Source organism: Dipodomys spectabilis, unplaced genomic scaffold, assembly GCF_019054845.1.
Source record: "Dipodomys spectabilis isolate Male_0828 unplaced genomic scaffold, ASM1905484v1 ptg000095l, whole genome shotgun sequence".
Classification (NCBI taxonomy): domain Eukaryota; kingdom Metazoa; phylum Chordata; class Mammalia; order Rodentia; family Heteromyidae; genus Dipodomys; species Dipodomys spectabilis.
The window spans coordinates 21,907,299-21,970,324 of NW_024870772.1; the positions used below are offsets into that span (position 1 = coordinate 21,907,299).

Below are 63,026 nucleotides of genomic sequence, written 5' to 3' on the forward strand. Positions count from 1 at the left end.
AGGAAACAAAATTGAGAGAAATGGGTGGCGGGACTTCTATACGCTAGGAAACAGGTCTTTTCAGAAGGTAGCAGCAGAAAGAATTCCATGTGCTCAAGCACCATATAAGTAGACCATGAGGGGAAAGAGGCTGGGAGGAGGAGAGTGGAGTGAGCCTGCAGGTACTAGGCTAAGTGAATCCCAGGCAGAAGAACAAGTGTGAAGGCCTTGAGGGAAAAAACATGCTGGTCATTTTCAAGGCCAACTCTTCAACTCTTCTAAGAGTGGGCAAAAGGGTTTCAATTTAACATGTCCATTGATGTGTGCAATACCATCTTGATCAGTGTCACCCTGCCCACCATTCTCTCGAGATCTAGATTTTCATGTGGAAAATACCTGGTCTGTGAAATATTGGTGAAGAATTTAAAAAAAATCAAATGTCCTGTTGGCTCATCTGTAATGGCTTCACCCAGAAGTCACTCATTTACAACTTCGGGTTGGATGGCAAGTTTATTATGTCTGTTTAGAAACTTGGAAGTCATTTCAGATTTCCAGTTATTGTTGGCTTTATCATAATACATCTAAATGATGAGAATGCAAGGAGAGAACATTATTTCCTCAACAACAATAGAGATAAAAAGAACTCTTCTGAGTGCTTTGAGGGTGAACAGTAACAGTATTAAAAACACTGAAAAGTGAGTACCAAATCATGCCGAAGGTTCAAATGGGATCAACCCAAGCAGCAAGTATCATCATCACCTAGAAACAAGGGGGGAATCTTTGGTGTGGTAAACATTGGAGGCCTAAGGTTAATTCAGCAGGCTAGGAATTGATATCATTCATAGATCAGGTTGAACTGATGCTGAAAACAGGGCATGGTGGTTCCATTGGTTCACAGTTCATTGCCCAAAACTTTGTGCTGAGGTTCTAGTGTCAAGTTGCATGTCCATACTTGTCAACACGCTGAGTACTTACTATGTCTCAGATACTCTGAGAAACACTGGAGTTATAATAGTGCATGAATCAGACAGAAATCCTTGGCCTTATCGAATTAATGAATGAATGATTTTTTTATTTTTATTTATTTATTTTTTGCTGGCTCTGAGGCTGGAACAGAGAGCCTGGGTGCTATCCTTGAGCTTTTTATTTCTTTTTTTGTTTCTTGTCAAGGTTACTCCTCTCCCACGTGAATCACAGCTTTACTTCTGGCTAATTGGATATAAGTGTCTCAACAGACTTTTCTGCCTGGGCTAGCTTGGAACTCTGATCCTCAGATCTCAACCTCCTGAGTAGCTAGGATTATAGTCATGAGAGGGTCACTGACACTTGGCTTCCTTATGAAGTTTGTATTCTAGTTTTCTAACAAGGGGATGTTGAATAGGCAGTTAGATAAAGGTGGATAGATAGCCACACTGTAGAAATAATTTGAAGCCATCAGCATATAAGTAGTATTTGGTTAAGGTTGCAAAGTAGGATGAGATCATCCACAGAATAAATATAAAGAGAAGTCCAAGCCTAGGCTCCGGAGCATTGCAACAGAAAAGGAAGTTAGGAAAATGAGCAGGAACCTGCAAAGACATGAAGCAAGAGCTTCCTGAGGCGCAGAAGATAAATCAGGTGACTGGGATAAGAAAGAGAGGGTGAGGACAGACCTAGGGGAGAGAGGAAGGACCTCTGAAGAGAGGGCAAACTGACTGCTGAAGGCACAAACACAGAAGCCACTAGCAACCAATGAGTACGGTAGATGAAGAGTGGAGCCAAGTCCCACTGGAATTGTTCTCCCCAAAAGAATGAAAGTGGAGAAATTGGAGACAACAACTGTAAATAAGCTTCAGAAGATTGATTGTAAAGGAAGGGAAATGTTAACACAAAAACTGGCTGAAGAAGGAAGTGGGATCTAGAGGTGTTTCTTTTTTCCCTTTCAAATGGAAGAAATAACAGCTTATCTCTATGGTTACAACAATTTTCTGAGGGAGCAGAAGGAGGGGGAGGGAGAAAAAAAGGGAGGGGGAGAGAGGAGAGGTGAAGCAGATTAAGACAGATATTGAGATATTACCAAGCCAGAGACAAAGGGAAGATCTGAAGATGTGTCAGAACAAATTTCCTGAATAGCTAAGAAAGGATGAAGTGGGCTGGGAAGTTGGCTCAGTGGTAAAGCGCATTGCCTTGCATGCCCGAGGCCCTGGGTTCGATTCCTCAGCACCACATAAGCAAAAAGAAAAAAGCCAGAAGTGGCGCTGTGGCTCAAGTGGTAGACCGCTAGCCTTGAGCTGAAGAGCTGAGGGACAGCGCCCAGGCCCAGAGTTCAGGCCCTGCGACCGGACCCCCAAAAAAAAAAGAAAGGATGAAGTGTAAGGAGGCTATACCAAGTTGGGGAAGAACTCTGTAGTATGTCTAGGAACACTGTCAGCACCAGGATAGAAGTAAACACTGGTGTTGGGAGACTTGGTTGTGGAAATTCCTCTGCTTATCTTCTCAATGAATGAGGTTGCAACAGTAGAGACCCATCTCCTCTTGGGGCAACTGGGTAGGAGTTCAGCATTGTTACAGCTATGGGAGGGTTACAGAAAAAGAAGAGGCTGTGAAATAATTACCTAGAAGAATAAATGCTTTAGGGGAATACCAGATGATGGCTGAGTAATATTCAAGGTGAGTGATTACAGTTGAAAAAATGTTCTTTACTTTTTATTTTAAAATAGTTTCAGAGTTACAGAAAAAGCTGTCAAAGTAATTAACACATTTCCTCTCTGTTCTTCACCTAACTTTCCCAAACATTAACATCTTAAGTGAACCATGGTGCAATTGTCAAGATGAGGAAATTATCATTGTGTCACGATTAACTACAGATTGTTAGTCCTGCTAATGTGCCTTTTCTGGGCTAGGGTCTTATTCATGACTCCGTATTCCACTTGGATGTGGTATCTCCTTGGTCTTCTTTAAGCTGGGACTATCTTTCAGTTGACCTTTCATCACTTTGCACTTTTGAAAAGGTCATAGAATGATTCTCAGTTTGGGCTCATCCTCATAGTTTAATTCCAGAATGAATTTTTGGCAATAATACCATAAAAGTGATCTTGTGTCTTTCTCAGCAAATCATCGCACAAAATATATTATGTCTGTAGGGATCCTCCAATGTAAAGTTATGATTTTTCCCTCTGAAATTAAAAAGTGACCTTGGACTTTAAAAAAGACAAAAAAAAAAGTTTTATATAACCTGAAAAGAACATGACCTAACTGCTTGACTGTGGATTAAAAATAAGAGCATTTCTTGTGTGCTTTCTTCTGCTTCCCTTTCCTAACAGGACAGAACAGGTAAAGAGTTGATTAAATATGATGCGTTATCAGGTGAATAACTTAGGTAATATGAAGTTTCAAACATCTGCAGACACTATCAAACAGGAGGGTTAAATCCTTCCTTAATTTTCAATGGAGCCCAAAAACAATCTATACAAAGGATGTCAGCTGTATTACAAATGATCTCAGAGGGGAAATAGACCTGATTTTAAAGTTCACAAGACTGATTTATACCCTCCCTCTCTTTCACGGAAATGCTTCAGGGCACTTCTGAGAAATAGTTCTTAAGTCCACTTGAGTCACTCAAGCTTATATACTTGAAAAGAGCCAGCTGAAATCTGGTCTTCTCTCATAATCAAAATGGAGATTCATGATGGTCATCCATTTATCCAATAAATACTTATTAATCTAAAACCAGAACACCTGGCAAATACTATAGGAGACAGACATGGATGACAAATACATAATTAAGACACTAGGGACTTTATGAGAAGTCAGTTTTTCCCTAAACAAGAAATGGAAATATGAAGAAATATATATTCTGAACTTTCATGATTGATCCCTGAGTTTAGTCTTAGTGACTTTCCCTCCACCTCTACCTTCTTCTCCTCCTCCATTCCCTTTCCTTACCCTAACTGCTCCTACTCCATTTTTTTTTAAGTACTAGAGATTGAACTCAAGGTCTCACACACTTGGCCCTATACTTTTGCTTTTTTTCCAGATTGTTTTAGCTTGTCTTTCAGATATTTTGTCTTAAATCATCTTAAAATTTTCCCTAGACATGCCTTAGACCATGATCTTTCTAGCTCTGCTTCCAGAGTTGTTTTTATTTATTTTGAGACAAGTTCTTACTATAGAGCCCAAGCTAGCCTGAAATTTACTATGTTGCACAGGCTGGCTGGTTTCAAAGTCTTGATCCCTTCCACCTGAGACTCCCAAGTACTGGAATTTTAAGTGTGTACCTCCATGGAACTGCTTTCTAAGTCTCAGCTTCCTGATCATCAAAAGAGGAAAGGCAAATAGCACTTGCACCACAGCACCGCTGCAAGGCATAGATGAAGAAACAGAACAGATGGCACTCGGCACAGTCCATCATGAGTCACCTTCCTGGGCTTCATTTTCCATAACTGTAGAGCAAGGAGAAACAAGGAGACTACAATTGCTCTTACATGAGTAAACACGTGGAAACAGTTATTCTAAACTCCCAGACTTGTCTTAATTCTAATTACAGAAGCAAATTTAAAACTTTGTATAAGCTACTAGTGCAGTTGGTCCTAACTGTATGCCCCAAATAAGTGCAAGAGCAATACACAAAGCTAAACTATGTACTGAAATGGCAGTAATGATTTTCTAGAATTAAGTCTCACTTTGCCCTATGAGCCTGGGGCTGAGGCAGTGTTCTGCTCCATCACAATGCCATACTGGCTCAGTTCTCCTACTCCTTCACCTGCAGCTTTTGGACATTAGAGTCTTAGGGACTTTACTAGTTGAGCTGGCTTTGAACTGTGATTCTCAGATCTCAGTCTCCTGAGTAGCTAGGATCACAAGTGTGATTTAAGCGGAGCCTGTTCTTTTCTCATTAACTTTTGTGGTGGTTGATCTTCATCACAAATTCACCTTCTCAGGAAACTCCTGGAGTGCCTGTCCCCAAGTTGGTCAGCAGAATCTTCTGCCCGAGTATTTAAGTTCCTCCTAGACTTACCTTTCCAGCCTCCTCTACTCAACCTCTTCTCTAGTCAAATTGGAGTGCGTGCAGAGCAACCTTTGGAATTTTTGAGGTTCCCTCGTGTCAAGTCCATGTGGCCTGAAGATTATTATGGCCACTATTTATTGGATGGAGGTATCAATCAACATGTTTCTCAGACCAGGCTTACTAATTTATTTAAAAACTATGTATTTCTAATACTCTTATTCACTCATTTATTTTTGAGATATGTTTAGTGTTAACCACAGGAAAAAGTCCCATTTAGAAATGTATGCGTGTGTGTGTGCTGCGTACACACCAATCTTAGGGCTTGAACTCAGGGCCTAGGCTCTGTCCCAGAGCTATGTTGCTCAAGGCTAACACTCTACTATTTGAACCATAGCTCTGCTTCCAGCTTTTTGGTGGCAACAAAGGTCTCATGGACTTTCCTATTCAGGACAGCTTTTTTTTTTTTTTTTTTTTTTGGTCCGGTCGTGGGGCCTGAACTCTAGGCCTGGGCGCAGTCCCTCAGCTCTTCAGCTCAAGGCTAGTGCTCTACCACTTGAGCCACAGTGCCATTTCTGGTTTTTTTTTTTTTTTGCTTATGTGGTGCTGAGGAATCGAATCCAGGGCCTCATGCATGCAAGGCAAGCGCTCTACCACTGAGCCACCTTCCCAGCCCCTCAGGACAGCTTTTAATTGCAATCCTCAGATCTCAGTCTCCTGAGTAGCTAGGATTACAGATGTGAGCCACTGGCACCCAACTTTCCTTGTAATTTTGTCAGTTCTTATTTTGTGTATTAAAAGTTATGTTGCTTTTACTGCAGGAATTCTCACATGGGCATATAATCTTGCTGAAACATTTTTTTTTTCTGTCTTTAAAAATGAGTTCCCAAATGACTCAGATGCCCTTCAATAGATGAGTGGAGCAAAAAAAAATATGGTATAAAATAGAATTTTACTCATTCATTAGAAAGAATAAAATTATGCCACTTTCAGAGAAATGAATAGACCTAGAACAAATCATGTTAAACAAGGTAGGCCACGGTCAGAGAGACACATGGTGCATGTTTTCTCTCAGATGTAGAAGTCAGATCTAAAATACAACTGGACATGATAACCTATACAGGACTCCAGTCATTTGCACACAGTCAGACTAAAGGGGTAAAATTGTCTAAAAAGAATTATACTCATTACCTGACTTATCCCCTCTGTACAGCACCTTAATAAAAACAATAAAATTATATTTAAAAGAATTAGTTCCTATTCAGGCACCATGGTTCACACTGGTAATCCTAGCTACTCAGTAGGCTGAGATCTGAGGATTGTGGTTCAAAGTCAGCCCAGGCAGGAAAGTCTTATCTCCAATTAACCACCAAAAAGCTGGGAGCAGAGATGTGAGTCAAGTGGTAGATTGCTAGCCTTGAGCAACAAAAGCTCAGGGCAAGTTCCCAGGCCCTCAGTACAAGCTCCAAGACCAATAAGTAAGTAAGTAAATAAGTAAATAAATAAATGAGAAAATTTAGCTTTCTCTCCTTTTAATCTGTATAATCTGATTTTTCTATAATAAGCATGAACAAGTGTTGGAACTTCTAGTCCACACTTTCCTTAACAATAATCGGACAGACTTAAAAAATCAAAGGATTAAGCTTATAAAATCAAAGGGTGGTATTAAAGTGTATAGATGCCTACTGTCATTGGGAAGTCTTAGATCAAAACTCAGGAGAAAAAAGTTTAGTTTGTTAAAAAAAATAAGTGCTTTACATTGTGTGTGTGTGTGTGTGTGTGTGTGTGTGTGTGTGTGTGTGTAAGTTGATATATATAGACATATTTGTATATATTACACACTAATATATTATAGTTAATACATACATATATTTATGTATGTAGCTATGAGTGTACATGTGCGCATCCTGGAACGTTTTAAACCCAACATTTGGGTTGAGGAAAATATAAAGATGTTTACTTTTATTTTCATCCCAGTACTAGGGCTTATTTTCATCCCAGTACTAGGGCTTGACTTCATGGTCTGGGCATTGTCTTTTAGCTTTCTCACTCAAGGCTGGTACTCTACTACTTGAGCTACAGCTCTACTTCCACCTTTTATCTGGTTAACTGGAGATAAGAATCTTAAGGATATTTTTGCCTGAACTGGCTTTGATCTCAATCTTCAAGTCTTAGCCTCCTAAGTAACTAAGATTTCAGGCATTAGCCACCAGTGCCTGGCAAGACTTGAACCTTCTATATTTCAATTATTACTTTTCCCCCAACAAGCAGAAATTATTTTGTAATTAAAACTCTCAATTAAAAATAGATAACTTAGGGGCTGGGAAGGTGGCTCAGTGGTAGAGTGCTTGCCTTGCATCCATGAGGCCCTAGGTTCGATTCCTTACACCACATAAGCAGAAAAAGCCAGAAGAGGAGCTGTGGCTCAAATGGTAGAGTACTAACCTTGAGCTGAAGAGCTGAGGAACAGCACCCAGGCCCACAGTTCAGGCCCCACAACCAACAATAAATAAATAAATAACTTGAAGAAGGTAATTGATCAAAATCCACAAAGCATGCACATGGCTTTGCTCACTCAATAATGAAAACATCAAATGCAGGTGCTTCACCCACTGAAGTTTGACAGATACTATTTAATGACAAATAAAATCACACAGTCTAGTAGTTGGAAATTGAATAGATTTGTAGACATTCGTATTTCAAGTCATATATGATAAATACCAACATATTCTATCATTATTTAGCTACACTAGGAGGAGCTGAACAATACTAGTTGGAGTAGAAATTAGTAATGGAACCATAGGACATGAATATGGAAAGAGCCTGAAAGGTAAGGAAACAAGTCCACAGAGACTGGCCATCTGCAGCTGTTTATAGCTTTCTAGATTGACACCGTAGGTGATGATTCCCAATAACTGTTTTGAAAACTTAGGAGGGCACTCTGTTGGTACTGGCAGAGTAATGGGACTTCTTATGTAAGTTTCAGGATTGCACATATGAGAAAGGTATCTACTACTTAAAAACAAACAGGTAAAACCACTGTCAAATACATCTTATTAGTTTTGGAGATGAGTCTCTGACTAGGACTGTGTGACCTCCCCAGAGAGTAACAACTTCTGTGTTTCACCCTATCCTTTCTACTTCAGAGAGGTAAGAAGACTTACCTGATGGAAGAGGCCTGTTAGTATTGGTGCATTCGTCCTGCAGCATGGAGGCTACTTGGGGGAGAGCTTAGTGGTCACACCATAGATAAGGGCCTCTCTTCTACTTCCCCTGAAGCCCTTCCTCTTTGGGGTTCCTTATTCCTTTTGCCAGAACCTATCAACAACTTGTTTAAAATCCACACCTTCAGGCTTGTGGGAAGCTCTCAAGCCCTCAGTGCTGCAATACCTTAAAACACTACACAAAACGCTTCTCTTTGAAAATGACCCTTCACTATGAAAAATAGCTATACAGAATGATTGAATACATTTGTTAAGAAACAGCATAGACCAAATCTAATCCTCAAGTATGGGTCTAAAAGAAATCACAGCTATTCCCATTCCTCACAGCTCACCTTACAGTTCACTGTACCAGAGCAACAAAACCGGCCTTTCTGGTTCCTAACTGAATCATTTCTACTGAGCTAGTGGTGCCAAACCGTCTACTGAGCAAGTGGTGCCAAACCGGATTTGTTAAGTGCAGGCCTCTGTTTTCAATCCCTGTGGTCTATGGCTTTAGCTCCAGTCAGAATGTCAGGATCATTCTTGTCCCTCCTGAACAGTACTGCATTCCTCCACTTTCACTGTGGACATCCAGTGTCTCATGAGCGTGTAAACATCCATGATGGGCTGCACATAGGGTGAGATACTTTCCTTCTCCCTAGTAGAACATCTGTGGGAAGTGATACGCCACATTACAAATCCTCTGCAAGGAATCTTTTTAATATTGATAAGGAAATGGGGGCTGGGTAGAAGAGAACAATGTGAGAGTTTTGCTCCTAAGAAAAGCAGAGGAGGCAGGGCTTAGGTATGCCCCTCATGGTCTGATTGTAGATAGGCTGGGAAGTTATGGTGTGTCTGGAGTTCAGAATCCCTTCAGCAATGGTAGGTGAGGTTTGATTCCATACCAAGTACCAGCCAATGAAGAGCAGTTCGCACAGACTGGATCTCAAGGCTAAAATATACCAAAGAAACACCTGGTTGGGTGGTCTGTATGTAAATCTCTTGTAATCACAGCATCCATTTTTTGAAGGTAATCTTCAGCAGGGGCTAAAATGCCAAACATTCAAAAGCAGAGCTGCTCTGCTCCTGAGTGAAGCCACTTACTGCCCTCTTCATGCGCTGAACTTGATGTCACATGGAGTGACTGGCAGAGGAAACACAGGAGTCTTCTCCCTACCAGTAAGACACGTGATTGCCCGGGAGAGGAATAGAGGCAGGGTCCTGGAACTTTCACCAATGACAATCTGACATCAAAACATATTGAGTGGCTGGGCACCATTGGCTCACATCTATAATTCTAACTACTTAAGAGGCTGAGATATGAGGACCACAGTTTGAAGTCAACTTAGACAGGAAAGTCCATGAAGATGCTTATCTTTAATTAACCAGCAAAAAGCTGAAAGTGGAGCTGCAGCTCAAGTGGTAAAGCACTAGTTTTGAACAAAAATAAGCTCAGGGACCATGTCCAGGTTCTGAGTTCAAGTCCCCTAATACTGGGACCCACACACACACACACACACACACACACACACACACACACACAGACTTACAGAGTAGATATATCACGGAACTGTCCAATACACTAAACACTGTGGTACCACAACATAAGCTACAATTCCAGGTGCCTGGCTATGGCAGAAGAAATGTAAGTTCTTTAACAATATGAAGACTTTCTTGTACCCCTCCCTACTTGACCGGGTCATCTCTGCTTGTCCCCTCCATCCCTCTCCTACATAGTCTATAGCTTTACTACACTTGTAAGAAAACATAAGCTATAAGCCCCATCAGGATGGTGAGCAAAACGCGGAATGATGGGCTTGAAAAGCAAATCATCATATTTGTTGTTTGAGATCATGAATTGCTAGTGACATTAGAATGAGGAACAAGGGGGCTGGGAAGGTGGCTCAAGTGGTAGAGCGCTATTCACCTTGAGCTGAAGAGCTGAGGGACAATGCCCAGGCCCAGAGTTCAGGCCCCATGACCGGACCCCAAAAAAAAAAAAAAAGAATGAGGAACAAGTCCTCACAGAGCATTTCTAAATGCAATAAGGTTGAACAGAGGCCACACACTTTATGGGTATGCTACCTTTTCCTTAGAAGTTTAGAACTAAATCCCAGCAGGGCCCAAGGACTCAAAATAGTAAGCTTCTCAAATCTGGAGTGCACCCTGAAAAAATAGAAGAAGGTTATGTGTTTTACAGCACCTTCTCTTCTAGACAGGAAAAAGAGTTTCACACTGCAACCATTTTTCCTGTCAACCTTTGTTACATTCACTACTCGCCTGGGTAGCTCAGAACAAAGCATTTTCACCCTTGGGTTATCAGAGAACACTCATCATGGATTCGGCCCAGCTTAATCAATGCTGACAGCAGCTCATAGCTTCAGCTTATGCAAGCAAAGACTCCAGGCTTCCTAAGACACGTGAATGCATTTGGAGTCTTTCAGTTACAGGTTGTCCCACCACTCTGTGGCTCAGAGTACAAGAACCAGTCACAGGAAGCAAGAACACTTCCTACCACACAGTCTGTGTGTCATGCCTGAGCTGCAAACCAGATTCACCCATAGCCAGAGACATTAGCACACTAATGGGAACAATGCCCAGGATTCACCCACTAGCCATCCAGTTGTGAACATCAATTATTATTATACAAAGCAGGAACCACCAAGATTGGAAAGTTTGACCATTTGTGTTCTTACTTTAGTTTAATACAACTGTCACCAATCAACTGCCTTGTTCTGTGGTTTGCATAGAACTAAATCTGAACATTGGTGGTAGGAGGAGATGTTTAAGTGGCCACAAGGCCCGAGTCGGGTACTGCTTTCCCTCCATTTTACAGATGGGGAAAATACAGTAGTTTAGATAGGTTGGGCAGCTGGCCAGTAACTACAAAGCTAACAGGCAGCAGTAGGATTTAAACCCAGAAAAGTAGAGCTATGCTATGCTGCCTTTGATTAAATCTGATGTAAAGATAGCAGAATTCTCAGTCTACATAATAATTGTGCAGTTAAAGTAAAATATAAAGCTAAAATTTAGCACAAAGCTTTCCATATAGTAAAAAAATGGTTAATATTTAAAGCCAAGACATTTCATAAGACACAGTACTGAGGGCAATGCTGTTCCCTTAATATAATATTATAGGGAAGAAAAAGGTTTAGTGCATGTTCCTCATGCCTGTAATTCTAGCTACTTGAGAGACAAAGATGAGGAGGAGGAAGATTCAAGACCAACCCTGACAAAAGAAGAAGGAGGAGGAGGAGGACGACGACGACGATGAGGGGGAGGAGGAAGAGGAGAAGAGGAGGAGGAGGAGGAGAAGAGGAGAAGAGGAGGCGGCCAACGATGACGATGACAAGGACAAAAAGGTCAAGAGATCCCATATCAAGCAATAGCTGGGAATGATGGCTTATACTTGTCATCCTAGCAGTGGGAAGTGTAATTAGGAGGATCAGAAGGGTTGGAGACATGGCTCGTGTAGCATTCCTGCCTATCAAGCATGAAGCCACAAGTTTGAACCAATTAATGCCAAAACCCATGTGCCCACCAAAAAAGATGAAAAAACAAATTTTATAACTATTTTAGTGAAGGACAGAATCATAAGATATATACAAATATCTAATATCCCCTGATTGCAGACCAATAAGCTAAAATGATCACTGCAGCTAAGAAATTGTAAAATGTTTCCAAGTTTTAAGAGCAGTAAAAATAACTGTACCCAAGCAGTGTAATAAATCATTAAAAACAAAAAAGAAAACCTCAAGTAGTTATAATTATAGGTAAGTGAGGTCTTGGAAATGATTTAAATTTTTGTTTTAATGCTTAAAATTAAAGCCTCAAACTAATAAATTACTTAAATAAAATGATAAGTTTATCACCTTGCAAAGTGCTTTGTTCATTGTAGGCATTTAATGTACACATTCCTGGAGTGAATGAATTAATAAACATTTTTATAGATGCTGTCTGTTCATTATATTTGGGATTCTTAAAAAAAAAATCTGTGATGTAGATTGAATGACATTTCCTTACTGGCAATTTTTTGGATAATGAATTATGGGATTTCTAGTTCATACAAAAGAAAAGAAATAATTATCATCTTGAAAGAAAAAAGAGGAGATGACTGGCCAAAAATAATGAAGACTAGAAGTGAAGAGAATTGAAAAGAACAACAAGTGCTTGCCAGTATCTTTCTAAATGTTTGAGAAAATGCTAGATTGTTCTCTAGGCAACAGCATGAAAGTATCTGACTTAAGTGTATGTGTTTAAGTTATGGTGAGGATTAAAGATATTTCATTTCATAGATATATACAAGTAAATGCCGACCAAGAAAAACACCTCCTTGTCAAAGAATTTAATGCCTGGAGTCACCCTAAGACTGAATAGTCAAACAATATGCTCTGAAAAACAACTATTCAAACTTCATAGGACCTTTAAAAACTAATGTGAGCCAATAAAAATTACTCCCATTACTTCCAAATGATGAAATATTAGATTAACTCTACATTGGCCAGAGTGTTTTTGGCAAAACTTTTGTTCTATTTGAAAACAAAAGAAATATATAGAAGCCAGGAACTGGTGGCTCACACTTGCAATCTTAGCTATTCAGGGGGCTGAAATTTGAGAATTAAAGTTCAAAACATCCTGGGCAGAAAGACCCAAGAAACACTTGTCTCGAATTAAGCAGCATAAAGCTGGAAGTGAAACCAGGGCTCAAATGGTAGAGTCCAGCCTTTAGTGAAAAAGGGACAGTGGGAGGTCCCAGTACTGGTATTAGATCCACAAACAAACGAACAATAAATATGAATTAAAAGCAAAGGGATCTATGGGAAATAATGAAGATTTCTAGCAACACTTCTTTTTTTCTTTTTGCACCAGTCTTGGGCACTGTCTCCGTGCTTTTATTCTTAAGGATAGGCTCTGCTACTTGAGCTACAGTTCTACTTTGAGCTTTGTGGTGATTGGTTGGAGAAAAGGTCTCAGTGACTTTGCTGTCCAGGCTACCTTTGAACCATAATCCTCAGATCTCAGCCTCCTGAGGAGCAAGGATTACAGGCATGAACCACTGACACCTGGCATAATAACACTTCTTTACATCATTCCAACAGGGCTGTTTCCTTTCATCAACAGCAAATCTGAGGTTCCTGAACTTACCCATCATTAGGAAAATCAATAGCATTTTCTTCAGGGTGCCTGGGGATGCTTTCTGCCTAAGACTTTCATCCCATTTTTAGCAACATTACAAAAGCGTGATGTAGGATGTCTATAACCTTAGTGTTCACCCTGACTCTGGCTGCTGTAATAATATCTGCTATCAGAGTGAAAGCATAGTGGCTCCCTCTGACAAGAAGTGGTTTTGCCCAGACAGCAAAGCTTGAGACAAATAAATAGGCAGGACATACTGAACATGTGACATCAAAGACCATTGACATCAAAGACAGAACGCCATTTTTTCAGAGACAAAACAATAATTACTTTTTTTAAAAGAGAAAGAAATCTTTAAAAAAGAATAGTAGCATGATAATCCACATTGATTGTGATGTGTGTTTTTAAAAACTCACCCTATGTTTTTCTATATCATTCCCATCAATAAAGCTGGTAAGATGTCCTAGAAGAACTGGGATGTGCATATGAAACATAGCAGGCATGGACTTTCATTGTCATAATAACTATCTCATTTTCTGAAATAGCTGGTGCTCCCTAGCAGTACCCACAAAAGATTCACACCTGGGAAAGAGCCTATAAAAGAGCCCTAGGTTCTGGTCTGGTACTTGTTAGAAATCTACAAAGAATAAAGTTAGATGCCAGGAGATTCCATGTGTGATCAAGCAGTTGTTTTCCTTTTTATTTATTTTTAATGAAGAATGCATTACCTTGATTATGACTATGCAAAATTATAAAACAAAGCAGCACTCAGTAAAGCTGAACCCCAGTAGTTCTCCCAGAAAAAAAGAAACTATTTTAAGAATGCAGAACTTGACTTCATAGTGGCACACGTGCAGTTTTTTAATGCTTCAGAATAGAAACATTTTTTCACATTTACAAAACATGCAGAATAAGATAATACTGATGATTAGATCTGCCTTTGACGATCTGATTTGTAATTCTCATCAATCTATGATATCCAGACAGGCAGAAGTGAACTAAATCCAGGATCTGGGATGGCCAAAGTGATCAAGAACCAAGAACAGAGTAATCCCTAAGGAAAGCAAACCATATGCTAATACTTGACAGGGAAACACTGTACACAACAGTCCCCAGACTCTCCAAGTTTTCTGGGTTTTGTTTGGTCTTGTTTTGAAGTTCATAAGGAGAAAAAGGAAGATGGGTAGAGGATGAATCTGGAAAATCCCTAGAGCTAAAAAGCTATTTACACAGAAGTCTGGTTTCCCAACAACAGTTACTAAAGTTCCTGCACTTGTGCTAAGGGAAAGGGAAGGCTCAGCGGAAGTTCAGTCTAGTTTACTTGATGAACTGGGATTTCTCCAGTCACCTAGTGAATCCTCTCTACTGTCCTGCCGCCTTCCAATCTCCAGGGACGCATGCACCAACATGCAAACCCCCTCGGTGGCTCTAGCTCTACACACACAGATGCATTAACACCAGGACCAAGTCACAACCAGAACACAGCCAGAACCAACCACTCAGAGAGGGCTAACAAGTTGCCTCCAGGGGAGGAAAAAAAGAGAGCAGACCGTGAGCTTTGGTGAGGGGAGGGGAGGGGATGGCACCGCAGGAGAGGCAAAATGAGCCCTGCCTGGACCCCAGACACCTTCTGGAGCTCAGCATCTGGTCCTAGAGTAAATAAGTAACAGTGGTCATTGTCATTAAGAAGAAGAATAGTAATAACAATTTCACCACAGCCTTCCGGGTACAGCAGCTGCCTGTGGAGCGGCTTCTCCAGCTGCCCCACAGCTCCGCAGCCTCTCCAAGCAGTCCTGGGGCTGGGCCAGTGGGTGCCACTTGTACAGAGCCGCGGGCCGGACCCGGCTCTTCCAGGCTCCGCGGGGCTCAGTGGCGCCTGCTGGCCCCTGCTCCGCGTGCTGGCCCCACCCACGCGCTGGCCCCGCCCCGTCATCCGGCCCCGCCCACGCCCCTAGCCCTTCCACTCTCCGATTACGCCCCCTGCCGTGGCCCCGCCCCCTCACCATGGCCCCGCCCTCGCCCCGCCTTTCTCCCGCCCTCTCTCCCTCTCGCGCCAGTGGTGAGACCCCCCCCCACCGGCCTACCAGTCTAGGGATGTTGGTTGCCAAGGTCGGCCTCCTTCGCCTCAGGCTACTTGTTTGGGAGCTGGATCCTACAGGAACACCACAGCCTAACTAGAGCTGCCTAGATTCCCAGGAAAAGGCGATGAAAGATGAACAGTTGGCTTGAAAAGCCTCTGGGTAGTGTAGGAATCCAGTTCTTCCAGCTATCGCTTTGGATATTACAGATGGAAAATTGCCAACATCAACTGGGACTTGCTGCCAGGAAGTGAGCCTTGAGCGTCTGCGTACAATAGAAGGATCTTTCACATCTTTTGACCAAACCCTTTCTAAATTTGGAGCGATAACACTTTGGAGGTAGTGAAAGAAATGTCATTTTTACGGTTAAGAAAAAAAAATCACCCTTTATTGACTGAAATAACATTGACAGTACATTTCCCATTTCACGTGGGAAATTTTAGAATGACCGGTGTGTGTGTATGTGAGTGTTTGCATGGTGCAACATATGCATGTATATATTTTCTCAATAGATAATGTACATATGTGTATATATACACATATAGAATTCTGTGTATATACTATATATAATGTATATACATGTGTGTATGTATATATAATTTCTGTATATGTAATATATATTGTATTTGTAATATATATGTAATGTATATGTATATATAAAATTCTGAGTGGGGCATGGGTCACTCACACCTGTAATCCTAGCCTCTCAGAAGGCTGAAATCCTAATGATTTCACTTTGAAGGCAGGCTGGGAAGAAAAGTCCTCAAGACTTTATTTTCAATTAACCAGCAAAAAGCAGGGCTGTAGGTATGGCTCAATTAGTAGAGCATAAGGTCCTGAATTCAAATTCTGATACTTTTTTTTAGCTGGTTCTGAGGCTTAAACTCAGGGCCTAGGCATTGTCCCTGAGCATTTGTGCTATACCATTTGAGTCACAGTTCTACCACTTGAATCACAGCTCCACTTCTGGCTTTTTGGTGGTTAACTGGAGATAAGACTCCTCAAAGACTCTCAAAGACTCCTACCTTGGCTTGCTTGGCTCCTCAGATCTCAGCCTCCTGAGTGGTTAGTATCTCAGATGTGAGTCACTGATGCCCACTATGTCCTGTCACTTTTTGATTAATTATAAACCCAAAACTTTAAGTAAATTATTTTCCTTATTAAAAAAACCTACTTAGGTTCAGTATGATATTAACATAATTAACAGAATGATTTTCATTAATATGAAATCTAAATTACTTTTCAGCAGCAATTTAAGCACACTCAAAAACTTCAATTCTCACTTGATCAACGATTATGGAAAAAAATTATTGTAAAATAGAAAAACCATTAATACTTCTTCGAAGACCTTTACCTCCAAAACTCCCTAAACTGTCTACATATAAGAAGAAAATCACTAGAGGTATGTGTGTTAATCAGATGTTTGCATTAACCTTTGTGTATTTCAATAGAAATTCATTGACTTGTGCAGCTCAGAATCACTAAGGACATTCACTAATCATAACTGACAAATGTGTGTTGTAAAATGATAACATTTGGTTGTCAATTCTATAAGTACAATACACTCCAAACAAGTCCAGTTCTACAAGTACAGTCTTTATTTGTGTGCTTGGTAATGTAGATTTTCCTCATTGATAAAATTTATTTGTAACTCTAAATCAGCACTTATAGCTCTTTCCAAGTAATGGGTGGCCATGTATAGCTAAGAAAGATATGAATCATTCAACACAATACTCCCTTCTGAGAAGAACTGGGAAACCTATGGCTTTTTGTTTCACTCTGTGAACAAGTGTCCCTTTTCTCTGGTATGTTTAATGCCATGTTTCTTCAACTTTGTGCTTTTTGTTGGTATTTGCACTGTTTAAAATGACCCTTTGCAGCTGGGTGGGTGCCAGTGCCTGTAATCCAGATGCTCAGGAGGCTGAGGTCTGAGGATCATAGTTTGAAACCAGCCCGTCCAAACAAATCTGAAAGACTCTTATCCCCAATTAACCGGCAAAAAAAAAAAATCTCAGAAGTGGAGGTATAGCTCAAGTGATAAGAATGGTAATCTTAAGCAACAAAGCCAAGCAAGTGCAAGAGGCTCTGAGTTCAAGCTCTAATACTGTACACGTGCACGTGCTCCACCTCTCCACCCCTACACACTCGCACACAATGGCCATAAGCATAGTGCTGCAATGCTATCCAATACTTCTGCATAGAATGAGTCTGTACTTTTCAAAGATTAGATTCCATAAAAAGGATTCCATTGGGAGAATAGCCCTGCTTATACCTTGATTGTAGCTCAATGATACTGATTGTAGACTTCTGGATTCCAGACAGTGAGAGAACAAATTTCTGTTGTTTTAAGCCACCCAGTTTGTGGAAATTTTTTTTTACAGCAGCCATAAGAAACTACTATGGATTTGTGTGTTCGCTTCAGCAGCACATATACTAAAATTGGAACGATAAGGAGAAGATTAGCATGGCCCCTGCAGAAGGATGACACGCAAATTAGTGAAGTGTTCCATATTTTTTAGACACGTGAAGAAATGCTCAACCTCCCTAGCCATAAAAGAAATGTAAATCAAAACAACATTGAGATACCACCTCACCCCAGTTAGAATGGCTATACTCAAGAACTCTAATAACAACAGATGCTGGAGGGGATGTGGACAGAAGGGAACCTTACTGCATTGTTGGTGGGAGTGTAAACTTGTTCAACCACTTTGGAAAGTAGTATGGAGGTTCCTCAAAAGACTCCACATAGAGCTCCCCTATGACCCAGCAATCCCACTTTTGGGCATTTACCCACCCAAATAATCACAAACAAGACCATACTAAAGCTACCAGCACAACTATGTTTATTGCAGCATTATTTACCAAAGCTAAGATAGGGAACCAACCTAGACGCCCATCAGTAGCTGAATGGATCAAGAAAATGTGGTATATATACACAATGGAATTCTATGCCTCCATCAGGAAGAATGACATCGCCCCATTTGTTAGGAAATAGAAAGACTTGGAAAAAATTATATTAAGTGAAGTAAGCCAGGCCCAAAGAAACATAGGTCCCATGGTTTCCCTTATTTGCAATAACTAGTATGTTTCTGAGACAAGCAGAAACGGTCAGATCACTTGATGTTAGGCGAAATGAACCCCAAGATAAGGACTCAAATGTTTTTTTCTTTTTTGCTATTGTTTCTAACATATTTATAAGATATTTCTTTGTTGCTTTGTATGTCCTTCCCCACGGCATAACCCCTGTTTTCACTTTATTTGATGTTGGTATAATTTGGGGAGGGGAAAGAAAAAAACAAATTGTTTAAATAGGGATACAGGTGGACCCATTGCAACAATGAGATGTATAAAACGTTATGTCAAAGAAGGAACTTTACAACTTTGGCAGGGGGGAGTGAGATGGAAAGGGATGGGAAGGGGAAACAAAGGAAGAGGCAACAATGCTTGATAAGAAATGTACTCTTTACCTTGCCCATGTAATTGTAACCCCTCTCCATGGTATTTTCATAATTAAAAAAAAGAAACTGTTATAGATTTGTGTGTGTGTGTGTGTGTGTGTGTGTGTGTGTGTGTGTGTATGTGTGTACTCAGAAGATATATCTCTACAAGGGAAATCAGAACAGAAATCACTGATGAATGTGGTTTGGGCATGGTAAGTTTGAGACATTAGGGCTTCTGGATTGAGATTTTAAAATTTAATTAGTGAAGCCAGATGCTGGTGGCTCATGTCTGTAATCCTAGCTACTCAGAAAGCTAAGATCCGAGGCTCATGGTTTGGAACCAGTTCAGACAGGAAAGTTCTGTGAGACTTTTATCTCCAGTTAACCAACAAAAGGCTAGTAGTGGAGCTGTGACTCAAGTGGTAAAGCACTAGCTTTAAGCAAAAAAGTTCAGGGACAGCACCTAGGCCCTAAGTTCAAGTTGCAGGACTGACACCAAAAAAAAAATATTACTGTATATGGCAAATAAGACTGAGGTCCTAGGAGTATTGTGGTAAATTAGGAAAGAAAAAGATTTACTTAGAAAGGAGGGATGAGTCACCAGAATGGAAGGAAAGGAAAAATGATAGCCTGTTATCATGGAAAAAAAGAGTAGATTAAAATACCAAATGCTCAGATATCATTCTTGTACATAAAGTACGTTAACCATATCCCTCCTGCATCATCCTTTCCAGTTATACCTCCAACTATATCCTCAATAGGACCTATTTGACATTCCTGTCATTGTTTCCTAAAGGGTACGTACATTGTTTACAAAGACCTCACCTTGGTGTTTCATACCTGCACATGTAGTATTTTAATCAGATTAACCCTTCACTTACTCTCTTTCCTTTATCCCCCAACACTTATCATTCAACAGCTTGCAGTGACTTGCATTTTGTTACTTTTGTTCATAGATACAGTGCACTTCAATGTGATTCACCAAACTCTAACATTCCCTGAAGATTGGTTTGGGGATGGGAAGGGATGAGTCTGATTAAGGTATATTGTATGTACATGTGAACATATCATATGAAAACCTTCTTGTACAACGAATTGATGCAAATACAGATGAGTGAAAAATTCAACTTCTAATAAAATGTATCCATTTTAAAAACATAAAAGGCAACTACTGGTTTATATCTATGTGTGGATATATATTAAATATATATATATCACATGCTAAAAAGGAGGTCATAAAGAAAAATTATAATACATATCCACTGAGTGTAGCCACAAGACATCAGTAGTAACTGTAATAATAGTTTTGATATTAGAAATAGAAAACTGCAGGTCTCACTTATTTGAAAAGTAAATGTGAGTAGACTTGTAGTGTCAGTGTTAAAATATAAAGTGGTCATCTCCATCCTCAAATGAATCAAAAAAGCAAACAAGCAATCAATGATCTTTTCTATGTTAGAGAATTCTACTTCTAAATATGGGGGGTGGGAGAGAGGCAGGAAACACAAGTTATCCTTCAACCCTGGTTCCTTTACAAGAAAGAATTTAGAGGCAGAATGAATTCAAACATGAGAGCTCCAGCCTTTTCTTAAAGATTGAACACAGGGGCTGGGAAGGTGGCTCAGTGGTAGAGCACTTGCCTTGCATGCTCAAGGCCCTGGGTTCAATTCCTCAGCACCACATAAGCAAAAAGAAAAAAGCCGGAAGTGGTGCTGTGGCTCAAGTGGTAGAGCGCTAGCCTTGAGCTGAAGAGCTGAGGGACAGCGCCCAGGCCCAGAGTTCAGGCCCCACGACTGGACCCAAAAAAAAAAAAAAAAAAAAGATTGAACACAGTACAGGATGTGCTCAGATGGGGTACCATGCAGGTGGGAAGAGAGATGCATTATCCAATCTTTAGCAGAGCATGTATAGGTTTTGTGTCCTTGATATTACAATCTATACTGGATTTCTTTGTACTGACCACATGGCCTGTGATTCTCTGCTTTGCTTCTTCTCATATAGCACTTATTCTAAAAGGTATTATAGCCTTTACTGTGCTTTGTGACTTCAGACATAAGGAAGTTAAACCAAAAGGGTATAATCATTCACTTGTATTCTTGAAGAAATGCATTGAAAGTTGCTAGAGATACATATACATCTGCTTTCTTTTCAAGGTCCCTTGCCTGAATGAAACGGCAATTATCGGTGCTATTTCTTTGTGTAAAGTCTGAGGGTAAGAAGAAATGTGGCACAGTGTGGAAAGACTTACTTAAATATTTTTGCTTCTTCACTTATTTTTCCTTTCTGTATTTCACAGGAAAAACTATCATCCCAAAGCCTATAAAGGTAGGATCAAAATGGAAACTAGTTCCTTTGAAGCAGAAGAAAACTGAACCATTAACGGGTAGGACATTTAAATGTTAATTTTGATGATTTGCTAGAGGTTGAGTGCAGACCTCCTTGAGATTTAGAAGTTTCTGGTAACTCTACAGTGCCATGGTTTTTCCTTTTGGAACCCACCAAGTTCTTTGAGAAGAGTGGAGACATTTGTCCTCTAGGAAGAAGGGTAAGGTGTTCATTTAAATAGTCCCAGGAGCAAGTCACCAGTGGCTCACACCTGTAATCCTAGCTACTTAGGAGGCTGTGACCTGAGGATCGCAGTTTGAAGCCACCCCAGGCAGGAAAGTCCAAGAAAATTTTATCTCCAATTAACCACCAGAAAACTGGAAGTGGTGCTGTGTCTCAAAGTGGTAGATCACTAGTCTTGCATGTAGAAGCTCAGAGATAGTGCCCAGGCTCTGAGTTCAAGCCCCATGACCAGTAAAATAAAATAAATCATCCCAGAGCATTCTCCACAACAAAGACATGTCCTTTAAGAGAAGTTAGGTCACCAGAACCCCATATAATTTAAAGGAAGGGAAAATTTAGCCAAGTCTAGCCCCTTTAGCTTTCGTATGCAGGGAAGGTGAGGAGAGGGAGACTAAAACAATTTCTGACCCATAGAGAAGAGGTTCAGGCCCACTCAAAAACCAAGGTTTAATGATATCTCAGAATACTTCCCACACTGTTTCACCTTATGCTAGATCAATAGCATTATAGCATAATAATAGTGGATTGCAATTGAGGGAGCTATAAGATACATACTCTACTCATTAAAGACTTCATAGGGAAACTCACAGACAACAAAAAAGAAAAGATGAGGGAGGGGGGAACAATGTTCGACAAGAAATGTGCTCATTACCTTATTTACATAACTGTAACCCCTCTGTACATCACCTTTACAATAAAGTAAAATAAAATTTGTAAAAAAGACCAAAAAAAAAGGATAAAGGAAACCGAAGCTACGCATGCAATTATCTACCCTTCTGTAACTTACATATCAAGTTTAGCTTTCAATTAAAAATTACTCTAGCTAAGTATAACTATGCCACAGGTCTGTGAAGCTTATGTAATCACTTAATCTCGATAAAAATATTGGGAGAAAAAATTACAATGTGTGTTTGCTTATGTATTTACTTATTATGTGTTTATCTATTTATTTTTGTATTAGGGCTTGAACTCAGGGCCTGAGTATAATGCTCAAAGTTGGTATTCTACCACTTGAACAACAGCTCTCCTTCTGGCTTTTGGTTGGTTAATTAGATATTAAAGTCCCATGGACTTTTCTACCCAGGCTTCTTTGAATTGGGATCCTCAAGTCTCAGCCTCCTGAGTAGCTATGTTATAGATGTGAGCCACCAGTACTTGGCTACAAAACATGGGGGGGGGGGGGCGGGAATAAATCTAAACAGACGGAGCTAACATCAAAACCATGTTCAGGAATAACACAGACCTTGAAATTGATTAGGTAGAAAACTGAAAATAACTATGATTAATATGTTAAAAATGAATATCTTGCCTTCTCATTTCAATAAAGGTCATCCATGTATTGCGCTCAGCTGAGACAATAGAAAAATGTCATGTAACGTTCTGCCTCATGGGAAAGAAAAGGCACATCTGGTAGACTGAGATACATAAGAATCTGGGCTCAGTGGATTTCTAGATGTAAAAGAGAAAAGACTTACTGTTTAGCCCAACTAAATGTGTGGCATTTTATAGCCAGTATCAGAATGTTCTCAAACTTCATCCAAGTCATCTTGCTAGAGTTTGAATGACAAATGTTTATAATCTTTCCTTATATCCTATATTTCTCCATCGGCTCTGTTCTTCCCAGAGCATCTCTCCACTCTTTCTAAATCTAATATGATTTGGCCTTAGCACTTTTTCTATTGTTCAAACTTTATCCCCATCACTTAACCAAAGCTGTGGCAGCTGAGCAAGCATAAACATATTTCAGATGGTGAGAGATCTGTAAATGGGTAAAGAAAAATTATAAAAGCTAAGACAGTCCTAGTTTTATGCCTGACATACTGATAAATGGAATGTAAATTTTCTTCCTCTCTCTCTCCTTTCAGCCAAGACTAGTAAAACTAAGCTACTCAATGTACCAGTTACTGAAGATAAAATCATTCCAAAAGGAATAGGTAGAACTAGGCGTCTTGAAGTTTCAGAAAAACATCCACAATTACAAGTCAGTGTCTGTAATATCTGTCTTGATCTTCAGATACCAGGAAGACGGACTATGATCCCCAAATCTGTTACCCGTACCTATTGGCACTTACCAGAAACTGCTCCTCCTCCCATATTTTTCCCACGATGTCAGTCAGCTTCTAAGCGAGTTTTTGGGGAAAAGTTGAAAAAACAACTCAAGAAGAAGATTCCGGTTGGTCAAATAAGAGACTCTTCAGATATTCCCTCAAAGTTTTCCCAACCTTTCAGTGGTCGTTACTTGGTTATCACTACCCGGTTAAAGGAAAGTTCTCCTCAGCTTGAAATTTTGCCAAAGATTACAGACTCTGAGCTTCCTTCTACTCTGAAAGTGTCAACTGAAGTATTAGTAAGCTCTGCATCCAGCAGTGTATCTATTAAACCAGAGAAGACTGTATCTTGGAAAGCTGATGTTAAGCAAATCGTCAATAAAGTGGTACTAGGCGATGTTAAGCAAATCGTCAATAAAGTGGTACTAGGCTCAGCTAAGTTTGTAGGAATGAAAAGCTTACCAATACCAGTGATCCCAAGAAAACCTCAAAGACAATCTGAAATAGGTAAATATGATAGAACATGGTCTGTAATAACAAGGGTCAATTAGAGCAAAGTGGGGAGAAATAAATGTAAGCAAATGGGACCCTTCCTCGGGGTTTTAAGGGTGAAAAGGTAAAATCACCTTTTGCATATATATTTAACACCTGGGACAGTGGGCTGTAACAAGAATCCTGATCTTGTTGATCTACCCAGGACAAACTGGGGACTCCAACCATGGGGTAATGATGAGAGCCAAAAGGATCGCTGAATCAAAGGGTCAAAACAACTGACATGAAGGAAAAAATGTGCATGAACAGGAATGAGAAGGTTATCAGATGAACTCCATAAGTAAAGGCCTTCATGGATTCATTTCCATGGATCATCCCAATTCACTAAATAATGAGCAATTACAACGAAGTTCTAATACCCTCAAATGAATTTTAACAACTCCAAAGCTTGTCTCCCCCCCCCCCCCCATTTTTTTTCTTCTAGAGGCTCTCGTAGAAAGTGGGAAGGCAGAGACTGTCCAAAAATCAACACAGGAAGGTAACTTCTAGATTTATATCATTCTTTTAGAAACTATAAAATTCGTTCTCTGCATAAATATTGGTAATTTTGTGTATAGATTGTTTGTGTAATTCAGTGTGTCTCAATGTCACTTTCAGTTTCTTAAGCCAATTACTGATCAATTAACTTTTGGAAAAAAATATTATTAGTATGTAATTGTTCAGAGCAGTCACAATTCCATGAGTCAGTTTATGAGCACATTGCTTCTTGGTCAGTGTCACTCCTTCCTTCATTCTCCCTCCTTTTCCTCCTTCCATCCCTTCCCATGAGTTAGGAATTAATTTTTCTGTGTGTGTGTGTGTGTGTGTCTATGTGTGTGTGTGTGTGTCTGTGTCGTCTGTGTCTGTATCTGTGTGTGTCTCTATGTCTATGTGTGTCTCTGTGTGGTCCTGGGGCTTGAACTAAGGGCCTAGGCAGTGACCCCGAGGTTAATTGCTCAAGGCTACCACTTGAGTCACAGCTCCACTTTTAGCTTTTTTGATATTGGAGATCAGAGTCTAATGGACTTTCTTGCCTGGGCTAGCAGAGATCTTCATATCTCAGACTCCTGAGTAACTAGGATTACATGTGTGAGCCACAGGTGCCTGGCTAACTTTGGACTGTGAACCAGATATTATAGTGATGTTAGGGATGCCAAAGCTGACATATGATTATTTTTGTTTGTATATTTTATGGTGCTGGGAATGGAACCCAGGGAGACCTGTGCTGAGGAGGCAATGTGCACTGCCACTTAACTATACATTGAGCCTGTAAAAGTTGATGCATTTTTTAATCTGAATGTGGCAGATAGACATGAATTAATGAGAGTTAACTACTAATTCCAGACACTGTCATAGGGCTTTAACCTTAGTTTTTTTTTTAGCATAAATTGAAAAAAAAAAAAAAAAAGACTACATCATCCCAGGCTTTGCATTCGTCTCTACCAACACTATCACAAAAATAGTAGGTAGCAAAAAATTTGTAATAACCAGGCACCCAAAGACAAAAACAAAATAAATGAAAACTAGCAGGAAATAATACCCACAGGAGTGTTAGGTATTAGAATTACAGACACAAATTTTAAGATAGCCCTAAAACTTCTCGCTCTATACATGATTGATAGCTTCTACTGGATTTGCCTTCTTGCCAAATAAACTATTAAAGCTGCCAAAATGTACATGAAATCAATGTTGAAGGCACTGGAAAGTAACCAATGCAGGCATGGATTTAGTGACTAAATACTTGAAGGAAGGGAAGCTCATGCCAGAGTTACACCTTGACCTTAGCTCTTTGCTTATTGGCGTTTGTGCTGTGGGAGAAGAGAATCCAAGCAGAATGTGTCCATGTCAGGGGGCAGAGGAGATGGCTCTTAGCTTCAAAGCTGAAAGGATCAGTAGAACATAGGGAACAAAGTTTAGGACAAGAGAGGACTGAAAGGAAGTAAATTTGGAAATCTGTTTACAAATTCCCTCAAGGGTACCAGATAATTTCTAAGCTGGGAATTGGGAAACAGGACGCTGAGACTTACTGCAGAGGGAAAATCAGCAAAGAAACTAAAGAATCACATAAATTTTTCTAGTTACATCAAAAGATGGATAATAGAGCTCAAATTCTGCCAAACTGTTAAGTGCCCTGGTGAACACATGGAGCTCTGATCAGAAAACCTATACCTAAAAATAGGCCCATCCTAACAAAGCTCAACACTAGGCATGAAAATAATCAGTGCTACTCTTGACTAAGAAAAAGAGGGGTGGGCAGGGGAGAGTATTATCCATACTCCTTAAAATTGTTCCTTTATAAATGTTATCTCAGCATTAAGTTTTAAAAAATATCACAATAGGGCTGGGAAGGTGGCTCAGTGGTAGAGCACTTGCCTTGCATGCCTGAGGCCCTGGGTTCGATTCCTCAGCACCACATAAGCAAAAAGAAAAAAGCCGGAAGTGGCACTGTGGCTCAAGTGGTAGAGCGCTAGCCTTGAGCTGAAGAGCTGAGGGACAGCGCCCAGGCCCAGAGTTCAGGCCCCATGACCGGACCCCCCCCCAAAAAAAATCACAATACATCAGAGACAGAGGTCTGGAAATCAAAAATTCAAAGCCAGCCTAGGCTATAGAGCAAGAGCTTGTTTCAAAAAGAAAAAGAACACAAAAGTGAGAGGAAGAAAGAGAGATAGAGAAAAAGTAAAGAGGAAAGGAAGAAGGAAGGAAGGAAGGAAGGAAGGGAGGGAGGGAGGGAGGGAGGGAGGGAGACAGTCATGGATGCAGAGAGGGAGGGAAGAAGGAAGGAAGGAAGGAAGGAAGGAAGGAAGGAAGGAAGGAAGGAAGGAAGGAAGGAAGGAAGGAAGGAAGGAAGGAAGGAAGGAAGGAAGGAAGGAAGGAAGGAAGGAAGGAAGGAAGGAAGGAAGGAAGGAAGGAAGGAAGGAAGGAAGGAAGGAAGGAAGGAAGGAAGGAAGGAAGGAAGGAAGGAAGGAAGGAAGGGAAGAAGCACCCTACAAAACAAATTGTCTGAAAACTAGTGGAAAGAAAAGATCAGAAACAGCCCCTAGTTGGAGTTTCTGACAGGGTTTTAAAAGTCACTGTGAGTATTGTGCTCAAGAGAATAAAGAATAGGTTGGAGAGATTCACTGAAATTCTGGAATTTGGGGTTTAAAAATTAAACTCAAAATTCTAAGGCAGAAAAAGAACATAACAAATGAATCTTTGAGTAACAGTAGTTAGCAGGAGGTAATACTCCATCTGTAGGACTTTCTGACCCCCACCTGCCCTCCCTGTCATTCAGCCAGTCTGTGACATGGATTAATTTTGGGGTCTCCTTCACCTTATGAGATTAGACAATATGTATAGCCTAATCATATTTTTTTTGTCTTTGAGTTTTTGAGGGTTCACTCCTTGGAAGATTCAAAGCAAGTGAAACAGATACTTCAGAGACCTATGAAGAATTTCTATTGATTTCTTCTTTCCCACTCAAAAGGCAGCTAGGGTGGGTGAGCACACAGCTCATTCCCTCTGCCATCCTTCTTGCTGCATTCCCTCTCCCAAGAACAAGTCTCTTTATATCACACCATACACCTTTCTTTATTCTGCAGTTAATTTTTATATCTATTGATCTGAAAGGGGTCCGGTGTGTTTTCAGAGTTCAAAGGTGAACTTTTTGATGTTGTAGTGATGCTAAGATGCGTTTCTTTCTCTCATTGAAGCAAATGACCTGCAAATCTCAAAACATATTGGAGATCTCAAAATACATTCTGGCAAGTAATACAGCAAGAACGGATGCACATTTATAAACTGATTACTGTACATAAAATCTCCAACTATTTTTTCAGCCAATACCTGGTGTATGCTTACACAGTCCATATTTTAATGGAAGGCAAAGCCCACCACGTCATGACAAAGTGCATTTGGATACAGTCTTTTTATTTCCCTCAGTTCTTCAGCTCAAAACAAATGCTCAAACACTTGAGCCACAGTGCCACTTCTGGTTTTCTGGTGGCTTATTGGAGATAAAAGTCTCACAGACTTTCCTGCCCGGGCTGGCTTCAAACCTCGCTCCTCAGATCTCAGCCTCCTGAGTAGCTAGGATTACAGGTGTGAGCCCCCAGTGCCCAGCATCCCTGAGCTTTTTTTTCAAGGCTAGTTCTCTACTAATTGAGCCACAGCTCCACTTCCAGCTTTTTGGTAGTTAATTGGAGATAAGAGTCTTACAGACTCCCCAACCAAGGCTGGCTTTAAACCATGATCCTCAGATCTTAGCCTCCTGAGTAACTAGGATTACAGGTGTGAGCTACCAGCTAGATAGTCTTTTCTTGGCTAATTCCTGAGCTGTTTGGTTTTTTTTTTTTCCTTTCCTTTTCTATGTGGAATCTCCAAACTGAGAGAAGAGTTAAATTGCACAGGGTATTTGGATCAAGATGATGTTAGGAGGGAAATGGAGCTGTCTCTTGGGAGGTGATATCTGAGCTATGCGGTTTCCTTTATATTTTATGTTCTCTTTTGCTTTGTTTATTTAGGATTGATTAGAACCACTGGAACCATCAGAACCATAAAGCCAGATAGCCATGTTTTACGTGGTGAAGGTTTTAAGTCAGTTGCAGCCACACGCTATGAAACTATCATGGCCATTGTTGAACTGGCAATCGTGACCTGCCAAGTACATGGAAGAAATGCACTTAATCTCAAGGTTTGCTACAGCTTTTGAACATCAGTCTCCTGCTGCACTAACAAGTACTTTTTGAGTATCCTATTGTAGGTTAGTTTCCATGGTATTGATGGAGTCTTTCCTAATTCAATAGATTCCCCCAAGAACATAGTAAAATTGCATCTCTAAATCTGTCTGTAATCATTTGTTTTTAGTCTCACCAGCTATATTATCAAAAGATAATTACAGTCCTTTTTTTTTCATTACCCAACCTGGTATGGACAGTGGGTTTCCAACTTATTATTATACTTTTAAGTTATCAAAAATCTTTGGAACTCATGCCAAATCTACTGCTAGGCTAGATTTGTACAAGCATGGAGAATAACAATAATAGGAATTAAAGTCTATTAAATATTAATTATATTCTATATGAACACTAAAACTCACTGCTCTGCAAAGTATATATTAGAATCTTTACTTACCTATGAAAACCCGGGGGGGCTGGGAAGGTGGCTCAGTGGTAGAGCGCTTGCCTTGCATGCATGAGGCCCTGGGTTCGATTCCTCAGCACCACATAAGCAAAAAGAAAAAAGCCGAAAGTGGTGCTGTGGCTCAAGTGGTAGAGCGCTAGCCTTGAGCTGAAGAGCTGAGGGACAGTGCCCAGGCCCAGAGTTCAGGCCCCACAACCGGACCCCCACCCCCAAAAAAAGAAATAAAACGCTGAAGCTTAGTGAAACTATATTTCATGAGACTACCCAGTAAGCAGGTAGAAGAGGTTGGATTTGGACCCAGAATTCTTTGTCCTCCAATCTGTGTGTTTAGCAGGCACTAGTGGCTCATGACTGTAATCCTAGCTACTTAGGAGGTAGAACTGAGGTTCACAGTTCAAAGCTAGACCAGGCAGAAAAGTCTATGAGACTCTTACTTCCAATTAATCACCAAAAACCCAAAGTGGAGCTGTGGCTCAAGTGGTAGAGCACTAGCCTTGAGCAAAATAGCTCAGGGCTTGAGTTCAGGCCTCGGGACCCAAACACCACACACACACACACACACACACACACACACACACACACACACACACAATCTGTATGTCTAATTGAAATAAGAAAAACAGCAGAGACCATTTTGAAAATGCCACCCATTAGACAGTGACATGTGCAGTTTTCAATATGGAAAGACTCTTCTCCATCAGTCAAATCTCTAAGAATTGTTTCTTTTGCCCTGTAGTTTGTAACCTGGGAGGGAGCTTAGCATCAGCGTAGCAACATTGATTGTGAGGTCACTTAGCACATTAAGTTTTCATTTTGTTTATTCTCTGAAAAACAGTATAATCTTTCTTTTAAAAATTTTATTGGTCTACATTACATAGTAAGAGGTTTCATCATAACATTTCCATATGTGCACAAAATGATCATACTTACCCTCTGTGTTACGCTTTCTTTTCCCTCCCCATCCCCCACCCCTTCTTTTTTTTTTTTTTTTTGCATTGTCTAAGAGCCACCTTTTTATTTCAGGATTTTGCTTCAGTTTCTCCTACTTTTTAACAAGTAGTAGCCAGACACCAGTGACATCTCCTTTTCTATGTGTGTTGCTTTTCTGTTTTCCATGCATTTCAGCTGTTCTGTCCCCATCTCATGATTCCTGATACTCTTCTTCTCTTTGTCTTTGAATTTTTACCTCTCTTCTCTCTTACAGTTTGTCCTTTCTTCTTTTTCTCTCTGACCCTCCTCAAATCTCATGCAAGAACCTTCTAATCTGTGATTATTTCCCTCCCTCCCTCCCTCCCTCCCTCCCTTCCTTCTTTTCTTCCTCCCTCCCTCCCTCCCTTCCTTCTTTTCTTCCTTCCTTCCTTCTTTCCTTCCTTCCTTCCTTCCTTCCTTCCTTCCTTCCTTCCTTCCTTCCTTCCTTCCTTTCTTCTTCTCTTCAGAGAGTGTCTCTTTGTAGCCCAGGCTGACCTTTGCCAGCCTCTTGAATGCTGATATGAGCCACGATACCCAGCTACATGGCATTTTCTGAAGGCAGACATGGCACTATGTGTGAAGGGCCAGAAGTAGTTTACAAATGAATAATTTGGGCATTATGCCAAATACAGCAGAACACACATTCATCTCTTCCAAGAACTCAGCTTCCCACCACTCATATGTAGCACTTCTATTTTCAGTGGAAACTGGAGTTTTCATGATTTCAACTCTCAAGGTTTCAATAGGATTTTAATCTTTCAGGATTGTAATTTGGAGGATTTGATATTGTGGCTTTCAGAATTATGATCAACACCACCAACAAAACTAATAATTTCAGCATGTTTACCATGTTTAAGGTTTGGGCCACAGAAAAATAAGATGTGCTTTGTAAACCACCAGAGGAAACTGAGACTATAATTCAATATAAAATCACATTAAACAGAAAATACAGGCAAAAGACTTTTAACAATTTACTGAAACAAATTACCCTTTTAAATTTGAAAAGATGCTCTCTCTCAGTCAGGATAAGCGCAACACAATTTAAAAGTACCTGGAAGCTCTAGCATGATAACATAATCCTGTAATGCCAGAATTTTAAAGATGGAGCCATTAAGATAAATTTGAAGCCAGCTTCCACTGTATAGCAAGATCCTTCTTCAAAAACCAACAACTAAGTAAAACTAACACTACACAGAGTTACAATTTCTCCATGAACTTAGGAAAGTTTGATTGTATATCTTATTGCTGAGGTGGTCTGTCATACTGTTGTTAGATATTCCAAAATGCTGCAATCCTGTGGGCAGATTTTATATTAATCATTAATTCTTACCCTTTGTCACTTTCCTTTAGGGATTTTCTCTCCGGTATTGTCCAGACCTCTCACCAATTGCTTTACAATTGGTATATCTTAACCTAGCATTTAATGATCTCACCCAATTTCCTCATGAAGTGAGTCCATTTTATTATTGTTTGTATATTGATATAATTTATTATTGTGAATAATTGTAACAAAACTAGACAGTTTAAACGCTCCAAAATTATTTTAAAGTAAACACATTTTGGGTTGCTTCCGAAAAAGGCTCACTGTAGAAAAGTACAGATTTTTTTCTTAGGAAGACTCAGCACTATGATCCTCAAAGACTGGGTGAAAGTCAGGTTCTCAAATACATTCTCATAATTGTGTCACTTATAACAAGTAACTTCTTCTTCTGAATAAAACCTAAAGTACCTCTATCCATGTGCTAATCATGAGCTACAGCAACCAAGTTAATAACCAGACTTGTGTGCCAGTACTGGGGTTTGAACTCAGGGCCTGGCTGCTGTCCCAGAGATTTTTCACTCAAGGATGACATTGAGCCACATCTCCAACTTCTGTCTTTTGAGTGGATAATTGAAGATTAAAAATCTCATGGGCTTTCCTCCCCAGACTGGCTTCGAACCTCAATCCTCAGAGCTCATCTTCCTGAATTAGTGAGGATTACAGGTGGGAGTCACCAGGACCCAGTTACCAGTTAACAGTAACAAGATTTAATTACCATAAGGAAGGGTTCGACTTCTGCTTAATAAATTGAATGAAAAATCATCAGATACTGTGTCACTTCAAATAAATGAAACACTAAGAGTAATTAGGGGCAGATTCTGTTTTCAGTGGTTTGGGTAAATGTTTTACTAGTTGCTGGATACTTGGTTGTTCATAAATTGACTTTCAGAATATTGACTTTTATTGAATTGAATTTTGGCAAATTGCCATTCTTCCTGTTTCAAATACCTAATATTGGAAACCTTTTTTATCACAGCAGACAAAATGCCTATTTTGTGGAACTTGTGCTGTAGTGGGGTGAGAGCACTGGTGTACGTACACCAGCATTGTGTGCCCTGTGGTGGTGAAAGCCAGGAAGAAAAGTAATGCAAGAGGACGCGACAGAAGTAGTAATGCTGTAGGGGTTTCTTTTCACTAGGAAGAATTACCCTGTTCTTTTTCTAATACAAAAAATAAAAACAGTTTTTACTAATTTTTTTTTCCAGTCCTGGGACTTGAACTCAGGGCCTAAGCACTGTCCCTGAGCTTGTTTAGCTCAAGGCTAGCACTCTATCACTTGAGCCACAGCACCACTTCTGGCTGTTTCTGTGTATGTGGTACTGAGGAATCAAACTAAGGGCTTCATGCATGGTAGGCAAGCACTCTACCACTAAGCCACATTCCCAGCCCCAGTTTTTACTAATTTGACTAGACAAAATTCTACTAATTTGACTAGACGAGAATTCCCAGGGAATATAAAGATCTTAGTTCTCCAAGTTCATTTCTATCTTACACACAAATTATCTGCCCAAAAATATTCTATCCAGCTGTGTATTGGTGTCTCACACCCATAATCCTAGTTACTCAGAAGGCTAAGATCTGAAGATGGCAATTCAAAGCCAGCCTGGGCAGAAAAGTCCATGAGACTCTTATCTCCAATTAACTACCAAAACCAAACAAACAAAAACAGAAGTAGGACTGTGGATCACAGTGGTAGAACCTTAAGCAAAAGAGCTCAGGAACCACTCCCAGGTCCTGAGTTCAAGCCCCACAACTGACAAAAATACATTCTATCCAATTAAAAAATCAGGTAGAAGTATAAGGGGGCTAAAATCAGGTAGAAGTATAAGGGGGCTATTAAGATGTAAGATATAAAGTGCTTTTTTAAAAAATACTAGGACTTGAATTCAAGGTCATACTTGCTTGGGTGATGCCTTACTGCTTGAGCCACTCCTTCCGCCTGGATTTTTGCTGGTTACTTGAAAATGAAATCTCAAAGATGCTTCTTCTTCAAGCTAGCTTTGACCCTTAATCTTTCAGATTTAACCCTCTCAAGTAGCCAGGATTACAGACAGAGCTGAACTACTAGCACCTGTAAAAAGGTGCTAGTAGTTCTTCTCATTCTTCAATAGGCTAATTATTTTCAGTTAGCATAGGGTGAAGGCAGTGAATACAACCCCATGGTTGGGGTAGGTGGGAAAGCTGCAGTTAATACAGGTTTCATAAAAAGTTCCAAATATTGGAATTAGGTAGAGCACAGAGTAGAATAGTTTAGGGTGGGAGAGGGTTGAAGCAGAAATATTAAATGAAAAGACTGTTAGTAGAAGAAAAGTTCAACCCTAATCAGGAAGATTAATTCTATGCACCTTTCTGGTGAATACCTCTTCCCTCATTTTCATCTGATGGCCTTTCATATTTAGAAAAGGCCTCTTCTTGATCAAAGGTATATGCATACCATAGTTGCAGTATCTCACTGGGTCTACTAGAGCTAGCTGTTAGTTATAAAAAACTGACTGAAAGAATCTATTAAGGGCTATGACATGAGCCAATAAATATTTCAATAGTGAATTTACTGTATTTATTCAGAATTTATACGGGTTTTAATGCTGTATTATCTCATCCATGTTTGTTTCTCTTTTATGTCCCCCAGATACTTTCTCTTAAAAATTTACAAGTACTGATACTGAGAAATAATCCTATCAAAGAAATTCCTTCTGAAATTTACCACCTTAAGTACCTTAGAGTATTTGCCATTGGATTCAATTTGATTTATGATCTTCCAAGTGGGTAAGGTTGATTGTCTGGGAGTATAAACACAGAAAATAAAGAGCTTGCACTTTCGTTAAGAATCAGTTTCCCTTTTGAAAGTAGCTGGAAGCTTTTTGGTTATTCATTAATTCTTACTCTGTTAAAATTTGCTGATTTGTTTCTTATTCTGGTATTCAAAATTATTCTACCAGCTAAACAGTTGGTAGACAATATGGGTCTATGAATGAACATGCAGACATCTCTTGTGAAAGGAATGAATGCAAATCATCTAAAGTGATTCAGGTGAATTGCCCCAGTATCTTTGTGTGTGTGTGTGTGTGTGTGTGTGTGCGCGCTTGCACGCGTGTGCATGTGCATGTGTGCCTGTTCTGGGGCTTGAATCAGGGCTGAGTTGCTATCTGTGTGTGTGTGTGTGTGTGTGTGTGTGTGTGTGTGCATGTGCATGTGTGCCTGTTCTGGGGCTTGAATCAGGGCCCAGTTGCTGTCCCTGAGCTTTTTGTGTTCAAGGCTCGTGCTCTATCACCTGAACCACAGTTCTACTTCATCATTTTTAGTGATTAATTGGAGGTAAGAGTCTCATGGACTTTCCTGTGTGGGCTGGCTTCAAACCATGACCCTCAAATCTAAGCCTTAGCTAAGTTTAGCTAAAGTTGGATGCTATGAATTTATAGTGACATGAATTTGTATTCCCATGTGATGTTCTCAATAGCTCTCTCTTTTTATGAGAGGAAGAAGGTAGCTACTGGATTGTCCATAGCAACCTTATTTACTCTGAAATAGTCTGAAAAAAAAGTCAGCAATTCAGTCGTGCAACAACAGGGTAACGGAAAACCCACGACTTCTGTTCTTAATAGACAAAAGGTGGCCTCCATCTAAATGTTCATTAAGAGATGAATGTATAAGCAAAATTATACACACATACATTCTCACAAAGAATGAAATGCTGGCCCATGCTACAACAAGGATAATTCTTCAGAGCATTATGTTATGTGGAATAAATCAGAGAGAAAAGAACAAATATGGCATGACTCCACCTATATGAGATCCCTAAGAGCAGGCAGATCCATTGAGACAGAAATTGAAGCTGAGTTTGTAAGAGGAGAAGGTAGAGAAAGAGGATGTGGTGGGGGCTGGGAAGGTGGCTCAGTGGTAGAGCGCTTGCCTTGCATGCCTGAGGCCCTGGGTTCGATTCCTCAGCACCACATAAGCAAAAAGAAAAAAGCCGTAAGTGGCGCTGTGGCTCAAGTGGTAGAGTGCTAGCCTTGAGCTGAAGAGCTGAGGGACAGTGCCCAGGCCCAGAGTTCAGGCCCCATGACCAGACCCCCCCCCCCCAAAAAAAAAAGAGGATGTGGTTTTACCCCACGCTGGCCTTGTTTGACGGATATGCAATTTAGTTTTGGAAGTGTATAATGCTGATTTGGTACAATACTGAATTTTCAGGAGAAGCAGAAGGTAGAGTAGGAAAGGTCTCTGGACAAGTCTCAGGTCCCATTGAGTGAATGCCTCCACTTTCAGCTTTTTACTGAAAATTGGACGTAAGAGTCTTGAGAATTTGGCTTCCTGAACTGGAAAAGACTAAATGACTTATTTATCAGAATGTGATTATTTCTTACCTTCTCAACCTAGGAAGCTATGTAATGCACCCAAGGGGAAAAAATCTGTTTTTAAAAAAATCAAATAGGGTTTTGTTGCACTCTAAACATCTCACACCAGTTTGAATGGATAGATAACTCATAATTAGGAACTTACATGAAAGTTATATCACCTATAATGAAAAGGAGTCTATATAAATTACAAGATCTTACAAAAGGATACTTTACACCACTACTTATTTCATTGTTTTACTCAGTAATGAAAGTACATACTCATTTTAACGATTGATTTTTCTGTTTATTTAAGGTTATTTTCCCTTCCCAGTCTTGAGGAACTTGATGTTTCCTACAATGAATTTACTGCCATTCCAAATGAAATCCAGAAACTCAGGTATTTTTTTGGAAGTGGCTAGTTCCCAGTTTTATCCCTTGAAGAATAATTGGTAAAGATGGTGCTAAGAACACTGAGTTATTTATTTAATGACCATAAAATATATGAGGCATGTAAAGTTTATGCAAAATCTGAATGATTAATGTACAGAACTTTATAAGGATCGGAGTCCCTATAATTTTTAACAAGGTGTAAAACATAACCTATTGTACCTTGGAATAAGATAAAACTTCCTTGACTTTATTAAGCTTAAATGAATAAGTATGTATTGATATTTGACTTAGCTATTAGAACATTTTTCTGTGTATCATTATACTGTGATATATGATATAGTATTCCTGTGTTTGGAGATACTTCTTTTTCTATAGTGACACAGTTGGCAAACATCTCTGGACACATGTTTCAACTGTATTACTCACACAGTTTGTGTTTATTTGCATAGTAATGTTGGCTAGGTTAACTTTCTCTTGATTCTAAAGAAATACTGAAATACATGTTTTGTTGCTACCAAGTTTAATGTCAATTGTAAAGGATGCCAGGTCAAAATTTTAGTTCAGTATTTTACATTGCATCAGCATCTTTTTAACACTATGGTTTTCTTTATGTGCAGCTCACTTGACAAACTGAATGTAGATGGGAATGAGTTGACTGCTTTCCCGTCTGGAATTCTGGACCTTAACCTGACAAAACTCCAATATGAGAATACATACACTCATCCTGCTTTTTGGGAACAGAATTCCAGAAATAGTCCCCTAAGACTTACTGATATCTGTGCTTTTTATATTCTCAGAAATAACCTCTGTATGTTTCATGATGAAATTTCAGCAGAAGTTCAAAGTTTACTTGAAAGGTATGTCAATTCTAAAGTGCCTTTCACCAAAGTATACATTTGAGTACCTAAAATACTGCTCAAGCTGGGCATTGGTTGCTCACATCTATAATCCTAGCTACTTAGGAGATTGATCATGGTTCAAATACAGACTCTTGGCTCCAATTAATCACCAAATAGCCACAAGTGATGCTGTGGCTCAAGTGATAGAGCACTTGATAAAAAGAAAAAAAGGTCAGGGGGTTGTAACAAAGCCTTACAGACAGGTACAAACAGTAAATCCTCTTTTGCAACCCAGAACTCATTGCTGAATATGAGATTTTGGTTCATGTAAGAAGGAATACGATTCTAACAACAGATGGCAATGTGAGGGTTTGTTAACTTACACAGGTTGCTCTGAGAATAACGTTGGTATAAAAAAGCAAAAGAAAGAAGGAAGGAAGGAAGGAAGGGAAGGAAGGAAGAAAGAAAGAGAAAGATGGAAGGAAGGAAGGAAAGGAAGGAAAAGAAGGAAAGGAAGGAAGGAAGGAAGAAAGAAAGAAAGATGGAAGGAAGGAAGGAAAGGAAGGAAGGAAGGAAGGAAGGAAGGAAGGAAGGAAGGAAGGAAGGAAGGAAGGAAGGAAGGAAGGAAGGAAGGAAAGGAAGGAAGGAAGGAAGGAAGGAAAGGAAGGAAGAAGGAAAGAAAGAAGTCAGGGACAATATCCAGGCCCTAAGTTCAAGCCTCCCTCTCCACCTCCACAAACACACACAATAGATGGCAAGTTTTGCTGTCGTGAAGGACTAAGGCTTTAACCTCTGTATACTGATAGTCCACCCAAATAGATCTCTATTTCCTTCAGATAGTATGAAGCTATTTTTACTTACATATTCACCAACAGTGTCCAAACTATTTAAAAATATTTGTTGTTGGGCATCTGTGGCTCAAGCCCGTAATCCTAGCTATTCAGGAGGCTGAGATCTGAGGATCAAAGTTCAAAGCCAGCCAGGGCAGGAAAGTCTGGGAGACTTATCTCCAATTAGCCATCAAAAAGCCCTAAGTAGGGGGTATGGCTCAAGTGCTAGAGCACTAACCTTGAACAAAAAAGCTCAGGGACAGAGTCCAGACCCCTAGTTCATGCATCAGGATTAGCACAAAAAGAGAGAAAGGTGTTTGTTGTATGCCTAAGAAGGGTGATTTACCAGGAATATACAAATGATCAATATTGACTTTATAAAAGACAGGTGTTACAGTTTGTGTCTTCAAGGCTCTCTCCCCCACCCCCACCCCAGGGTGGTGCTATGGGGGAAGAGGTAAAACCTTTAAGAGGTAGGGCCTCGTGAGAGATTACTGGGACACAGGACCTTGAAGAGAATGGTGGATATAAAGATCTTCCCATTTCTCTTTTGCTTCTTTGTCATGAGGTGAGAAGCTTTCCTCAGCCACTGGCTCCCACAACAAAGTTCTGCCTCCACCAGGCCCAAAGCAATGGGATCAATGCCACAGGTTTTTATCTTATTGGCTGTTTCTTCATTTCAGCACATCCACGTGTGACTGGTGTCAAGGCCCCAGATTTGGAGGTTTTCACATCATCCGATCCACTGATATTTTTGGAACCGCACAGCTTCCTATTTTGTTTCTGGTCTGTTCTACTTCCTGCCTTGAGAAAATGAGGGAAACTAATTTTATTTACACACGTCTTACAAATAAAATAATAACTCTAAATGTGGACTGGACAGATGAAGAAGAATACAGTTGATACATACTATGTTTAAAAGCCAATAATAGCTACACATGAGCAATTCATGTCTTGGAGTAACAGGTTCTGAATGGAAGACACCAGGGTCTCCTTATATAGTGCTCTTTGTTATCCTAGCTCCTTCTGCAAATTTGTAATGATTAGGAAAGTGTTATAGAATAATTACTCATGAAAAATCAGCACAGGCCTTTGGATTTCCGTGGAGATCTGGAAGATTTCTTTTAGACCAGGCTCATTATAAGAAGATAATTGTCCAAATCCTTTGCAAAATATAAAAAGGATTATGTTTTATATTTACATATGGTCTCTTCATGTATACAAACTAAATGACTAAGAGCATCTCAAAGTCATCACTGAAGTGTGTGTTGATATGATTTCCAAGTTACTAACCCAAGTATTTGGTGTAAGCTTGTATATTTCTGTGGAAATCTGTCCAGTGTAGACGATTTCAATTCATTTGCTTTGGGAATAAAATATTAAGTCCACACTAGTCTCCAGTTGCTTGTATTCATTTCCTGGGTTCTTAGAAAACTTGAACAGGTGAGGTATAGTGGTACATATGTGTCATTGCACAGGAGGTGCATTCTACATTTTTATGTTACTGTAATTGCTTTATTTTTATTGTTTTGTCAGTCATAAGGCTTCAACTCAGGCCTGGGCATTGTCCCTGATCTCTTTTGCTCAATGTTAGCACTCTACCACTTTAAGCCACAGCATCACTTCTAGTTTTCTGGTGGTTAAATGGAAGTAAGAGTCTCACAGACTTTCCTGCCCGGGCTGGATTGGAGCCACAATCTTCATATTTCAACTTCCTGAGTAGCTAGGGTTACAGGCATGAGTTACCAGCACCCAGATTATGTTATTGTCCTTTATTGTTAAACACGGTAAGTCCATCTTCATTTTCCAAATTATATAACTATTGACCTGTATCTTGACTACATTATGTTTACATTGCCCTTTATGTATTTGTCTGATCTATATTAATTATTTAAAATCCTTTTGTATGTTTTTTATTGTAAAACTACTGTACAGAGGGGTTACAGTTACATGAGCAAGGTAATGAGTACATTTCCTATGGAGCATTGTTGCCTCCTCCTTTGTTTTTCCCCTACCATCCCTTCCCTCTCACCTCCACAACTACCCTCCCCCGCCGACTTAGAGTCTTACTATTAATCTCAGCTGCCTTAGAACCCTTTATGTCTCCCCGGCTGGTCTTGAATTTAGGATTGCCAGCATCAGGCCTCTGAGTGCTGGAATGATGGATATGTGTCAATACCCCTGACTCTGTACCTTATGTTTGGATTACTGAATCACTCCGAATTTCTTTAGTATGAGCAGTGACATATGGCTCTAACATTCAAGTCTTTCTAGCATGCCGGGAAGTTGTGGTACTCAGTCTTTACCCTAACATGTTTACTAACATAAAACACCCTTTTCAAGATACACTAAATTCTTCTTGTATACTATAACAATTTTCCCACTTTCTTTACTTTTCCAATAATTTGTCTACTTAATATCAATATCACCCTATTTTATTTAACAGAAATCACATCTTGTCAGTTCTAATTACTTGCTATCCTTATGAAATCTCTGTAGCTAAGTCTTACAACTTCATTTTCCAACAAAATTGTTTTCCCTTATTCTCTCTACAAGTACACTGCTTTAGACTTTGATTAGAATTATTTTTTGAAGTTTTATTATTCTATTTTCATCCATATAAAACTTTCATTTGAAGAAAATGTGTAGCCTTCCATCCAAGAACAGACTGGATAACTTTATATTTGTAATAATAATAAGGATGCTAATCATACTAATTTAGCCATTGGGAGATCTTTTTTTTTTTTTCTGGCAGTACTGAGGCTTGAACCCAGCCCTCAATTGCAAATGTTGCACCAATCAATTTTATGTTTTCACTTAGGCCACTTCACTTTTAGCTTGTGGGTTGTTAGGTTTTTTGGTTTTGTTTTTACTTTGGTAGAATCTTGTACTTTTGCCCAGGTAGGCTTGTCCTCTGTCCTCTAATTGCATCCCTACACACACAGAGTAGAGGGATTATAGGCAAGTACCACCATGCCCTGCCTTTGATCTATTCTATTTATGGCAAGAAACAATGTGGTGTACAGTTTGGGGTCTGCATTTTATTTGTGAGTTGTAATTATGGATAACTATTTATGTACTAACTCAGAAAGTATATTCCAAGCTTAGAAATCTGCTCCTAAACCCCCATGGAATGTAGTGCCTTACTCAGAAAAAGAATGGAACACTAGCTCTGGTTACTCCTTGTCTTGTTTTCTTCACTGTAATCAGGGCTCTGTGGGCCATCAGAATTCTCAGCTGGTGAAGAGCAGGGGTGGGAGTGGAAAGGTAGGGAGATCTAAACCCCCATTGCTAGGAACTGTCATCTCTTATTTGGAATCTATGAGGAAAGAACTATGTAATCTCTTTTGTACATCAGAACAGGTAGCAGGCCTTCACAAGCAGCTATGGGTATCACTGCTGAACCTGCCCAGGGAGATAGTCCTGTACTTCTACTTGACTTCCTGCATTCTAAGCTTTTACTATATGACTCCCATAAACTCATGAAGGGTGAGTTGAATATATTGCAAGGCACTGGATAACTCCTTGTTATCCAGAGGTAACAAGGAGTGAGTGGAATAGGAAGGACCAACACTCAACCATGGCAGCACAGTGCATGTTCCAGACCAGGTTGGCAAAGTAGCAATAAGAGAATCTGGTGACATTGTCCCAAAGCCCCTGCTCCCTGTGTGTTCATGAGGTGTGTTGCAGTGAGGAGACCTGGAGTCTCCTCGCGGAAGAGGACCAGACTAGTGGCCCATTCTGTAGTAGTAAAATGGCCTCTCCTAGGCAACACCCATCCTCCATCCATGCTTCATCTCTCCTCCCACTTCTCAGCAGTGTGAGCAGATATCTTGTTAGAAACTGAGAGTTTCTGGGAGGTGGGGGATAGAAGTTGCTTCTTTTCCCTCACAGACCCCAGACTCGGGATCCTCACCCGCAAGCAAAGAAATGGTCATTGACCTGGTCAAGGCTCTCCAACTCCATGCAGGACTGAGAACGTACCTGTTCAGTACTTGGCACAGGGTAAGGACTCAGAAAGGGTAGCTCTTACATCTACTCAGGCTCATGATCCCTTCTCTTGCAGAATGCCAGCTGCCTCCAAAGGCATGGTTTGTGTAAAAATAGATTTTAAGTATATGCTTTTCTAAATTATAATCACAGTGACCTTTCCAAATAATTGGATGTCACTTGAAGACCCTTAATTTTTTAATGTGCTGTTTTCATTACATTTGGGGGAGGGGAAGAAATGACAAAATGGATCCTTTTTCCTATTTTCTCCAAGTTGTGCTTAGTAAAGCAATTCCCATCTTTAAATAGGATTCCTTGGCTACTGAGAAATGCAAATGTTCCAAAAGCAATTCATCTCAGAAATCCATATATCCAAAGATGAAGAATGCCAACTCATTCAGACTGCTTCACCACTCTTTTCCAGCAAAGGAAATTCTATTTAGGGTTGTTTTGGTTTGGTTTGATTTTTAGCAATAAGAAATGTTGTAGGAAAACACAAGCAAGTTCATACAGAGTACCCTCTTACTATATCCCTCTGGGGAGATCTGGATATTAGCTGTTTTGTAGTGACAGAAAGAAAATGAGTGATATTCTTTCATTTTCATATTCATACTATCTATTGAACAAAACTTCCAAACTAGTGTTTCCCAGACACCACATTTTGTCAGCTCAGTTCAGGTCATAAGGGATTTATTGGGCATCTGTAAGAAGCCCGCTCAGCACTAGAGCCTGAGGAAGGAACATGATGGGAAATATCCTATGACAGAGATTTGCTCATCATGTCACAAGGGTCCAAATCTCCAAGTAGTTCTGGGAATTCAAGGAAAATTTCCTGAAGGTGCATTAGTTAAACCAAATAAGTATAGTTTCCACTGGAAAATGCACAGCAAAAAGTTATAGGAGATAAGACTCAAGAAATAACCAGGGACATGAAAAGGTTTTAAGGGAAGAATAACACAATCAGTGCATTCTCTAAATAGAATCATCTGGTAGATGATCAGAGGAAATTCAGAGACAATGCTAAGGTTTCTAATCAGCTTTGACATGAGCCATAGGAAGAGAATTTTCAAGACATGTTTAGAATATAAAATTGGCAGTTTAGATCTTGAGCATGGGGGAGAGAGAGAAATCTCTTAAGATAATTCCCTTGATTTGTATCTTTTGGTTTTTTTTATTGGAATAAGAGATATGAAAATCAATTTTCATCAATTCATGACTCCTAAAATGTTATCCTAGGAAAAAGTTGACATTGCAAAACTGCACACATCTTAATTTATATTCCCTTTTTTCTGGATGTTAAAAAGGAGCTAAAACTATACAAAGGTAACATATTTTTTTAAACAATCCAATGAGTCACTAAGAGCCAGTGACACATGCCTATAATCCTAGCTACTCTGGAGACTGAGATCTAAGGATTGCAATTTGAAGCCAGCTTGGGCAGGAAGGCGGATGAAACAATCAGTAAAACACTGGAAGCAGAGCCGTGGCTCAAGTGGTAGAATGCTAGCCTTGAGCAAAAACGTTCAGAGATAGCACCCAGGCCCTGAGTTTAAGCCGCAATTCCAACACATACACACACAAAAAAAAAGAAAAAGAAAAAAGAAAAATTGCAGACTTGCTAAGCAAGTAAAATAAGGGTGATTATTCTCTGTATAATAGGATTCTTTGTGCTATGAAATCTTTAATAAATCTTCATCTGTCACTCTTAAGTTATCAGCTGTATATATAAATTTCTGGAGTATTATGAACAAAGGGCACTGATCCTGGACACACTCAGATAAATAGAAAAGGAAGAAGCCAGCCATGTTAGCCAAACAAAGAGCAAGGAGACAGAGCATCTTGGGCATAAGCTGCAGGTCCATGCACTGTGGGCAAAGAGGAGTGAACTTTCCTTACTTAGGGAGCAAGTAAGGAAAGAACAGGACTCAGTGACAGAAGAGAAATGGACTGCTAGAAGAGCAGGGGTAAATGGAGGTGATGGAAAGTAGTCATCAAAGGAAGCACCATCCACAGACTACCTGTAAGACAAGTCCATCCAGGTACGGCTATTCTCCTCAGTAGGCATGGGACTTTTCATCCCCACTAATCTCAGTGCAACTAAGGCAATTCCAGGAAGTGGAGGTGTCGCTCAAGCAATCAGCCTTAAGGGAAAAAGCCAAGTGAGAGTGTGAGGCCCCAGGTTCAAGCCCCAATAGTGGTATTCACCCCCTCAAAAAAAGATAATTCCAGAGAACATTTTCCTTTACACCAAATTATTCAGCATGCCCAAATTCAACATCTGTGGGGCATTGTCCTCTTGAGCACCAACAGGATCTACCTAAGATGTTATTCTGAGATAAGGAAAGCACTAGATTTAAAAGATGTAAAGTTACTCCAGCTGCCTTTCCCATTTTCCTGTCCTGCTACCATCCCTTCTTAGGCCCTATTTGCTCAAAAGAAGCAGCCACACTGCCTTCATCCAAGAGCTCTTTAGGAGCAATAAAACAAGGTATGAACCTAAGGCTGTGGAGCCACCTTTCCCTCCTGAATGAATTCTACCTGACTGTATCTGAAAATTGGAAAGGAAGTTTCCTGCATCTAGAATATGAGGGAGTTAGAATCTGCTATACAATGTGTCACATCAGTGCTGGCCTACCTTAACAATATTTAACAATATTTTACAAGCAACAGGAAAAAAGCAACTCACTGAACTGTTGGCTCCTTGGGAACATCTGAACCAGTTAAAAATTCATACTCTGTTTAAAGAAAGCTAATACTAGAAATATGTCTGTCCATGAGAGATGTCTCCTGATTAACCCCTTTCTCTCAAATGGAAACTTCATGGCTTATTCCTCAGGTTACTTACTTAAAAGGTTAAGAACGATGAGCTTATGTAAAGCTATAAAAATAATATATTTTTTTCATTTTCCTCTTTTATCTTTTTAGATCAATTTCATATGCCTTCTGCACATATAATTTTTCCTACTAAAAAGAGATGTACACTAATGGTCATTTATGGTCCCTGGGTCCTTTTTACTTTTACCATACACTTTTAATTTAAGAAGTGAGGTCCTAGAACATGAGCATTACCCAAATCACTAATAGTAATGTGAAATTTGGCTCAACTTGCAGATCAATGGACTCCATAAAACCTAAGGCAAATACAGAGACAGTCACAGAAAGTCATTATCAAATTGGAGGTATCAGCCAAGATGCCAGATTTCCAACTGACCTTAACTAAACATTCTCTTCTCTCAGAAAACAGAAGAATAGATAGTCCTTGAAGCAGCTTAAGCCAGGGCATTTCTTTATAATGCCATGCATTATAGAAAGAACTGTCTATTTGAGACATTCCCATTTCATTTTCCCTTTCTGTTTGGCAATATATCAAAATAGAGGCCCAAAATAATCAACTGCATTTCTGTTGGTGATGCTCCAAGAAGGCTTGAATTTCCCTAGATTTAGATTCCACTTGATTTTTCATGCCATTATCATAGTAGAGATGACATCATAGCCATTAGATCAATCCTCTTCCCCCACTTTCAACAGAGCATGTGGAATTATGGCTATTTGTGGTCCTCAGGAGACACTGGTAGATGATTCATCTTGTACCAAAGACACAAAAGAGCTAATGAAACAGGGAAAGATTGTTATCAGAAATCCATGTTTCAGCTTGAAGATTTGGGGGGGACAGGTCATAGAGCTACTCTGAAAATACTAGAGCTCTCCCTAGAGACTAGAGACTCCCCTTTGGGGTTTGTAGGTATTTGGGAGAGTTGTAAGGAGTTGTCTGCATTAGATCTAGACAACTCTGGGGGTCAGTCAGCTGGAGAAACCCAGGGGCAGGTATAGCCCAGGTACTTCCTGTGTGAGCTGGGGGTGGGGGGAGGAGAGGGAGAACAAGGTTTCCATGTACAGGAAGGCTGCATGGTTAGTGATAGACACACCGTTCCAGGCAGCGGGCTGGAAAGAAAGCTGCAGTAGGTTCCCGTCAATCTATCCCTTCCAGTTTCCATCCCTGACCAATTCAGTCTCCCTCTGTTCTGACATTTCTCTCTCATTCATGTTTCAGATAACTGGGACTCTGTGGGTTCCTACTATACAGCTTCTTTACCCTATTCCCAAAGAGCTGTATTCTCTCCTCTTACTGCATACCCAGAGTTATCCGTCCGAACCTCATCCTAATCAGAACCAGCCCCAAATAATCTCCTTTCTTCTTTCTTCTTCTTTTCTTTATTTTTGTGAGTCATGGGGCTTGAACTCAGGTCCTGGGTGCTGTCCCTGAGCTTTTTCCTCTCAAGTCTAGCACTTTGAACCACAGTACCACTTCCGGTTTTCTAGTTATTAACTGGAGATAAGAAACTCCTGGACTTTCCTACTGTGGCTGGCTTTGAATTGAAATCCTCAGTTCTCAGGCTCCTGAGTCAGTAGGCTTGCAAGTGTGAGCCACCAGCACCCAGCTCTAGTTCACTTTCATCAAGAACTCTTTCTGACACCTAGAGCCTCAAAGAATTGGGATGAATCTGCTCTCTATGCATCACATGAAGGAACTTACTGTATCATTTGCTCATTAGGAAAATCCGAATCAGTAGAATTTGCACTGTTTAAAGACAATTGATAGTAGGAAAATGTCAGTGGTAAGCAGGAGGTATGGGGGTGATTGATTAGAATATAGAAACATGTGGAAATGTAACAGTGAAATCCTCTCTGTAAAACTACAGTGCCAGCTCGATTATCTTCAAGGCCCACCAAAAATCCTTCAGATAGACCCAAATCCCAGTCCTACAATAGTAGACACTGTATGTTTGATAGTCTTACATTTAACACACAGTTCAAGGAAACAATACTCTCTAGTAAGTTCCTCATAAACACAAAGTCTATCCGAAAGGCAGCTGAAAGAAACACAATGTAGTTTTTCCTGAGTCAAAGAAGTCCTTAATTGTTTTTTTTCTAAGAATATATCTCTGAATTAAAGCTTGACCTCCAATTTACATAACTTTCAGACATCTTAAAAGTGCAAGTCAAGAACAGAATGAGAAGAGAGTGGGTGGAAAGCCAGAAAGAGTAGCCAAAGCCTTCTTGCTAAAATGTATTTTAGGTGCATTCAGTACAAACACCTAAATTTTTATGCCCACATTGTATCAACGTCTGCTTAAAAGATTTGTACTTTTGTCAGTATTTTTGCCTAACAATTGTGGAACACACATTAGGTTTGTATGCTAGTTATTTATCACGTATTTCTCACAACATTCTATAAAATATTTCCTATTAATATGTCTATTTTACAAGAACTGAAACAAATTGAGTTAAGCAAAATTTCAGGGTAATCAATATTAACACGTAAGCCCACTTGCTTTATTTCCCCATTAGAGTATTTCCCCATAGGTATACACCAGCTGGGTGTAGTCATCATTCCAAGACCACACTCGCCAAAATATTTTAAACATTTTAAAACACTCACAGGCTCATGCCTGTAATTCTAGCTACTAAGGAAGCGGAGATCTGTGGATTGAGATTCAAACTCAGCTCAGGCAGGAAAGTCCATGAGACTCTTACTTCCAATTAACCACCGAAAAGGTGGAAGTAGAACTGTGGCTTAAGTGGTAGAACACTATTCTTAAACAAAAGAGCTCAGGGACAATTCCAAGGCTCTCAGTTCAAGCCCCAGGGCCAACACCAAATAGCAATTAAAAAATATATATAGTAATGCAATATTAGGGAAATAGTGTCTTGTTGCTTTTTCAATTGGCTTTATTTTAAATACTGTCTGGTGGTTAAATTTAATAATCTTTCTGAATTTTGTGAGAAGAAAACATGGCATACATCTCAAATACATTAAATGCTTTAACCATATTACCTTAGCTAAGGATCACAGTTCAAAGCCAGTCCACGTAGGAAAGTCCATGAGACACATATCACCCATTAGCCACCAAAAACATGGAAGTGGAACTATGGCCCAAATGGTAGAGTACCAGCCTTAAGTGAAGAAGCTAAAGGACAGCACTTAGGCTCTGAGTTCAAATCCCAAAAAAATAAAATAAGATTAAAAAATAATAAGGGAAAGATTGAACACTCCAGCCCTTCCCCAGACTCCAGAATAAGGAACAGCTTCTGTACTCTGAGGAAACAGAAAGAACTTTGGCCTTCTCATAGCCAGAGTTTCAGTGCTGGCATCTCATAGAGAAGCTTCAGGCACAGGACCACAGGACCGGAAGCATGTGGGTTTGGGTATGTCAAAACTAGCTTGAGTCTCACTGTATTCCCCCCCCCCCCCATACACACACACACACTCTTAACATAAACCCAATGCCAGTACTAGTCATAGTTGCTGCCTGTTGGGAGATCTGTGTTTCTACATGAACGTGAACATGTAACTAGCAAGCATCCAAGATCCAGGACCTAAGCTTTGTGAAAGGAAGTAGCTCAAATGAAGGAGGGGCTACACCTTTCACAGTGTTTTGTCAAACAGGAAGATGGGTATTGCAAGCAACAGAGACCACAAACCATCTGCCGCCGCCACCAGACACCATGGCACCTCCTGTCACCCCTCCCACAACCCTTTCTTGGCAAATAGTGTTTGGCACAGTGCAAGAAAACAGGAATTTCTGAAAAGACTGCAGCTCTCACTGAAATCAGTGATCAGGCAAGAGAAACAAAAATCTGATTGCCAGCTGTTTTAAAATGCATGTGAATGTCCCAGGGCAATTACCGTGTAGATCTATATCTAGATCCATCTATAACCAAAATAGCTGAATGGAGGACCAGCAGGAGAAAACACTTCACCATGGGAAGAAGTAGGCTTCCTGCTTTGGTTACCTTGTACAGCGGTTTCTGATAGAAAAACAGCACTACAGCCTGTGTCCTCAAAACGTTGTATCTCAACTGGGCATTGATGGCTTAAACTTGTAATTCTAGCTCCACAGGGGGCTGAGATCTGAGGATCGCAGAGGGAAACCAGCCTGGACCGGAAAATCCATAAAACACTTATCTCTAATTAAGTGGAGCTGTGCTTCAAAGGGTAGCACACTAGCTTTGAGCAAAAACAGCTCAGGGAGAGCACCCAGGCCCTGAGTTTTAGCCTCAGGACTGTCTCACACACACACACACACACACACACACACACACACACACATGGATCTTCTGAAAGACACTGAAGCAACTTCTCTAAAGAGAGAATAATACACTTGAATGAAAGGTGTATGTGCTTCATATTGCTGCTGTAACCACAAAATCAGTGATGTAAATTCCAGCTGTAGAGGTCAGGAGTCTGAAATGGGTGTCACTGGTTAAGGCTCATGGCAATCTCTCTATTTCAAGATCAGCTGATGAACAGCCATCATTCAGGAAAGAACCTCACCAACCCTACTGCATATAACAAATCTGTGCACAGATTTCAGAAATTAGGGTGTCTTCATCTTTGTGAAGAGAGGAGATTTTTCTGCTTGACACAAAAAGAATGCTAGAGCCAGGAGCTGATAGCTCACACTTATAATCCTAGCTACGCAGGAGGCTGAGATATGAGGCTCTTGGTTTGAAGCCAGCTTGGGCAGGAAAGTACATGGGACTCTTACCTCCAATTAGCTAACAAAAAAGCCAGAAGTAGAGCTATAGCTCAAGTTAAAGATAGCCTGCCTTGGGGCCAAAAAGAAAACAACAAACAAACAAAAAAGCTAAACAATGCCCAGGTTCTGAGTTCAGGCCCCAATACCAACACACACACACACACACACACACACACACACACACACACACACACAGAGGATGATATTAGGGACTTCAGTTTTATTCATTCTCACCACAAACTGCAAACCAGAACGGTTACAAATTAAGAAATTCAGGTTTGGGGAATCTATTTTCTCTACATACTACAAGTAAGAGAGAACTGGACCATGAAGCAGATAGATGTGTCTGTCATAAAAGTTAAGTTCACCCTCAGGGCGCATGCTCCCAACCTGGAGGCAACTTAGCCCCTCTCCACTCGAGATGGATCCTGATGGCCACTTGGCAGGATTGTCATGGGAAATGCAACCTCCTTTAACAATGTCAGGCCTTAGTGCTGATGAGAAAGACTGAAGACATCTGAACTTTGTTTCCTATGGCATCAGGACCATCACATGACCCTAGGAAGTTTGCTGAAACTTTCAGATTCTTGGGATCCTCAACTGTGAAACCATGAATTTTGACTAATGGTGCTCAGTTAATTCTAAATCCAAAATTTTAGAAATGGCTGGGCACCAGTGGCTCACATCTGTAATCCTAGAGATCTGAGGATCACAGTTCAAAGCCTGGACAGGAAAGTTTATGAGACTCTTATATCTCCCATTAAATACCAAAAAGGTAGAAATGAAGCTTTATCTAAAAATGATAGAGGGCTAGATTTGAGCAAAAAACCTCAAGGACAGGGGCTGGGAAGGTGGCTCAGTGGTAGAGCGCTTGCCTTGCATGCATGAGGCCCTGGGTTCGATTCCTCAGCACCACATAAGCAAAAAGAAAAAAGCCACAAGTGGTGCTGTGGCTCAAGTGGTAGAGCGCTAGCCTTGAGCTGAAGAGCTGAGGGACAGCGCCCAGGCCCAGAGTTCAGGCCCCACGACCGGAAAAAAAACAAAAACCTCAAGGACAATGCCCAGAACCTGAATTTAAGCCCCAGGACGAACACACACACACATACACACACACACATACACACACACACACACCACACACACACACACACACACACACACACACACACTAAAACGGACAAATCTTGCAGGTGAGATCACTGTGAATCAATGTCATTTGAACCATGGTTTGTCAACCATTGTCCATCCTCCAGCTGATTCCTGTCCATGACTAGCTAAGAAGCTCAAGTCAGATTGTTCACCAACTACATCTGTAGGCTTACAGCTTTGTTCTGCTATCATTCAATTATTGCACCAAAACTGTCATGATGAAGGGTGCCATGTCTTGATTTACTTTCTTGCACCATCTTTTCTCAGGACAGTTAATAAACAGCTCCTGGATCAGTTTCAGAGTTGTGCTGAAGTAGAAAAGATCAGAGGGTTAACATCAGAAAAATGTTAGTATGTAACAACTTTTTATTTCTTGAAAGATAGGAAAGGAATGTATGAACAACTGTCTGAATATACACACAAGAAAAATGTCTTTGGGCTTTGTGGCAGATTGAAATGATTTTTTCTAAGTTATTTATACCCTCCTGATGAGAAAATTATATATCCATGCCTATGGTGCTGTGACCTATTGTGCCTTTCTGTGGAATCTATTTCTTTATGTAATGGACTTCAGGCTTGACTAAGACCTTGCATTAGTTGTGGAATAGAAGTACACTGTGTTTTATCAAATATTTTCAGTGTTGGTATAGGAACAACCACGGTGTTTCTCCTTTTCTTAAAGAAATGATATGTAGTAGATAGGAGAGGAAAGAAACTTTGGCTTAAGTCCCTGAGATTTTGGAATTGTTACTGCAAGCTAGCCTAACAAAAATAGACTGATAATCATATATCTTTGACAAGAAAGACCTTTTGCTCTTTTTTAAATTTCTTGTGGGTTGACAAATAACAATCTGCTGGGCATTCACTGGTCATTCATTACAGGCTCGTGCCAGTAATCCTAACCACTCAGAAGGCTGAGATCTGAGAATCAAGGTTCAAAGCCATCCCAGGCAGAAAAATACAAGAGAACTGTCTCCAATTAAGGAACAGAAAGCCGTAAGCAGAGCTGTGGCTCAAGAGGTTGAGCACTATAGCCCTGAGTTCAAGACCCAGTACAAAAGAAAGAAAGAAAGAAAGAAAGAAAGAAAGAAAGAAAGAAAGAAAGAAAGAAAGAAAGAAAGAAAGAAAGAAAGGAAGGAAGGAAGGAAGGAAGGAAGGAAGGAAGGAAGGAAAAGAGAGGGGGAGAGAAGGAAGGAAAGAAGGAAGGAAAAAAGGAAGGAAAGAAGGAAGGAAAGTGAAGGGAAGGAAGGGTAGGGAAGGAAAGAAAAGAGAAGGGAAGGGAAGAAAGAAGGGAAGGGAGAAAGGTGGTAGGTTTCTGAAAGCAGAGTGTGGAAAAGAATGCCTACTCTTCAACGTATAAACTCCACTCATCTCTTTGTTTTCCATTTATACACATTCTCCTTCCCTGTAATGATTCTCGAGTGTCTCAAGTTCAATTTTCTGGACAATAAATGTTCAGGCCTTGAGGGTTGGAAGGATAGTCACCCAACATCACCCTCTTTCATGAAAGGAAGGTGTCTATCAACCTACATACAAACTTCCAGGAAGTTCTTTGTTTGTTTGGTTTGCCTAAGGTATCTCACACTGAGCCAAACTCCTGTGGCTCTGAAGAGGAGTAACCGACTTACATCATCTGACTCTTCCTCCACAGTCACCAGCAGAAGTTACAAACCCCACTGATCAAAATTTGGCTGAAACCATGATCATTTCTGCTCAATTCACTTTGCTTTCTTTCCTGTCCAATTTGCTTTGTTCTAGACTTTCATCTTTTTAACCTCATATATGATAGGGCTATAAAAAGAAGGAAGAGGGAAGAGCATGTGGTCAATCCTTATTCAAACAGTATTTGAACTTACAATGAAAATAGGATTCTTGTCTTACTACAATTTAAATGTAGAGTTGATACAAAAGCCTATTTCAGAAGAAGTATTACACACACACACACACACACACACCCCAGATCAAATGTGTTCCCTCTGCTTCAGAAGCGAAGAAATACTGTTTGCTTTGAACAGTTGTAGGGTAAAATTTGGTTCTATTTTCTGCATATGTGTACCCTACTTAGCTGGTCTTACAATATCAAAGTTGTGAAATTTGACAGGAAATAGGAGGGAGGGCTAAATTGAAATGAGCTCCAAACAAAGCGTTCTTTTGGTTCTAGACTTTAGCACCTCTAATGACAGATGGGGTGCTGACAGCACTTTATTTATGATCATTGGCCAGTATTTATCTCCAGTGGAGTAAGAGAAAGGCTGGATCATGAAAGAACTCATGGAGGCTACTAGAAATGGTTGAAATGATTGCTAGAGCCATGAACATAGGGTATGTTGTTCCTTGAACCATGGCATCTATTTTATAAACCTCACCTTCGCTGGTAAATAAATAATTGATTCATAATAATTGAACATTTACTGATGACTATGAATTACTTATGAGCTATTTAAAATAATTTTTAATAAATAAAATAAGGTACACACAGGGAGAAGATTTCTGGCAGAGACATCAAATCCAAAGGCCTTAATGTGGGAAGAGCTAGATGCTGTCCAGGAAGTCACAGAAGCTCGTGAGCAGAGGCAGCACAGAGAAAGATGAGGTCAGGAGGCTGGAATGTGTGCAGTGATCAATGATGAGGAAACCAACAGGGCTCCATACGATCAGAGAGTTGCAGGGGTGAGGGGACAGAGCGGTGAGCTGGAGGGGTGAGTGAATATCGAATATCGCAGGGTAATCACACACCTGAGGCCTGGAGGTGAGGTTTCAGGCAATGCAATTCTTGATGACAATGCCACACATGCGGTTACAGGAGTGATGTGGAGATGACGTACGGTGGGAAATGAAAACCAGAGGCATGGTAGCTGAGAAAGAAGATGGCAGAGTGGGGGAAGGGAGTTACCCACATGGATGAGGGGGGGGTTACCCACATCCATACTGCTTGCCCAGTAGCCATGTTGAATGACCTTGGCGCCGCCTTCCACACCATCTGCCATACCTGCCATCTGAGATCCAAGCGGATGCTCATCTTCTGTTTCCACAGGACACCTGTGTGGCAGCACCCCTGAGCTTTGAGAAGCAGCACTGTTCCAGATGCCCAGGATTTGAACTCGAGCCTTTTGGACTCTAAACACATGCTTGCCATCAGTCTGTGAAAACCAGTGTGGAGGGAAGCACTTTCAGCAGGTTCTCAAGGCTGAGGGGACATTACTCAGGAGAGGGAGACGGTAGGAAGTGGAGTCAGTGGTACCAGGCACAGATGAGCAGAGGCAGGATAGTGGGGGTGTGCCACGTGTCCAGATATCAGCAAAGACCCCATGAGATGACCAGGAGGTCCCCCACATTGCGCACTTCCTCACCTCTGAGCAAAGGAGCTTTCTTCCTCCCAGAACTCCTTCCCATCAGCCTTGATCTTGGTAATTCTTTTTGTCGTGGGGCCTGAACGCTGAGCCTGGGCACTGTCCTTCAGCTCTTCAGCTCCAGGCTAGTGTCCTACCACTTGAGCCACTTCTGGCTTTTTCTGCTTATGTGGTGCTGAGGAGTGGAACCCAGGGCCTCATGCATGTGAGGTAAGCACTCTACCACCGAGCCACCTTCCCAGCCCCTATCTTGGTAATCTTTCATTACTCTTCCATACTTACTTCAGGGGTTATTTGCCCCGGAATCTCTGCACATCTCAAAGGTCTGAGAACCTATGGGCTATGACTAAGGCATCTACAAACGGCTGGGCTGTTTTTGCCCTGCATGATGGACGGGAGATTATGGACTTGTTCCTCCCTGCACAGAGAATGACGTAAGTTCACTTCTGCGAATTCTTGCCCAACAATGTGATTGCCATGAGAAACCCCAGAAAGATCTAGATCGAGGGACCTTCTACAAAAACTTCTATAAAACGTCTACTAGTCTGACAAGGTCCTAGAAGAAACAAACCCGAGGAACTGGCTAGGTTAAACCAACTCGAAGGACACAACCAATGAAATGTGTACTTCAAAGTGAACATGAAGGCAAGTTTTGCATGTGGTCTACAGGGGATTTTTTAAGGTATACAACGATGTGTCAGTATTGATTTCCTGCTTTTGACAAAGGAACGCCATTATGTTTATTTTTCCAAAATTCACACTGAAATATTTGGAAGCAAAGGGCTATGTTTGAAACTTATCTCAAACATCTTAGAAACACAAATTTAGATACAGGAAAGTGTTGGTAAAAAGCTCTGTCTTTGAGGAATCTACACCAAGGGATATGGAAACTATTACTATTTTGCAACTTTTCATAATTTTGAAGTGATTTTAAAAGAAAAGGGGTGTTAAAATTAGTGGTGGAGCTAAGAAGGAAGAAAAAGAGAAGGAAGATAGAAAGGAGGGCAAGAAAGAGTAGGAAGAAGTTGAGGAAGAGCAGGAGAAAATCAAGGAAGAGAAGGAGGGAGAAGTAGAAAATGAGAAAAAAGAAAGAACTAAAAGCATTGCTTGCTCTGTTCCCTCTAGACACACACACACACACACACACACACACACACACACACACACACACACACACACACACACACACCTCTGCAGGCATTCTTACAGTAAGATATCACTCTACAAACACACACTGTCAAGGTTGCCTATGCACGTTGCCTTTGCATAATGTGATGTACCTATAATCCCAGCACTCAGGAGGCTGAACAAGAGGATGGAGAGTTTGAGGCCAGCCTAGGCTACATAGCAAAAATCCTATCTCAAAACAAAACAAAAACATATGACACTTTCTCTTGGAGCAATTTTCTTTGAGGAAACTTGGCAGCCAACCTAGTTGCTTTATAAAAGAGGAGAGAGATGCCACCGCTCTAAGCATTTCCAGGAAAGCATAAAATTTCATCTGGTAGCCAGGTGCCTTTGGCTCACACCTGTAATCCTGGCTTCTCAGGAGGCTGAGATCTAAGGATCACAGTTCAAAGCCAGCATGGGTAGGAAAGCCCATGAGACTCTTATCTTTAATAAACCACCAGAAACTGGAAGTGGTGCTATAGCTCAAATGGTAGAGCACTCACCTTGAGCTGAAGAGCTGAGAGACAGCTCCCAGGCCCAGAGATCAAGCCTCACAACTGACCACCCCCCCTAAAAAAAAATTCATCTAGTTCATGGCTCTCTTTCTCCTTGGCCATGTTTATTGCTCTACTACTTTAGACTGATCTGTGTCCACTAGCCACACTCTACCCCACCCCATTAGGGCTTTACAACATTCCTGCTTGTACTGTCAATGCTCTTGAAAGAAGCACAGGTCTCTAGCCAGCACAAGGACTGGACACATTGGAGTCAGATATAGTTTGAGAGGAGGAGAAGGACCAAAAAGGCTCACAAGCCTGAACCACAGTGGCTATGGCCACAGAGAGATGCTTCTTAGAAGGGAAAGGGAAAGAGAAGCATTCTCAGAACCAGCCTATCAAACACTGTCTGGAGTACTTTAGTCTCCTCAGATGGCCCAAGGAAAAAAAACAATTTTTTTAAAGATTACCTAGTGCTTTCATTCTTCTTTTTTGTGCCAGTACTAAGGCTTGAACTCAGGGTATGGGCACTATCCCTTAGCTTTATCTTTTCTTTTCTCTTTTTCTTAAAATATGTTTTTATTATCTTTAAGTAGTTGTACCAAGGAGTTACCATTCAACCTAGCAGCTTATGAATAAAATGCATTTTGATCCATGGTCACCATTCTCAACATCCATCCTTCCAACCCACCCCTTCCCTCACTTTTCTTAATTTTGCACACTATTTCCCTTGCTTTTCACTCAAGGCCGGTGCTCTACTGCTTGAGCCATATCTCCACTTCCAGCTTTTGGCTGGTTCATTGGAGATAAGATTCTCATGGATTTTTCTTTCCTCTCCTCAGAACTCAACCTCTGGAGTAACTAAGGGTTACAGGCATGCGCTTTTGTCTTTTTAAAAGATGAACTCTCCCTCCCTCCCTCCCTCCCTTCCTCCCTCCCTCCACCCCTCTTTCTCTCTTCCACACATACATACACATCTCAGCTGTCCACTGCTGTTAATTTTTTATGGCCTTTTCTCCAGAAAGATGATGTTTCTATCCCACTGTCAAATTCTACAGAGAATGTACGTATGTACTTGATTTTTCTGCTCCTAGCCAGTTTTGAGAGTCACACTCATCAGGTCCACATTTGACCCGAGGCTTACAACTGCAAAATCCAAATAGATCATTTGCAGGGTTTCTTCAGGCTCTAAAACCCTGGGCTTTTTCAGCAGTTCAGAAGAAATCTGCCTGCCGACATCAGCAAAGCTGCCAGTTCTTCCCAGCCCCATTTAGAAATACTTTAGTCAAGGCTAAGTCTCCAGTGCCCTCTGGTGGGCATATCTGACACCGCAGCCACGTCACCTTGAGGAAATTAAGTCAAAATCACCCTTATGTTATTTGATTGAGGGCTTCCTAAGGCCAACTACTGATCTACAGATGTCACACACATTACCTTATTTTACCTGAACAACATGCCTGTGTGGCAGGTGGCACTGCCATTACCACGTTAGAACCGCGGCCCTGAGGATGTACAGACTATAAGCCCAGCTGTCCACAGTCATACAGATAAGAGGTCACGGAGAAATAAACTGAGGCTCCAGGACTCAGAGTTTCAGTGAAAATGGACACTATGCTGCCTCATGCTGCCTCATGTAGTGAAAACACTTTCCTAAAATGTTAAAATGGCAACCACCTTAGAGATTACCTGGCAAGCATTTCTCCAGATGGAAATGCACAGTGATGACAAGATGAGTGTGTGGGAAGTGAGGGCTGGGCCTGTGATCAAAGAACTTTAAGGAAGACTGGATGGAAGACAATTTACTGTGATCTTTCTCTGTCTTCATTATACTAATATGTACTGAGAAAGACAGAATATGCAAATAAGAAGGAGGCCACTGGCCTGTACCCATAATCATACTTTGAGTTCCTAGATAGTTTGAAAATCCACTTAGCTTAGTATGTAAACAAGAAAGCAAAATGTAATTATATATATATATATATATATATATATATATATATATATATATAAAATAGTAGCTTTTAGCCTATCATAAAACAGCTGAGTCAATCACAGGTAGTCAATGGGCCAGATTATGAACAAAACAAGGCAAATATGGACCTATAACCAATCTGGTTACACCTAGACATGATAGTACAGGCCAGACATGGTGGCTTATGTTCATAACTCCAGCTATTCAGGAGGAGGAGAAGGCCAGAAGGATTTTATACGGACTATCCTGCACAAAAAGTTAGCAAGACTCAATCTTTTTGGTATGGCAGTAGGCATGTATGGCCAGCTACGGCAGATTTATAGGTAGAAGGATTGTTTTCCAGGCTGTCTCTGGCAAAAATACAAGACTATAGCTCAAAAAAATAATTAAAGTAAAATAAGGGCTGAGGCTATAGCTCAAGTGCTAGAATGCCTTAAGCCCTGAATCCCAAACTTTCCATCAGAGAGAGGGGGGGGGGATAGGGGAAGAAAGGAACAAAGAAAGAGAGAAAGAAGAAAAGAAAGAGGAGAAAAGTCTATTATCAGAGCTCCAGCTCCATTTATGGGAAATGATCTCTGTTCCTCAATAACCAGATCTCCATTTTAGACACAAAAATCCATAATGAAAACAATTGCTCATGTTTCCATATTCAATGGCTATGTCCTATAATATCATTCTATTTCTTCTGGTTAATTCTCAGCACATCAAGCACGCTGATTTCTGAGTGTACTTATTCACAGAATGATGTGTACTGTCCGTGTGACATCACTGTAAAATATGTATCACAACATTGTTGCATCAAGCTATATGAAAGATTTTTATATAGAAAGCTACAGGCTTAACCAGATCAATTATGGTGCATGTAAATATGCCAATGAAGGCCAGCACTGGGGGGGTGGGGGGGGGGCGGGGAGCGGCATGTAAATCAATCCCATGGGTCTCCTCTTTCCTCTTTCATTCTCTACTTCCACAACACTGAAACCTCTGCAACCCATTCTCCCAATGATAAAGCAAGTTGAATTCAAACTTAGAAGACTTTAGCAAAAATATGCGTGAAATAAATAGAAAAGAACATCTATGTATGAAGTGGTAGAATTTTGAGGGGGAAGTATGAAGATACCAGGGCTTGAACTCGGGGCACTATCCCTTAGCTTTTTCATTCAGGGGTGGTGCTTTATCACTTGAACCACAGCTCCATTTCCAGCTTTTTTTTTGGTTTAGAATTGGAGATAAGCCTGCTCAGGCTGGTTTCAAACTAGGATCCTCAGTTTTCATCCTCCCAAGTGGCTAGGATGACAGCTGTGCGTCAGCGGTGCTCAGCAAAGTGGTCTGAAAAAATTTAAAGTTGATATATAAAATAAAGTACTATTACTTCTATTTGAAACTGCACTAGATAAATAATAATACATAGTTAATGATGAGGATGGGGTATTCATTTTCAAATGTCATCAAAAACTGGCTGAGGGTCTCTTCACTGCATGTGAATGGAAGTTGTATGTAGGCAAGGAGTAACTCTGCATCACCACTCTGAGCTTTTGAGTGCCATTATAGGCTGGGCTTACAAAGCCCGACGTTTAGAGTTCCAGGCCCAGGGAATTAGCAGCAGATAGCTCTAGTCTTAAAAGACCAGAGGCTCACAGCTCTACAGGTCAAGGCAAGCATACTGCTCTGGGCTTTGAACATCTGTGGTTCCTCATCCGGAAAACCTGTGTTATATCTCCACGCTTCCTGTGTCATGACCCTCAGCCCCTGACCCTTCCCAGCTCTCCGAAATCTTCCAGAGGCTGGCACTTACAGCAACCCCCTTCAGCTCTTCACAGCCTCTCAGCTTTTCAGTCACAGCTCTCCAGAGTTTCTCCTCCAGCCATTCTGTGGATCTCCTCAGCAGAACTCTTTAGCTGCTTTCTCTCGAGTTCTGCTAAGGAGGGTCTGGGTCTAAGAGCACCTGGACCTCTACTGATGTTTATGCAACAAGCTCAGCCAGTCTCCCCAGGATAAAGACCACAAGGCAGGCAGGTAAAAAAAATCATTTAGGAGAACTCTGTATTGGGGCTTTATGTTGGTGAACTCTACAAATGAGAATCATCTTCCCTGGGTTTCTTACAGAACCATAGTTAATACAAGTCACTATCCTATTAGTTAACTTGTAATAAGAATTCCTTACTACCAACAGATCTTTTTCTGTTGGGTATTAGCAGAGAAGTTGTTCTCCAGGGACTTCATAAATGTGGGATGGTCAGGAGCCCGTGGCTCACACCCATAATCCTAACTATTCAGGGGTCTGAGATCTGAGGATTGTGGTTCAAAACCAGCCCAGGCAGGAAAGTCCATGAGACTCTCATCTCCAATTAACCACCAGAAAACCAGAAGTGATGCTGTGGCTCAAGTGGTAGAGCACTAGCCTTAAGCTGAAGAGCTCAGGGACAGCGCCTTAAGCTGAAGAGCTCAGGGACAGCGCCCAGACCCAGAGTTCAAGCCCCGTGACCAACAAGGAAAAAAAAAGTGTGGTATGCCCCTATGTTCCCCTCCTGGGGACATACAATGCGCAGGCCACTGGGGAAAGAGTTCACACCTGGGTTCACACCCGGGTGGTTCACAGTCAAGCCCTTCCCAAAGGCAGCTTTGTGGGTCTAGCAAGAGTTCTTGCTCAATACATGACCTACTAAATGGCTTTGTTACTTTTGCGCATGTTTGTGTGCCAATACTGGAACTTCAGCTCAGGGTCTAGGCATTGTCCCCTTTTGCCTTTTTGCTCAAAAGCTAGTGCTCTATTACATAAGCCACAACTCTACTTCCGGCTTTTTGGCAGTTCACTAGAGATAAGAGTCTCACAGGCTTTCATGCCCAGGGGCTGGATTTGAACCATGATCCTCAGATAGTAACTTCCTGAGTACCTCAGATTACAGATGGGAGCCATTGAGGCTTGCATACTTCATTAGCTCTTCTTCCTCCTCCTCTTCCTCTTCCTTCTCTGCCTCCTCCTCCTTCTCCTCCTCTTTCTCCTTCCTCTTGTTCCTCCTCTTCATCTTTTAAAACTTTTTAAGGGGATGTAGTTGTACAAAGGCTTTTCAATTCATTACATCCATTTGTGACTACCATACATCTTTACCTACATTACCTTTTTGCTCATAGCCTCCTATCTCTCCCAACCCCACCTATCCCCTGAATAAAATGTTGGAATGCATACTTAGAGTTTGGACCAGCACAAAGGAATAGCGGTAGTGATAGAAGAGGAGCTTTCCTAATGAACAATTCGAAACTTTTCTGCCCATACCTCGGCTGGCAATAAGGAAGTTCTGGGGGAGGCTGGCTGGTTTGCTGGTGCAGAACTCTGAACAGCAGGGTTGATGATCTAAGGAGTCCATTCCGCCCCCTGCACCAGGCTTCCTGTTCTCCCTGAAGGCTTCATGTCCACAGGGGGTTGGTACTTCAGTTCCTGCCCCCAGGCCTAAGCCTGTGTGGCTGTGTAATGTCAACCAGCCATACAGCACAAGGGGCTCAGTTTTGAGGTTTCTCAAGGTCTTTGTTAAAGGAAAGTGGCTAGAGGGCTGCACTGCTTTGTTTGTGAGCATTACTCAGCTGCATGCTTTCTTAAAATTTAAAGACCTCTGCCTTTAAGTAGGTAAATCCTCAACTGGTTTGAAAAGGGAAATCCCTTATTAAATGTATTTTTTTTCACTTCACCAGGAATTAAAGAAGTTCTTTTTCTGAGTGGCACAAAGACACAAAGACACAATCAGATTGTGGTAGAAACATGCCTAGGGGCACACAATGAGGAAGCAGCAAGATCCAGATTCATTTTGAAGTCCCGGCAAGTAATTCTCACCAGGCCAACATGCCAGGCTGTCTTCGAAACAGGCTTTGGCTCACTTCCCACCCACATCTGCTCTCAGATGGTGTAAGACTCTGCATGAAGATGGGGATGGTGACTATAAATGACACCTCGCGGATGGGGAGGAGTGTAGAGGCAGGAAATTCATCATGGAAGATCTCAGCACGCTGGGACTAGATGCTTCATGGCAGGCCATGCTCTAGGGAAAACACTAATATTCCTCTCCCTTCCAGCAGCCCAAGGAGAGAAGACTCCAGTGGAAAGACCACCCATAGAACAAATCCCCTTAAAGAGCCATAAAGGTGAGGATTAGTCCCTTCCCTGCAGGGCGTTGATGAGGGGCACTTCTGTGTCTTCACAGGCCACTTACTGGGAAGGAGCCTTCATTACCAGACTGGGCAGGAAGAGGCATCTGGAAACACTGTAGAGCAGTTATTTAAATGATCTCATCTCCCCTTCCCCCCCCCAATATACCAAAAGCATCACTTTCTGACAACCACCATGCATTTTTTCCTAAATATCAATTATGACATTCACAAAGACACATCTCTTTCTCCCTCTCTCTGTCTCTGTCTCTGTCTCTCTCTCTCTCACTCACACACACACACACACTCAGAGGCATTACACTGATCCTGAGTCCAGAGTCTTCAGGCAATGCTTGAACCGCACCAGGTCCATCAACTCAGCACAGGAGAACCATTTAGAAAACACCCTGGCCCTAGAGCAGGCATTGCTCAGGTTATCATCTCCAAGTCTGCTTCCAAGGGCGGACAGATTTTGTGCTGCACCACACAGTACCCGTGGGAACCCCAGAAGACATTTCTCTTCTCTAAATCTGTTTCCTTATTGGGAAATGGATCTTGTAGCAGCTTGGGGAGCCAGTCTCCATTTCATTCTAGGTATCATCATCCTTCAGTACCATGTGTCTAGACTAAGCCTACTCTGAAGGAGCATGTCCAGAAGCACAGGCAGGCAAGGAAGTGCCTTAGTTGTACCCTAGTCCTTTCCCATTCCTTCCTCTCTTGTGTGTGTGTGTGTGTGTGTGTGTGAGAGAGAGAGAGAGAGAGAGAAAGAGAAAGACAGACAGACAGAAAGACACAGAAAGAGACTGAGAGAGAAACAGACAAGAACCCTTGATTCCTAAGAGGTTAGAGGGTAGCTGAGCTATGGCAAAGAATGAAACTGTTTGAATCTCAGTATTATTTGTCCTATGTGCCTCAATTTGTACCTAAGAGAGGCCTGGCTTGAATACTAAATGTGACCACAGCACAGAGAGAGGTGTCACTGTGAGAAAACAATGATGGATGAATAGACACCAGACTGATAGATGACACTCGTTTCTTCCAATGTGCTCCATGTTACCTCACTGAATCTCTCTGTCTCTGTCTCTCTCCTTCCCTCTCTTTCCCTGTCTCAAGAAGAAGAAAGTATATAGGTGGCAGAAGGGAAAAAAATAGGCTTTCATTTTCCAGGAAAGCAATATAAAAAGTGTCATGAAAAAGAAATTCACCAAGCTCCAACCTCATGATTCACAGAAGCTTATTGACTAATGTTTACGGTTTTAATATGACAACTAGGGTCATGCTGCTAAGAGTATTTTCTTGTCAGGCCCACACCTGTAATCTCAGCATACAAAGCTGAAGTAGAATCACCAGGTCAAGCACAGGCTGGCTACTTAGTGAGGCCCTGTCTAAGAAAAAGAAAAGGAAAGAAAAAGAGCATTTTATTCTAGCTTATTTAAGTCTTCAAATTCC

The 63,026-nt window shown here is 40.8% G+C and overlaps 1 protein-coding gene, 1 non-coding gene and 1 pseudogene across 2 annotated transcripts; all 3 read left to right on the plus strand.

The window, feature by feature from the left end:
- The first annotated feature begins 16,676 nt into the window (after positions 1 to 16,676).
- On the plus strand, positions 16,677 to 38,674 carry Lrrc63 (leucine rich repeat containing 63). The gene is made up of 9 exons (XM_042685484.1): positions 16,677 to 16,782; positions 21,117 to 21,203; positions 23,254 to 23,943; positions 28,470 to 28,639; positions 31,408 to 31,506; positions 34,008 to 34,144; positions 36,026 to 36,109; positions 36,720 to 36,959; positions 38,455 to 38,674. Exons 1-9 carry the CDS (start codon positions 16,677 to 16,679, stop codon positions 38,672 to 38,674), a joined length of 1,833 nt encoding a protein of 610 aa, XP_042541418.1.
- Positions 17,790 to 17,896, plus strand: LOC122112937. Its single transcript, XR_006148315.1, has one exon. It is a non-coding gene; the product is annotated as a U6 spliceosomal RNA (small nuclear RNA).
- On the plus strand, positions 37,149 to 37,283 carry LOC122112979 (annotated as a pseudogene).
- Positions 38,675 to 63,026: the final 24,352 nt, after the last annotated feature.

Bases quoted from the DNA above. Each gene is read 5' to 3' on its own strand.
- Lrrc63 (XM_042685484.1), top strand. From the start codon at position 16,677: ATGGAAAAAAATTATTGTAAAATAGAAAAACCATTAATACTTCTTCGA. The intron at 36,110-36,719 runs GTATTTTTTTGG...CTTTATGTGCAG, and splicing joins AATGAAATCCAGAAACTCAG to CTCACTTGACAAACTGAATG. The intron at 36,960-38,454 runs GTATGTCAATTC...TCTTCATTTCAG, and splicing joins GTTCAAAGTTTACTTGAAAG to CACATCCACGTGTGACTGGT.